The following is a 72089-nucleotide window of genomic DNA, read 5'->3' as shown; positions in this document are numbered from 1 at the left end:
TAAAAGGCTAAGAGAACGGTGGGTTACGTATTGTGAAGAGAAGAGGAAACTTTGAAGGCCTTTTCTCAAAATGATGACTCTGTGATAGTCATTATATAATGTGACATATTTCGCTTAATATTCGGAGTACAACAACAATCCTGATATCATTAGAAAGCTAGGAATCTCCTATTTCCAACAGTGTCTACAACTCAAAATGTGTCTTCGGGTCAATGCGACTAATTTCGATGGAGCGGGTCACATATGGTCTTAAATCTACACTGTTGCACATAAAGTTGGAATAATTGTTTTTTCAGACACATTCCTCTTTTTATTCCTTATTAAACACACAATCATTTCATGAGAAGAGGTAAAGAAATATGTTATGAGCAACAGTGTATGTGTGGCTATGTTTGTTTGTTTTCAGGGTGAATACCAAATAGTTTTATGGTGAAATCCATCTATGTTCTATCTCACATAGGCTCCGCCCTCTACTGGACTCTATGGGTACATTGGGTTGAGCCGCGATGGATAAACGCCCTGTCGTCCCACAACATCGAACCGCCACACTGCCCCTGACCGGCCTTTGGTTAACAGCCATTGTACCCCAACTTCCTATCACCCGGTTGTGACCGTGGAGAAGTCGGGCCGCAGCTTACTTGGCTGGGTAGAGCCTAATTGGTCTGAATTTTTTATTTTTATTTAGCCTTTATTTATACAGGTTATAAAATCTCATTGAGACACAAGGTCTCATTTTCAAGAGAGACCTGTTCAGTGGTAACACTACCACACAAAGTTACAGACAGACAGGACACTAAACACAGAGGCAACACTAAATTACAACATCGTAAAAAAAGTAGTCATTGAAATCCATATATAGTCAGATATAGCAGGTGCAAACACCCACATATGATTTCTCCAGCTTTTTTTAAATGAATTTAAAATCCTTGATGGGTATCAAACTGGTCAGCTTAAGTTCCTGCTGAAGTGTGTTCCAGGTCGAGGGGGCAGAGTATGATATGGCTTTTTTCCCAAGCACCGTGCATACTGAGGGGACGGACAGAGTGATGTCATTTTGAGATCGCAGTCTATAGCTGTACTGTGTGTGTGATATGTAAGTGGATATGTAGAGGGGCAACAGTGCAAGCATAGCGGTATAGATGAGTTTGTACCAGTGCAGTGATCTGCACATTGATAATGATGTCCAGTTGACTAAAGCGTACAGCGTGCAATGGTGTGTGAGGGGTTTACAGTTGGTTATGAACCTCAGAGCCCCATGGTAGACAGCGTCCAGCAGATGAAGGGAGTGAGCTGAGGCGTTCATATACACAACATCCCCGTAGTCCAAGAGCGGCAAAAATGTGGCAGCTACAAGCCGTTTCCTCGCACTTGTGGAGAAGCAGGCCTTATTTCTAAAAAAGAATCCCAGTTTTAATTTCAATTTCCTTAAGAGATTGTCAATATGTGCTTTGAAGCAGAGATTTTCATCTATGGTGATGCCTAAGTATCTGTAGGTGTTAACAGCTTCAATGGGATTATGCTGTGCAGACTAAATAGTGAACTACCTCTCTGAAAGGTTCCAATATGTTCACTTTGATGGGTTGTCTTCTGAGTGGTTAAACATTGCTAATGGTGTTCCTAAAGGTTCTGTCTTAGGTCCACTTTTATTCTCCATATATATCAACAGTTTAGGTGAAAATGTGAATGAAGCTACTTTACATTTTTATGCGGACGATACCGTTATGTACTGTGCAGGTCCCTCCATTAAGGAGGCTGGTGTTAAATTACAGGCTGTTTTTAACATTATTCAGACTCAGCTCTCTGAGCTTAAGCTTCTTTTAAATGTTGATAAAAACCAAGGTAATGCTATTTTCAAAAGCTAAAAAGACACAAGAGCCTGTTTTAGATATTGTTACTATGCAAGGACAATTACTTGAAGTTTTTGCTTAAAAAGCTGAGGGTTAGACTAGGTTTCTTTTTCAGAAACAAGTCCTGTTTCTCGCTTGAGGACAGGAAAAGGCTAGTCACTGTGACCTTTTGACCTGTGCTGGACTATGGTGATTTGTTGTATATGAATGCACCTGCCTATTGCCTGAACAAGTTAGATGCCGCCTATCACAGCGCACTGAGATTTGTCACTAATTGTAAAGCTCTTACTCATCACTGTGCCCTGTATGCCAAGGCAGGTTTGCCATCACTTACTGTAAAGAGGCTCAGTCATTGGTACACGTTTATTTATAAAGCTTTGTTGGGTAAACTCCCGTATTATACCTGCTCTCTGATAACACAGAGAGTTGCAAGCAACTATTGTCTGAGATCGCATGATGTAGTATTGTTAGATGTGCCAAGAGCAAGGACTGTCTTAGGTAAGACAGCTTTTATGTGCGCAGCTCCACTTTCTTGGAACAATCTTCAGCAAGAATTGAAACTGAGCAATCTCATTCCTCTGCATGTTTTTAATGCTAGGCTAAATTAAATGCTTGTTGATACTATGGGCACTTGTAAATGTCTATAACTATGTAAATGTATCCTGTAAATATAATGTATGATGTCCTTTATTGTTTTATGTTTCATGTGGAACCTATATGCTGCAGGTCTCCCTTGAAAAAGAGATCTATGATCTCAAGGGACTAATCTGATTAAATAAAGGTTTGAAATGAAATGAAATGAAAAGACATGATGCAGGGAAGAACAGTTGGTAACTTTTTCTTATTGGAAAACAACATGACTTTTGTCTTATCTGAATTTAACACCAACCTAAGGTGGAACAGATGTGACTGAAAAGTGTGAAAAGTGTGAAAAGCAGACTGCAGACGTTCAAATGCAAGGGCAAAAGTGCTAGCAAAACAGTACACAACAGTATCATCTGCATATACACTGAACACAAATATAAATGCAACACTTTTGTTTTTGCTCCCATTTTTCATGAGATGAACTCAAAGATCTAAAACATTTTCTAAATACACAAAATAACAATTTCTCTCAAATATTGTTCACAAATCTGAAAAAATCTGTGATAGTGAGCACTTCTCCTTTGCCCGAGATAATCCATCCCACCTCACAGGTGTGGCATATCAAGATGCTGATTAGACAGCATGATTATTGCACAGGTGTGCCTTAGGCTGGCCACAATAAAAGGCCACTCTGAAACGTGCATTTTTGCTTTATTGGGGGGGTCTGGGGGGGTCCGAAAACCAGTCAGTATCTGGTGTGAGGGTTAGGGTTAGGGTAATGTTGTGAATCGAGTGGCCTGTGTTCGTCCTCCATAACATACGCCTGCCCATACCATAACCCCACCACCACCATGGGCCACTCGATTCACAACATTACCCTAACCCTAACCCTGTGTTGCTGCCGGCCGGCCCATCTCTCCCCCACTCTCATTGAGTATTTTACAAAGAGTGAAACAGCGCCCCTCTAAATGTTATGGTGAAATAGTAGATTACTCTCTGTTGCAAGAGGAGGCTAGCCGAAATTGGCTTCCCCTGGTGAAAAAAAAATGAGGGATTGACCAATCAGATGAGGCTCGCGCACGTCATTCCCCTGCCAACCTGTGATTGGTCAGGGCCATGCCAAGGCCAATCCAGAGGCGGCTGGCTTCCCTTGCCTCACAATCCAATCAAATCACATCAACTTCAGTTCATACTGTAACTATCATCACCGCCCTTAGAAAGTAGCAAGCAACTGAAGCAAGTGCAATTATGGAGGGTTGAGATTTGGAGTAAATCTGATGACAGACCAATGCCAAAACTGGAGCTGTGTACAGAGAGGAAAAAAGGAGCGAATCGGACGTAACACTTTAAATAATAAACAGCGGATTTCTAACATTTGACATCTCATGTGGCCGGACTGGGTCCGTTTCCAGGGCTGAATTTTAATCCCAGTCCGCCCCTGCACCTTAGTATGCCTTCCAAACCGGCGAAAAGCAACAAAAAAGAACAAAACGCCAGGACCGATAGCCCCGAGCTAGCAACAATCTCAGCATGGCAGGCATAGCTGGCCTCTTTGAAGACCACCGTAGAGCTCTCTCTGCCGACTTTAACTCTGCCATCTCCACTCTCGAAGCAAAACTAGACCGAATCCAAGCGACTGTGTCAGACCAGACAATTGCTTCGCTCGAGTCCAATGCTAACTGGCAGGACGAACGCATGTTAGCCCTGGAGGCTACTTGTGCTACGCTAACGGACAGCAATGTTAAACTGCTGGCCAAAGTCACTGATCTTGAGTCCTGCAGCCGGCGAAACAATATAAGAATTGTGGGTTTGCCAGAATCCATTGAGGGCCCTCATCCCTCGACATTCTTCCCGAAGCTGCTGATGGAGTTCCTTGGTGAGGGCGTCCTTGATTCGCCGCCGGAGTGCGACAGGGCCCACCGCTCACTCACCGACAAGCCCAAGCCGGGACAAAGGCCACGGTCGGTCATCATCCGCGTCCACAGGTACCAGCAGAAGGAGAAAATTATCCGCGAGGCCTGGACCAGGAGAGGCAAGCTACAGTACCAAGGTACGCCGATCGCCATCTACGAGGACTACACACCCAAAGTGATGGAAAAGCGCTACAAATACGAGAGGTGATGGCGGAGCTTCACAACCTAGGCCTCAAGCCGGCCCTGATGTTCCATGCGAGGCTTTCCATCGTATCGAAAGAGGGAGGTAAGAAGAGATTCTCCTCGGTGGCAGAGGCTAAAGGCTACATAGCATCCATTCGTCCTGACGCTGACTAGCACTAACAGTGCCGATAACTCATGCTTCTTGGGACATTTAGTAAGAGACTATTACTACTTTTTTTTCGGATTCTGCTTTCATGGACACTTTTTGTACATGCACCTTAGCCGCTCTGGTATTTGCACTGATAGTTTGAGCCTAGTGCTGATATTGTAATGAACATGAAAGCACCTGCTACTGTTTACACTACATGGGACCCAAGTGCTTGGACTGTTCTGAATGCTGTTTGAACTAATTCCTTCTATGGGTTTTAACCCTTAAAGTGCAATTTTATTTTGTTTTACTTGATCTCTGGGCCTTATTTTTTTTATGTATGTTACTTGAGATCTATGTCAGTGCCTTATTGCCCTCTGCTATGCGTATATTGGCTGGCTGTTTACCTATCTATGGATGTTATTATAATTACTATTATATGCATATATATACACTTGAGGTTTTTTTTGTTTGTTCCCTTTAATACTCTTCCGTGTTACAATGGGCTTCCCGCTTTTAGTATAGGGAACGGGACCCCGGAAGATAAGTTCAGCTGTTGAGCTTTGAGCTATAGCGCTCAGTCAAGGTTTGTATTTGCGATGCTCCAGGTATGGTCACATTTGGGTTCATGGGTTGTGTTTTGTTTATGGTTTGTCTATTTTTGCCTTCGCTTGTTTTTTTTGTACTGTTTTTCCCCCTTCCCCGGTCTTCTTCTTCTCCCCCACCACTCCTCTCCCCTCAGTCCTTGGGAAGTGTAGTGGCAATTTCTTATGTTACTTTATATGGTAAAGCCAAATGATTATATTATGCTTAGAAATTGTATTCGAGCAACTCAACCTGTTGAACCACAAGGGAGCATCCCGCCAAGGTCGCCAAGGTCGTACCTGAAGAATGCGGTCCTCCCTATGGGAGGATTGTAAGATAACAGTTTTCTGTCAAAGTCTTTAACTTTATTACCTCCTGCACAGCATCAGTCCTCTATAAAACACACACACACATTATACCCTGTGTGCACTCCTGCAGACTACTCTATACTCTGTGAGACATGTACCTTTGAAGCGCTTCAAATAAAGAACCAACGAAAGACAACGCTGCCTGCTTTCACCAGTTTATTATTGATTACTCTCATTGTACATCTTTACAGTATTGAAGAGATTGTAAAATATCCACGACAAATTGGTGTCAGAAGAGTGGGATCTCTGAAAGCTCCATCGGGGACACCCAGGGACGCTGGTGGTCGCTCCGGGATCCTCGGATTCTCCTCTACCTCGACAGAAAGTGTTACGGGACGAGAGGACCAGCGCCTGAGTGAAACTGATTGACTTCACGAGATCCAACGAACTCAATTCCTCTAAAATATCTGGTGAGATGTACAATTTCTAATTGTTTAAAAGTAAAACGTAATTAACCTCCATGACATTTATTAAGCGGGTTGCTCAAAAGTAGGATATTTGGTATATCCGTAGGATATTTGGTATATCCGTCGTAAAAGGTTTTACGATCAGTTTTTGTGTGATTTGTACTGAGGAACAAATATCACATCACCGACGGGTGAAAAATAGTGTTTTGGTAACACGGGGTGTTTTGGTAACACTTAAAGACTTTCTCCATGGGGACAAAGCAAAGTAAGGGGGCAGAGCCTCCTGAGGGCCCAATTGTAGATGTCATGCGAGCAAAATATGGTGAAAGCAGTCTGTCTAAATTAAATATATGGACGGAAATGTTCGGATTTCCGAAGGGAGGATCTTTGAGTAAATTAAAAATCAAAGACCTAAAGGACAAATTACAAGAGTGTGAAGATGGAATGAGAAAGAAGAGTACAATTAAAGTAAAAGAGTTAGAAAAGATAGAAAGTCACAGAAAGTGGTTAAAATACTGGGAGGGTGAAGCAGAATGCCGTGAAAGGAGGCAGTTGGCCTCGGCAATAAAGAAAATAAAGGTGGATGATGAAAGTGAAGAAAAAAGGGAAAATAAATGTTGTCCGAAGTCACACAAGCCATTCCACCAGACATCCACTTCTCTGTATCCGTCTCTTACAGGTACGAGGGACCCTCTCCTCGACCACGGATTTCCGTTCCACCCTCAGGCCCATCCACCTCCCCCGTCGTATCGAGACCCAAACCATCTGGACGCCGGTGCCATGGGTGGGGATCCAGCAGAGGCAGTTCCACCTGTTCGGGCATCTCCATCTACACCACCCAAAACGGGGACACAACTCAGCCCGAACACCTTAAAAAAAATCATAGAGAAAGAAGAAAAACGCCAAGACGCCGCAAGAAGGAGAGTTGCTAGAGAAAAAGCTAACAACTCTGAAATATACAAACAGCACCTCCGGGACCACGACCAAACCAACAATGACGACAGCGAGGAAGACGTTTCGACAGCGGAGGAGAAGGAGAAGGGGATTGTGCAGCATTCTTTCCCTATGGTCCAGGTAGCGGGACACGATGGACCGTCTGTCGTGTATCGCCCTTGGACCATCAGAGACATGAAGGACATGATGAATGACCACCTTCCTGACATTCAACAAGACGGAGAAAGATTCTCCACAGCCCTTCTCCTTTTCTGCCAACAGTTCTCTCCCACCATGCCTGAGATAAAGACATTGCTGGCATTAAAAATAGGCCCAACTCATGCCAGCCATTTCACTGGTCTGATGAACGGTCACCAACACCAGATGAATACAGAATGGCTCCACCGCAATAATGAGGGATACCGCAACGCAATTGCCATCCTCTGCGCAGCGATTAAAGCAAAATTCCCCGCAAAGGTTGATATGGAGAAAATCACCGCCTGCAAACAAAATCCTGATGAATCGGTAAATGACTATTACCACCGCCTGCACCTTGTTTTTAATGCAAACAGCGGCATCCAAGAACCTGATGGCTACCCAGTTGGGGTTGTAGGAGTTTGGGAAACCCATCTCAGCAACGCTTTTCTCAACGGCCTGTCCTCTGCTATCTCTATATGTGCGAGCCTCCTGCATTGGCGTTATGGACGGTGCCCGTCTGGAAGAAATCCGCCGACATGCCATACATGCCGAGAAGCGCCTCTCAGAAGAAAAAGCTAATGACGACAAGAAACGCCGCGACCGAAAAGACAAGGCCCAACTGACCATGGTCCAAGCCGTTACAACCGCCTGGTCACACCAACCCCAAGGAGACGGCCGTGGCAGGGGGGGCCAAAGAGGCAGGGGAGGTATCCGAGGCCGTGGAGGTTTCAGAGGAAAAGGCAGAGGACGAGGAGGCAACTACACTGGCAATAATGGTGCTTGTTTCCACTGCGGTGAAATGGGTCACTTTATCGCTGAATGTCCGAAGAACACCCAAAAGAAAGACACTCAATCTGCTCAAAACAATGACAATTCTTCAAACTGACATCGTCTGCGGGAGGAGGTGGAGGAAGAGGAGGGAATTCGGTCGAGCGAGACGGGACCTCTGCCTGCAGCATCAAAACAGGGAAGTGCCACACACACACACATCATGCAAGCTATTGATACATTAGAAAAATTTGAAAACATGCCTGTGGTTAAAGAGGGTACATATTTGAAATATGACACTGAAACAGCATTTAAGAAATTTCCCACACTAACTCTGGCTATCATGGGTGTTGATGTTACATTTTTGGTTGATTCTGGGGCTACACATTCTGTGGTAAAACTGGCAGATTTGCCAAATTGTAAATTTAGTGGTAGATTTATCCACTCAATAGGAGCTGCTGGTGTGACTGTAAAGGAGAAGTTTTCTGTACCAATTCAGTGTAGAGATAACGGTGATGCCAGCCATCCATTTCCCACATCAGTAAAACACAGTTTTCTTCTGTCATCTGTCTGCCCTATAAACTTATTGGGCAGAGATCTGATCCTCCGGTTTGGCCTTGATCTCATTTCTACAAATGAGGGTCTAAAGGTCAGACGACCATCTCCTATGATGGTCCAAAAACTCGCATTTGACGAAGAATTGTTGTATGTGTATCAATGGCTGGCAACATTTCCTGATTCTCAGAAACTGTTGCGTTTGGCCCGTCAGCGTGTCTCCTCACTGGCTGTGTTTATGGAAGCTCCTCATTTGCATTGCACTGCTAGTGTTTCTGATGATAAATGCAAATACTATGATGAACAGTTTCTGTTGGAATGTGTGAATGATGAAATCATGCTTAAAACGATGTATTGGAGCTCGCTGCGCAGCGCTATTTCTGTCACACTCACACCCGCACAACACCAGCTGTATCAAATCCCAGGGGCGGTCCCACACATTTCACTAGCAAGGGGCCCCACTGATAAATGGAGGGATTTGGGTCCATTCGTTAAAGATTGGGAATCTATTACTGATTGGACAGCCACACACACACCTCAGATCATGTACTCTATGTCACATGATGTGTTTAAGTACGATGTCAACTGTAATGTACACGCGCTGCGTACTCTGGCTCTGATTGGGGATGATTCTGTTAACCCTGTGCCAGGCCCAGGGGAGCCTGTGTTTTCAGGTTACTCTCATATTTCTGAGCTTCCTTCCGCGCTAAAAGATGTGCCTCCGACACTCTGGGCAGCTCACAAATATGATGTTGGTCTAATCCGTTCTGCCGAACCTATTGTTATCACCCCAAAGTCTACCTACCGCCCAAACCAACCCCAGTACCCATTAAAGCGTGAAGCTGTTGATGGCATCCGGCCAGTTTTTACCTCTCTGCTTAAACAAGGGGTCATTGTTCCATGTAATGATTCTCCGGTACGTACTCCAGTGTTTCCTGTTAAAAAGATCCGGGACAAACCTCCTGACGAATGGAGATTTGTGCAGGATTTACGAGCTGTAAATGAAGCCGTACATGCACGTGCGCCGCTCGTTCCAAATCCTTATCTCATTCTCTCTCAGGTTCCAGCCTCTGCAGCCTTTTTCACTGTTGTAGACCTCTCAAATGCATTTTTCAGTGTCCCTGTACACAAAGACAGTCAATTTTGGTTCGCATTTGAATATGAGGGTAAGCCATACACATTCACACGTTTGTGTCAAGGCTACTGCGAATCTCCCACTGTGTACAACCAAGCATTGTGTACAAGTTTGGCCTCTCTACAAGTTTCCAAAGGCACCGCTCTCATACAATATGTTGATGACCTCATGATTTGCGCACCCACAGCAGAACAGTGTGAAGCTGATACCATCTCCTTGTTACAACACCTCGCAGCTGAGGGCCACAAGGCCAGTTTGTCTAAACTTCAGTATGTGCAAAAGACAGTTACATTTCTGGGTCACATCATTTCAGGAGAGGGAAAAACACTTTCAGATAAGCGTATTGCATCATTGGCTGCTCTGCCAAAACCTGTCACTAAGCGACAGATGATGTCATTTTTGGGTATGTGTTCATACTGCAGGTCATTCATTCCTAACTATTCTCCGCTCGAACAGCCACTCCGTACAATCACGCATGTCACCGGTTTGAAACCTGCGGTTCGCCTTATATGGACGCCGGAAGCCGACGAAGCCTTCATTAACATGAAGCTGGCTCTCCAATCCCCGCCGACGCTAGGTCTGCCTGATCCTACCAAGCCTTTTACACAGGCAGTAGATGAACGCGATGGGTGTATGACCTCAGTTCTCCTTCAAGATCATGGGGGAAAACAGAGGCCTGTTGCCTATTTTTCCTCCAAGCTGGACACTGTAGCTGCTGGCCTGCCTAAATGTCTCCGTGCAGTTGCTGCAGCTGAAAAAGCTCTCAACTCCTCACGTGACATTGTAGGTTATGCACCTTTAACACTGTTGGTTCCACATGCTGTTTCTCTCATCCTCTGTGAACAGAGAACATCACACCTCTCTGCTGCACGTTATCTTAGGTATCACACATGCCTGCTAGACATGCCTAATGTTGAAGTCAAACGCTGTACCACTCTGAACCCAGCATCTCTTATGCCTCTCCCAGAAGACGGTGACGAACACGACTGTGTTGCCGAGCTTCTTATTGTATGTACTCCCAGACCTGACTTAAAAGATGTACCCCTGACCAACCCTGACCTTGTTTTATATGTTGATGGGTCCGCCTCTCGCGACCCTGTGGGCACTAATCGGGTGGGTTTCTCTGTTGTTTCAGATTCTGCTGTCCTCTGTTCCGGACCGCTCCCATGCCACCTCTCAGCACAAGCAGCAGAGCTCATAGCACTGACTGAGGCCTGCACTTTGGCAAAAGGCAAATCTGTAACTATCTACACTGACTCACGTTATGCCTTTGGGGTAGTACACGATTTTGGGGCTATCTGGAAGTGTAGACAATTCCTGAAATCTGACGGTAAGCCAGTGCTTAACCATGTCCTAGTTGCAGGCTTATTGGACGCCATTCTGCTCCCGTCTGAGGTCGCAGTATGTAAATGTGCTGCACACACCAGCAACACCGACCCCGTTTCATTAGGAAATGCTGCTGCTGACTCAGCTGCAAAGGCAGCCGCCCTGATTCCTCTCGCACCACACGCACACTCGTTTGTTAACATCCCTGTTTCCTCCATCACTGACAATATGTCGTCACTAACTGCCATGCAGCAGTTAGCTCCACCAACAGAAAAAGCACAGTGGAAAACTGCTGGTGCTACCTTTGACCCCACCTCCAGCATTTGGGTTGGTCCAAATTCCAATCCATGTCTCCCGAGGCATTTTTTCTCACATTTTGCTAAATTGACACATGGGTTGGATCATGTGTCAAAAGGGGGGATGTTAGAGGCTATCAATCAACATTGGTTCACAAGGGGATTCACAGTAACAGCTCAAAAGCATTGTGAAGCATGCTTAATTTGCATTACGCAAAATTCTGGTAGACCGGTAAAGGTTACAGGAACAGGTGCACACCCACCCCCAACTAGACCATTTGAGCACCTAATGCTGGATTTCATCGAACTTAGTCCATCCGAGGGTAAGAAACACTGTCTTGTAATGGTTGACATGTGGTCCAAATGGGTTGAAGCATTTCCGGTAAACGCACAGACAGCAAATGCTGTGGCTAAAGCTTTACTAAGGGAAATGATTCCTAGATGGGGGATACCAAGCAAGATCTCTAGCGACAATGGTTCACATTTTGCTAATGAGGCCATTGCACAGATAGGAGAATACCTTGGCATGGACATCAGAAAGCATTGTGCTTACCATCCACAGAGTGGTGGTGCGGTGGAAAGAGAGAACGGTACAATCAAAAACAAACTAGCAAAATGCTGCGCAGACACAGGTTTATCCTGGACACAAGCCCTGCCCATTGTGCTGATGTACATGAGGATGCGGAAACGAACACGGAGTCAACTCAGCCCGTTTGAGATCCTTTTTGCAGCTCCTCCACAGATTGGGATCAAGGCTCCAGGATGTCCTCTCCCCTCCACAACTTTGTGTGAGGATGCTATGTTGTCATATTGTGTTAACCTGTCATCCAATTTAGCAGATATCAGACGCCAGGTAGCGGCAGCTCTACCTACCCCTGCTACTGGTCCACTCCACCGTATCCAACCAGGCGACTTCGTGCTGGTCAAGGACTTCCGGAGAAAGAGCTGGAGATCCAGCCGTTGGCAAGGTCCCTACCAGGTGCTTCTCGTCACCCAGACAGCGGTCAAGGTCGCCGAGAGAGCCACGTGGGTCCACGCCAGCCACTGCAAAGCTGTCATCTCCGCCCCAGTCTAGCCGGTCCAGTAGAAACAGATGACGACAAGTGACGTGCCAAGTCACCACCAGCACCACACACGCAGCACATACACCCTAGTACCACACACAAGACTCATGGGCGACGGCCAGCTGTGCTTTTTCATATGCCTCTGGTTCCTCGCCTGTGCCGTCATGGTGTGGGGTTTAATTGACATGGTCATGAAGGCACGGGCTCAGTCAGACTAGACACATCCACGAAGCAGACGACGACACCAACATAAACTGTTTGCCGGATCGCTGGCGAGTGATTGAAGATGGAACCCCTCGGACAAGAATTGGCTAACGCCCACCTGGAAAGACGACAACGCAACCGTGAGCAATGCAGAAACTGTTGGAGGGTCTGGACACTAGTAGAGTGGATCCTTTGCATATTCCTTATGGGTTTTGTGTTTGCCATAATCCTATACTTCATGTATCCATGGTTAGTACACAACCCTCTAATCAAAGTCAAAGTAGCAAAAAGGTACGTTGGGGAATCCGGGAGAACCGTATGGTCAAAGGGGCTTATCAAAGCAGGGATTGGTAACATTACTCTGGGAGAAGGGGAAGATAGCACAGTGCAGTTAGACCCGTGTAACTACTTCCCTTGCCCCGACCCTATGAAGCTGGGGCGGGCAGATGTTTACATCTGCTATGTAATAGATGGCACTTACACTAGTACCCACTGTTCCGGAGGATGGGCTTTGGTTTTATGGACCACCTCACGCAAGGACTGGGGTTATACCTTATGGGCCGACAAAACAAAAATCAAAAGGAGACTATCTATCTCTAAAGTCAACTCATCAAGTCCCGCCGTCCTACTACAACTACAGGAGGCCAAAATATCAGACAGGGGCTATTACGTTGTTTGCGCGTATGTATCTGGCAAAGACCCATGTGGCGCGTTTTATATAGACATCACCCCCAAAAACGACACCCCTAAAGCCAAACCTCTAACACAACTTCTAACATCAATAGGTACATCAACCGTTCTGAAACATGACCCTTCCGTAGGTAAAAGCATTGACGACTTAAAAGACGACGTTTGGAAAACTAGTAATAGACTAGACGGTAACGTATGGTGGCACACTCTAAGGTCATTTCTGCAGGCCGCAGGGCAAAACGGTTCATGTTATGCATGCACCCTTTTCCCCCAGGACTCATCAATGGCATTACCTGTTCGCCCACGACCTCTAAACAACACAGAACAGCTGTGTGCCTTTATGGCCCTGACCGGGTCTACCAGAGGGTTGAATAAATGGTATTTTGCAAACGCCTCTCTTCCAGCACCATGTGAGCACATGGCGAACGCCACACTGCGCGCAATAAACTCCACCGAGATGATGACTAACTCCTTCGAATTGTACGACCCGGTGGCACGCGTTCACCCCAGCCGTCTAGAAAACCTTACCCATAGTCTCTGCATTAGTAGAAGGAAAAACCGCATAGGCTTACACCTTGGCACAACCACGGGTTGTACTCGTATCATAAAAAACACATGCGGCGCTGAAAAATTCAATCTCAAAGACTGTCTAGTAAAAGGATTTCCCGATAGAATCAATTCGTCCCAAGCATTCCCTAATGTCACGCATACCTCTCTTCTCCTAGCATGGCCTACCGATGCTGGGGCAGGGGCTCCGCAAGACTATGTGTGGCTGTGCGGAAACAAGTTGTATCAAGTCTTAGCACCCTTTTGGACGGGCACGTGCACCTTAGTGGATTTGACTCCAGCAATCACCGTTCTCGACTCATTGATGCATACCACACACCACTATCCAGAATTCAGACATCCCGACCACCATAGGGCTAAGAGGGCTTCAATGACATCTCACGGCGAGAAGGGTTTCAGCGGGGCGTTCCCCTGGTGGGGCTCCGTGAGTAACGCTCACAATATAGACAAAATACACACACGATTGGAAAACCTCACTTTTGAAGTTACTCAAGGTTTTCAGGCGCTGAATCCGTTTATGGTAGCAACTAGAAATATGCTAATGCAACATCAATTTGCTCTAGATATCCTGTTTGCCTCAAGGGGGGACCTATGTCATGTTATTGGAGACTCTTATTGCACATACATTCCAGACATATCAGAGAACATGACTCGCACCATAAAACACCTTAACGCACTTCTGGCAGACATGAAGGCTGACGACGTGGACTACGACCCTATAGGCTGGGACTGGTGGTCCTGGCTCACATCGGGAGGGTGGGAAGGTTGGCTGGCCAGAATAGTCACGCCACTCCTCACCATCATAGCTTTGCTCCTCTGTTGTACATGCTGTGTAGTTCCCCTCATGAAGAAATGTTTTTCTAGTATGATCTCCTCTGCATTCGTACAATACACCGCTCTACCTCAAACCCTTGACAAAGTTACGACCAACCCAGATTCAGCCCCCACTGATTCCGACACTGAAGAGTCAGACACTGAACTGTAAAATTGTGTGTAAAATTGCCATTCCCTCTTTTCAGTATTCTTTTGCTTTCTACATACGGAGTCTGTCCTCCACAAAAACAGCCACTTTCCATGATATGTTTATGATGTGTTTACTTAAACCAGCGATGGAATGTATTCATTGATGTGTTATATCAGTCTATCCTGTCATTTGTTTTATTTTCTTGATTGATCAAATATGATCAACAGGGGGGGAATGTAGTGGCAATTTCTTATGTTACTTTATATGGTAAAGCCAAATGATTATATTATGCTTAGAAATTGTATTGGAGCAACTCAACCTGTTGAACCACAAGGGAGCATCCCGCCAAGGTCGCCAAGGTCGTACCTGAAGAATGCGGTCCTCCCTATGGGAGGATTGTAAGATAACAGTTTTCTGTCAAAGTCTTTAACTTTATTACCTCCTGCACAGCATCAGTCCTCTATAAAACACACACACACATTATACCCTGTGTGCACTCCTGCAGACTACTCTATACTCTGTGAGACATGTACCTTTGAAGCGCTTCAAATAAAGAACCAACGAAAGACAACGCTGCCTGCTTTCACCAGTTTATTATTGATTACTCTCATTGTACATCTTTACAGTATTGAAGAGATCGTAAAATATCCACGACAGAAGCACAACGGTTTTCAGACCACCTTCATTAGACTCCCCATATGACTAACAGTATGACGACTGCTGGCAGAAGTGTGCGCCTGATCTCCTGGAACACCAGAGGAATGAACAAAGCTATTAAAATTGGTAAGGTCTTGACTTGACTGCAACATCTTAAAGGGGACATTATATGTTTACAAGAAACACACCTTAAAACGTCTGACACCCTTTGCATCAAGCGGGCGTGGATGGGCCATTACTTCCACTCAAGATTTTCTAGTAGAGCCAGAGGTGCTGCCATTATTATTCACAAGAGTGTGATGTTCATAGCCTCAACTACATCTATAAAAGAGTCCTGGGAGGGTGAGCTGGGTGTAGACATATCTGACAATAAGTGGAGGGTAATTCTTCGTTTGGTGCAAACCTCATCTATCTGTGCTAGGCATGGTCTAATGCAGTGTAAGGTGCTCCATATAGGGCTCACTTTACCAATGCTAAACTAGCCAAAATATTTCCTCTTAGAAGCGATGCCTGTAACAGATGCAAGCAATCTCCTGCCAGTCACACACATATGTTTTGGTCATGCCCCAGCCTGAATGCCTTCTGGTCTAGTATTTTCAAAAACCCTTGAGCAGACCCTTAACACACCCATACCCCGTAACCCTCTAACTGCCTTGTTCGGCGTCCCCCCAACACAGAACATGCCCACCACGACTCAGCGGGTCATCGCCTTCACAACCCTGCTGGCCAGGCGTTCCATTCTTCTTAAGTGGAAGCACGTCTCCCCACCCACACATGACAGGTGGATACAGGAACTATTACAGTGTATTAATCTCGAAAAGATACGATTTTCACTACAAGGATCACTGACACTCTTTCATAAGACCTGGACTCCCTTACTACTGCTAATCAATGACCTTACAATCAACCCTGATGCTGATGAGGTGTGAGTGAACCCGGTGGTGGGGGGGGGGGGGGGGGGGGGGGAGAGACCTTCACTTCCCCCTTTCCTTATCTCCCTAATGCATTGACCATTACTTTTTTTGTCTTCTCTGTTTCCTCATGTAACTTGCAGTACCGTTATTTCCCTGGTATTTATTTTTACTGACTATTAACTAAGGCTGTCAGTCGATTAAGATATTGAATCGCGATTAATCGCATGATTGTCCATAGTTAATCGCGATTAATCGCACATTTTGTATCTGTTCTAAATGTACCTTGATATTTTTCAAGTTTTTAATATTCTTATCAACATATGAGTGGACAAATATGCTGTGTGTGTGTGTGTGTGTGTGTGTGTGTGTGTGTGTGTGTGTGTATGTGTGTGTGTGTGTGTGTGTGTGTGTGTGTGTGTGTGTGTGTGTGTGTGTGTGTGTGTGTGTGTGTGTGTGTGTGTGTGTGTGTGTGTGTGTGTGTGTGTGTGTGTGTGTGTGTGTAGACCATAGACTGTATATATAAATGGACGTAGGGTCCGTGATGTCACCCATAGGATTCTGTAGAGTTGCCGAGAAGCCCTCAGTAGGCGGAGTCGGCCACTAAAGGCTCGACAGTGACGTCAGAGTTCAACTCCCGCCTACTCCAGCCTGCTCCAAATAAGGACAAAGAGGCGGAGGGTTATGGCTAGAAAGGATCCGTCTAATGTAAATATGACATCACGTTCTCGTTCTAACTCTCGTTGTAATCGGAGTGGCTCGGCTGTAATCGGAAAGGGTCGGGGTGGGCGGGACGCGGGAAGAGACGTCGTTCTAACTCTCGTTGTAATCAGAGCAGTGGTAACCACTCAAAGTCCTCAAGAGATAGGAAACGACAGCAGTGTGGGACCTTATTGCAGGAAATTACTGAGCACACATACCACCTACAGGATGAGACATTCATGTGTACAGTGATATCAAGACTAAATTATCTTTTGGAGGACGTAAAGCAACACACCCCACATGACAGTAGTCTTCCTCTCACCTTCACGCCCCCCAAACACAAAAGGCAGAAGAGGACCATAACACCTATCAGTACCAGCCATCGTAGACACCCTTTTTCAGGCCGGGTGGGTCATAAAGCTGAGGTCATGAGATCCAACTACAGAGTGGACAGCTTGAACAAGATTTTAAAAGCTAAGTCCCCAGAGTCTAATGCGGGAGGAGCAGGCAGGGGTACGAAGAGGAGGATAGATGCTTTAGGTAAGAACAAAGTTTTACTTTTGCCATCTCCTCTATATTCACAAAACACAGCCAATCATCCATTCCAATCCTATGTGACATGGCACAGTTCAGTTCACTCCAATAGAAATTGGTATAAAAGAGACCATTAGTCTTCTCATTGTGCTTATTGCTGTGGATAGGTGTTAACTAGTGTTGTATTGTATCATATCAAAAGTTGTTTTCATCCAAGGCACCACCGCCAGGTGAATGTTGGAAGCTTGGAGATGAATGGAGCTGTAAAGAGGTGGTAAGTAAAACAACGTTTTTAATCCATTGCATGTGATTTATGTAGTTATAAAAAGTATATCATAAGCTGTCATTACAGTCTAAATATCTAACAGCAAAAGGAGGAGAGTCTGAGGAGGAGAGGAGATCAGGAGAACAGAGGAAAGGAGACAGCAAAAGGAGGAGAGTATGAGGAGAGGAGAACAGGAGAGGAGAGGATACAGCAAAAGGAGGACAGTCTGAGGAGAAGATGAGGAGAGGAGAACAGAGGAAACAGGGAAAGCAGCGTAAAGAGCAGAGTTGAAAGAGAAGTTGAAAGCAGAGCAAACAGTAGCAGGAGAAGTAGAGCAAATGTAAAAGTAACTTTGAAAAGTATCAGCAAGAAGATCAGAGTTGCATAATGTTATTTTGTTTTATTCGTTACTGTTATATTAATGTTGTATGTTAATTTTTTTTACATAGGATGATAAAGATGATCTTAACCTTGAACACGATTCATGACCTCATTTCATTATTAAAACCTTAATATCAAATTACAGACTGGATTCAAATTAGGATCTCCAAATGTGTTGATGTAATGTTTGTGATAAACTGAAGGATAAAGTGTTCCTTTATGTGTTGAGAAAATTCCCCTCCCTCTTAAGACAAGTAAGGTGTTTAAAAAGCCTCTTGGATCATCTGGAAAATGCATCATCACAAAACTGAAAACAGCTGTTTCACTTTACTTTTGAAAGATACGACAGAGACAAAGCTACACATATATGATGATATTATAGAATATGATGCATTGTTGCAGATTAAACTACCCAACGGGATATAAAAGAGGTAAACACATCTACAGCAGTAACATGCAACATACATTTTATTGCACCAGGAGCTATCTTGGGACTTTTACTGCAACAACGTTGACTTTCCTGTGAATACAAAATAAACCATAGTGTTGCTGATCTAAAGTGTTGTCATTCTTCTTTCAACAGCAAGACCGCTAACAAGTATTTACATACTTAATATAGTTTAGTTTCTCGCCATCCCAAACGTAAACATTCAGCCACGTGACTGCGCTTCCGAGCCGCTCCGATTACAACCGAGCCGCTCCGATTACAACGAGAGTTAGAACGAGAACGTGACCTCATATTTACATTAGACGGATCCTTTCTAGCCATAACCAAAGTGATTGGGCAGACGCGTTGGAAACCGTTTTTGAAGCTGTCGAAGCTGTAGTGTGGACGGGCCGTTCAACTGCACTTATGCCCCTTTCACACCAACACAGCTCCCGTTCTAGCTCCGTGCTTGCGCTCTTCTTGTTCAGAACCGGTTTCTCTTTTCAGCATCCGTTTTGTTCACACCGCCCAGAGCCCGAGTGGTGCTGCCGCTGCTGCGTCATGACGTCACCATTTACGTCATTGATTTTCTCCCCAACGGCGCTCACAACAACAACAATGGGGGACTGCGTCGGGTCGATGTTTTTGTTTAATGAGTGACAACAAGAAACCCACCTATCTGACCTTGAGTTGTATGACTTCTCTTCTTAAAAAGGTTTATACATCCCAAACCCTCTGACATTTTGGGTCACACTACAGGTGTGCTGGCTGCCCTCTGCTGGCTGTAGATTAAAGTGGAGCCAATTTATGTAATTGTAATTCCTACGGATTACTGTAATAATGCATGATGAGCTGTAGGACAGGTTTGGTGAAGGTGTATCCCTCACCATTTTGTACATCAATTGAGAGTCAGTCGTCCATGATGTGAACAGAGAAGTGGATTACAGGTGGGAACTCGTTGTTCTAATGATGTCATGCCAGTGCGCTTTAATGCATATGTGCAAAGACAAAGACACACATTTGACAATATCTCACTAACCACTTTATTTGATGACTTACAACAATTGATTATGTACCTGAAAAGGTGGAAACTTTTTCTTGAATATTAAAGTCAATTCATAATAATTATTAATAACATTATTATTGCAGGCCTGAGCAACGACAGAGTCGAGGTGAAGAACCTGTTGAAAGTTATTATTATTGGCAGAATTAATCGCGTTTTTTGAGGGCCCAAAGGTGCTTAAAAGCTGGACTTTTTGGCACATTTGTCATGACTGGTGAACAATTTTTATTTTTGGGGTCTCATTTATCGGTGTACGCAGGGCTGCCGAGGGCGCTGCGCTGGGAGAATTTTTTTTTAAATACAATTATTCTGCCTAATTTTCTGCCCACCACAGTGGACATTTTCAATGGGCTGGGTCCCAGGAGGAGACTGAGGTAACAAATCAAGTGAGAGGTAGGCTCGTTTTCTTATAGACTTCCATAGATTCTGACTACTTTTTGCAACCAGTAGAATTGCCTCCTGTTGGATCTTTGAGAGAATGCAAATTAAATACACTTACATTGGCTTGATTTTTTTAGAACCAGAGGTTTCCCTCACAAAGGCGCACTTTGACACCAGCAGCCATATAGTGTAACCTGTTGGTCACTGAGCAGTGCTGTTGGAGATATAATCTTCCAATAACCTTATGGGCTATATTTCTGTTAATGCATGAAAGAAAGCAGTGACTTCATTAATAACTGAAAACAAGTCTTTATTACACAAAAATCTGAATTTTTAGAAAACCCACATTTCACCAATGTTTTACTGTATACATTACACCATGGTAATATCAAACTGACTTACTTAAAGGCAATGATGACAGTATCCAAGAATCCCAAATTATATAAAAAAAGATACATTGAATATTTTAGAGTAGATAAAATCACCGAAAACCTTTCACACACTTACTCCTAAAAGCAGACGCAGAAAAATATGCTCATAAATCCAGCTTGGTTTTAACTAGTTAAACAGGTTCTGCTACTTGTTCACATTTACATTCAGCTCAAAGAATGTTAGAAGAGATGGCTTCAATAAAAACATGGTTATATAGTGAAGAAAAAACTAAAGATAATAAAAGATACAAAATGGAAGATATGGGATTTATTCAATTTGAAAACTGTCTCACAAAAAAACAGGTAATGGCATTTTATTCTAACTCAAAGAGAAGCCTCGCAAAGGAGAATTTCTGCTCTGCATGCACAAATGAGAGCCTTGCATTAAAAAAACAACAATGCTGTAATACAATAATAAAATGGGATCTAAGAATGATGGTTGTGGATGGTCATGGTTAGTGGACAGTAGCCAAATATATTCACTCAAGTAGCTTTTTGTACAGTTTTTAGTCACTTACTTTACTTGAAATTAGAAATGTCCATTTTATGCTAGTTTAAACTTTAAACAAAACATCCGCACAACAAGGTATGTTCTTACAAACAGCACTAATGTATGCAATCCATTTAGCAAATTACTTGTAACCGAAAGTTACGTTGGATCACTTTATGTAAAAACCCAATTTTACCTCAACTCAACTCATCTGTGTTTGATCTTTGTCACTCCTGTCTTTGTAGTATCCTGTCCCAAAGAATGCAGTCAACTAGCATCTTGTTGAACAACTTCTGGTAATTAAAGTTCCTAAATAAACTTCTTTGTGCTATTTGGAGCTTTAGAAGGCTCGGTAAAGGGGTAACTCCTTAAAAACTGCTAGGGAGAGTTGGTTAACCCCCTCACTCTAGAAAACTATAAAGTGCAACACACCGTCTATGCACTTGTGTTGTCTGGGCTAAAATAGCTTACACATAGAGTGAGAATTTGACATAGGTGTTGGCCTTTACTTGTGTCTCACTTTACTTTCTGCCTGTCTGCCCCACACAGCCCAATCACTGCAACAAAAAGCAAATATCTGGTGTGCGGGCCTGACTTGACAATCCCTGTCATCAGTTGAATTGTATCAATCCATCGATCACTGGCGTGTGAATGTAAAATTCAGGTCCGGATTCTGTTCGCAGTTCCCTTTTACACACACTCTAGCAATTGTCTGTCTTTGAGAGTGTACTCACCAAACTGGTAACATTCTGTTCTGATTAAAGTGGACCTATCATGCTATTTTTAGGCAAAAGCATAGGTCTCAGATATATACAAATATATAAAAAACATGTCTTTGAAGTGTTTGCTTCAAATACCAAACAGATCACCCATTCTAGCCATGCCTCATATCCCTCTATTTCACTTCCTTTTTCAAAAGCGCTGATTTGGGATATAAAGCTTTAAAAAAAAAAGGAAATTGATACAAAAAAAAGGAGGGGCTGAACTCATGAGGGGGATTCTACCGGCAGATACTGAAAACGCCATATCATGGATTATCAAGGATTATTTCTGAAACAGTATGGAGCTCAAAGGCTTTCTTTCTTGCCGGTTATACCACAAGGTGAGTTCCTTTTTATTTCCTGCTTCTTCACACACATGCTCTCCAGTACAGGTTAGCTCTGAGTGTTAGCGATGCTAATGTAAACCTGCAACAGTCGGGCATTGTTTCTGATAGCAATGTTTCTGATGGGGCCGCAGGTGTAAAGCCAGCCTAAATTTCCTATATTACGTCATATCGGACGCATATCTGGATCAGCTCCGTTGTAGCCCCGTTTTTAGAGATTTGGTTACAGAGGAAAAGAGAGAGGGTTTTATTTTCTGGCGCTGCGTGAGTGCCCTGACACACCGGGGACACATATTTATGTATAAAAGACATCAAAAAGTGCATTTTGCATGATAGGTCCCCTTTAACTAAGGGGGTGGGCACCTGGGTAGTACGTTGAATAGGCACAACATGACACAGCTTGCTTTTGCAACAACGTAGCAGGTTCATATTTTGGTATTAAATAACAAGTTGCTTGTTGTTCCTTGATTTTGCCTGGCCATTTTGGCCTTACAGACAGAAAATCCTAAATATTGTTGCACCTCCCTCTTCTTCACCCATTTGGACCTTAAACAGACCTCTACATATAACAGTATGGGTTTCTGTATAGTTGATAATGCAACATTGAATTCAGAGTACTCACTGTTGTTTACACTTTCCAGAGGGGCTTTTTGGACTTTTAGGATTCTTCTTAGAATCTTCTTTGCTCTTTCTTGATTTGTTACGAGGAATTGGGCTCATGACTGTCTGAAACTGTACAGGACTCACTTCAACACCAATTGCTTCAGCCTCATGCGTGTCACCAGAAGCTCTTGACACATCGTCCATCAGAGTTTTCCCCATAGTGTATGGGCCTCCCCCTGTTGCTTCTCCAGTTACTTGCAGAGTTTCATTCTGAACGAGGTTACCAGCCTCCTCATCTACCTTACTTTTTGCAATGGAACTTAAAGTTCCTGTCTCTCCTGAGTCTGGGTCTGATTCTGACCCTGAAGATAGGGTCTTCTCTACCACTTTAATTTCTGAATAAAATGTTGGTGCTACCTGAGCAGATGCACCAGTTGCACTGTCATCAAATCCCTCCTTAATCGCGAAATCAAAAGTGACCTCTGCCGTGCCTTTTTCAAAAGCGATATCTCCAGATTCAGACATTTTAACTTTGGCCCCTTTATCTTCACATGACATGGAAACCTGTCCTGTTGCAACCCTGGAAGATTTCATTCCCTCAGAAGATATAACAGGAGAATCCAAATTCTCCATATTAGTATCCTTCTCTAACGCCTGACCAACATTATCTTCTCTATCAGGAATATCCAAAGCTATGTCTCCTACCTGAGAAGAGTCCACCCCTTCCCTGACTTGATGTGTGGTAACTTCACAGAGTATTTCTAGAGTTTTACCCACCTTTGACAATGCTGGCAACGGATTAATCTCTACATTTTGACTTGCTGAATCAAAATTATCCTCAGATAAGCATTCAGTGTGACAAGACAGAGAGTTGTCTTCTAATTGCTGGTTCAACTTACTGCTCTCCTCGTCTACGTAAATACTTGTGTCTGGTGCGTCTTCTCTTCCATTCTTTTCTTCTTGGTCATCAGAAAAACTACTGTCTTGTTGTATGAAGAGGGCCGGTTCCTCTTCTTCCTCTCCATCACTGTCACCTGAGATTAGCATATCCTCTACTTGAACAGTGTTAGATGCATCTTCTTTTACACTGTCTTCATCTGAGATGGAAGAGATTTGATGTACAATTGAAAGCTCTTCCTCCACAACATTGTTGTATTCTGAGATAAAAGGATCCTCCAAAGATCTTCTTCCTGATACAGCTTCTTCTTCAATAAATTCAGCTTGGGGTTCTGTGATGCTAACATTTTCGTGTATGGATAACACCCCTTCTTCAAAACTCTCCTCCTCTTCCTCTGGAACATTTATGATATCATCTGAGATTAAGTTATGATCCTCTCGAGATCTCATGCATGTTGCATTTCCTTCTGCATTCCCTTCACCTTGGTCGTCTGAGAATTTTACATTTTGCTGTATCGGTGACACCATTGCTTCAACAGAATCTTCACCTTTCTCTTCACCAATAATGTAGTCATCTGAGATTAAATTATCTTCCATTTGAGAACTGAAAGCATCTTGTCTTTCAGTGTCTTCATCTAGGTTATCAGAGGTGCTAAAACTCTGCTGTGGCACTCCTTCCTCCATAATACTCTCTTTCTCTCCATCACTTCTCTCCATACTGTCTGCATCAACTTGATCTGTACCACTTTCTTCTTCTTGGTGGCCACAGCAATTATCTTTTGCTGTATGCATGTGTTGCTCTAATGTTGACATGGTTGACACCTCTTCTCGCACTTGATTGGTTATTTCTTCTGTGGCTGATGTCAGATTTGAATCACCAAGGATAATAGTGCTGACAGTTTCCGATGATGTTATTGCTTCATCAGCGCTATCTGTCTTTTCATTACCTTTGTCTATCATAATCCATTCACTTTGACCAAACTGTGGTTCTGGCATTGACTCTGGGTCGAGGTTCAACTTAACTTCAGATGCATTCAAAGTCACTTTTGAAAACATGCTTGGAAGAGTTGCTGACAATTTGTCATGCATACTATCAAGTCCTACATCAGAATCTAGCAGTTGCTCTTCCTGAGCCTTTACGTCTTCATGTGAATCACTGACAGTGATTACACTATCTGCAGTCATTTCCTCCATATTCACTTTTCCCTGGATACTATTAGAGGTGGCAATTACCTGATTTGTTTCTATGTCTGACACTACGTTCTCTGCTGGACTGACATTTTCCTCCAGATCCCTGTCCATTTGGTCCCCTGTCACATCATCTAATTGAGGTTCTGACCCAACTTCCTGACTTTTGTCATCTAGACCTTCAACTATGGTGAGATGAACAGCTTTTCCTTCTTTTACGACTCCTTTCAATGACTCTTGACTGTCCACATTTACTTCTGTGATATCTTGTATTTGATCATCTACAATGTTGATGTGTTCTAAAGTATTTGTGGATCCCTCTCCTTGGGGAATTGTTGATGTGTCTATACTCTCTCTGCTTGTATTAACTACATCAATGACATCTGATCCAGGTTGGCACACTTCTGTGGTTGACATTTGATTGACCAGAGATATATTTTCTTCTGAAAAACCTTTAGCAGGAACATGATTTTCCTGCTGTTCTGATTCCACTGAGTTTTGTTGTGGGACATTGGATTCTGTGGTTTGACTTACCATATCTGTACATTTGTTTGTTGGAGCTGTTTCTGATGTTTGCATAGGACATTCTTGGATACCCAATTTGTCTTCAAAAGCAGTTTGGACCATCCTACCAGGATCCTCATCATCAAGTGATGTCTCGACAGGCATTGATAGGTAGGGGACATCGTGCTTTTCCTCAACCATTTCATAATTCATGTTCTGAACTGGATCCTTCAACTGATTTTCTATCAACACCTCTTCATTTGATGGATGGGTTTCAGCTGAAATGAGGGTATTTACAACTGTTGTATTCTTGTCTTCATTTGGTGAACTAATTCCTGATGCTTTTAGAATACCACTGGTATCTGCTGTTTGCTGCAACTGCGTAGTTTCTTGGTACTGGTTTGTACTGACCTGCCTAATGCCAACTTGAGTCATTCCAGGTTGCCACATTCCAACCTGTCTGACTTCTGGTTTCACTGTCACCACATGTGCCATTCCCATTCCTGGCTGCCCAACCCATGTTTGCCCCAAATTGCTATATACTGCCACAGCACCCCCCCTCTTTGCAACAGTGTGTCCAGGCAGAGTGCCATACACACTCCCCTGGGCTGCTAGGTCTAACACCCCCTGAGGGGGAGCAGCCTCTTTTACCAGGATTGCACCTCTGGGCAAATTGCCCTGAGACGAGCCTGGGTCTACCTCACCCGCATAATCTGGTCTCTTATCTTTAACTAACATGTATTTAACATCGGGATTTGGCCCTATCATTTTCCAACCCTTTGCAGGGCCTGAGCCCGGAGACACACCTGGACTACCAGGTAGAAAGAAGGTGGGGCTAACTGGACTGGCAGGGCTTTTTGGGCCTTGGGGCCCACTGACTACATACAAGCCTGGAAAATTAGCTCCATGGGACCCCTCTGCTAGCATAACCGTGTTCTGTTGCTGTGGTTGAACTACATAGTGCATGGGCTGTAGTACAGGGTTGGTGGCGTAATAAACTGGCTGTGGCTGTATGAAAACTGTACGAGCTTGATGGGACAGATTGGCAGAATAATGAGCTTGAGGGGGCAGAGTGGTGGAATGACTGATGTTAGTAACCTTAGAGTTAGGAAGTGTCATGTATTGATGGGCAGTGCTTACAGTATTGACAGATGATTTGGAGATGTTAGTAGATGACATGACTGTCTCTTTCTTGACATCAGTATGCTCTGTTTCAACGCTTTGCTCAACTTTGGGCATAACAACAGGTTCAACCTTATTTACTGTGGTTTGGACAGCACCTACTATTTTGTGTGTCAGGGAAGGTTTAAGTGTTGGTTTAGGAGGGGAGCAGATATCAGACAGAGTCTTGAACTTTGGCCCAAGGTCATCGAGGAATTGCAGGTCGTTGTTAGTTTCCAGGAGGCTGCAGCAGCCCACAGATCCAGCAGAGGATCCCCGGCCCTCAAAATTATACTCCAAAGAACAGTCCTTCGCAGGCAAAGCACACATCACTTTCTATTTAAGGTAAAGGAATAGCACAGACACTGGTGTCAATAATTTCAGAACATTTCTTTAAAGGTGAAATCTTGTAAAAGAAAAAAACAGCTGAATGCAAGGCTAATAACGTACCTGTGAGTAGTAATCATTCAGGAAAGCGTCAGGTAAGGCTATATCCTCATAGAGAGCTGTTGTGTGAGCTGTCGTGTGTTGTAGTGTGTTTCTGCTGATTGTTGCACTGCCATAACCATAGCCGAAATCCCTTGTTAATCTGTGAGCGTTGTTGTCAACGTCCATCCAACTTTGCCTGGTGTCCCGAAACCTTTCCAAAAATCCCTCATGGATTGTAGTTGTCTGGTTATTTTCTATAGTATTTGTAATAGTGCCTTTGGAATTTGATCCTTGTGCTGTCCCAAATGTATTTTGGGGACCCAAAGATACAGATATACTATGGAGTGGCAATTCCTAAAAAAGGAACAGGAGAATGACAACGTTATCTCAGAAAAGCATATAGGTTTAGCAATATTAGACAGGGTTAAACCTTCCTGTTTGTCCCTGTGATAACAGGAGTAACTGATCTTAAATCCCACTACACTGCTTTCTTTCACCAACATTGCCTCTTGATCTCTATACAGACGATCATTTTCAATAATATTAGGATATTGTCTGATTCTCTGTATTGATAAACTAAAAATAAGAAGTTAATGTACACTTTTCTTCCCAATAAAAAACAACAAAATTGCAAGCCAACCTTATCCTCGCCTCTGCCTTCAGTGTGGTAAGATATGAGTTGTTCTTTGGTCTCCCATGGCATGTCACGAAAACTGTCAGGAAAAAGTTCTGCTCCACACTGACAGAACAGCATGAGAAGAGGAATAACTGCAGAGAGAAGCACAACATTCAGTTCAATGTCAAGCCAAGTTTAGTTGAGCTCAAAGTTTTTTTTTTTTACAATTATTCCAAGATCTTAATATTTCAAGAGACACAGAGTATTTAATATTAGCAATATCATTCATACAACGGTGTTAAGAATACATCTAAAAACCGAGAGTTGTGAATGGGGAGTAACTCTAATATTGTTACGGTAGAGTGAAGCATGCAGGACCCAAATGCAGATAACACTGATAATACCTTTATTTCAAGGATAATAATATAATTTGGACAAACAGAACACTCCCCGGGGAACTCAGTCACCAACAAAAGACTAACCAACCCTGAACACAGGAAGAGACAAGACTAAATACAGAGAGGGGTAATCACGAGACGAGAAACAGCCGGGCAGGGGAGGAGAAACACAAGGGCTACAGGTGAACATACTCAGACAATTAGACACACAAGGGAAACTAACGACAGGGAGGAAAAACACAGGGTGAAGGACCTGAAATGCTGTTGTGTTTTGTGAAATGCTGTGGTGTTTTGTGAAATGATGTGGTGTCTTGCACTTCAGGGCCACCATAATTATCAACCCATAACAATCCCTAATAAGGTGTACTTTAGGCATTTGTTTAAGGTCAACTTACACAGCAATAAGGACATTGCCGATAGCAGGAGGCTGATAGCTGGGGCAGAGAGCTCAGTTGAAGTAGTTTCTAATTTGGCTGCCTTTATCTTGCAGTCTTTTGTCTCCACACAGGTACAAACGTCCACGGTAAAAATTTCATTGGATGGGCAAGACAGACCTTGAGCATCCAACACCTCCACCTGAACCTCATATAAGCCAGGCCAGAGCGGATCACGAGAGTGAAGCGCGGCACTCGTCTCTGTTGACAAAAAGGAAAAAGCATTGTCAAATAACACAGTATTATCCTTATTACTTTTGCTTGTAACCTAAGTAATATTACAGTTTAGTGATACTAAAAGAATATAACCACAAAAATCACAAATAATGCTAAAAGAAAGAAAATCGTTTATCAGTTTTTTTCTTCTGCCTCCAACCACTTTTTCTTACTATTGACGACTTCTACGTCCCAGTTCCCTCGTGTCCCATCAGGTGTGACTCTGAATGTGAATGGAGCTCCGTTGGGATTAGCATCCTCATCAAATGCAGTAACATAGACAGTTGTTTCATCAGTGCACCGGGTGCTGTGGGTGGTGGTCAGAGTGGGACAGTGGTCGTTGGAGTCAAGGACTTGAATGGCTATTGTTCCTGTGGCGGTCTTTGATGGCATGTCTGAGGATGAAAATAGTTTAGTAAATCCAACAGTACAAAGTCTGGAGTGCATAACAGCATATTCTAATATAAGATAAGAAGTACTTTATTAATCCCAATTTGATAAAATGTTTGCATTGCAGCAGCATAAAAAAACAAGGCATTGTACATTGGAGGAAACCTTAACGTCCTAGTATAATTCCATATTTATATTAATAGTGCCTGCAGTGTTTTTTATGGAGTTCTGTTTTGTTGAGTTATTGAGAGTCCTTCAGTACGGAAAGACAGCGCCTATTCAAACAGAAATGAATCAAGAAACCAACATGATTAGGAAGTAAATAGGGGATTACCATCTGTGATCGCCAGAATCTTGGCAATGTAGGTACCATTCACCACAAAAGGTGACTCTCTGTCTGGTACCCTGTTGAGTTTAATCTCAGCTGTTTTTTCATCGATGGTAAACCAGTTTTCTGGATCAAAGGCTTTGGCATAACTAGGAAAAAATAAGTAGGAAAATAAACAAACATTAATATAAGTAATATACAGTAAACCAAAGAAGGAGAAGAAGAATTTGGTTAAAGTAATACTTTCAACATTTGGGGAAAAACACGTAATCACTTTATTGATGAGAATTATTTGTGTAAGTATGAAGCTAAAGCTAGGAGACAACTAGCTAAACTAAGGACATAGGGAAGTCAACTGGTCAAGTCAAATAGAACCTCATGAGACGGTAGAAAGCAAATAACTGTAAAACAAATCAAATTCCCATCAACTCTATCTGTACTTTGGGATACTGCTAATTCTCACATTTTAGCATGCTAAATTGCTAAACTAAGATGGTGAACATGGTAAATGAGTGGTAAAAGTAATGGTTCCTGCAGCATGACTTACTTGACATCTTCAGCTTGCAGCCCTGTGTCTGGATCGACAGCAGGAAAAACTGTGATCACTCCATCTTTAGGTGCTTCATTTGGATCTTCTGATACAGGAACATTCTTGATGGTTGGAATGAATGCTGGACCCTCTGGAATATTTTTCACTGCTATCTTAATGAGATAGCTCTTTGCCGGTACATTTGGCTTAGGCTTTGTTCCTGGTTTGACACCTGGCTTAATACCGACACCCACTCCAACCCCAACATCTGGCTTAAGTCCAGGTCCTGGTCCTGGTCCTGGTCCTGGTCCTGGTCCTGGTCCACCTCCACCTCCAGGACCAGGTCCAGCTCCGCCTCCACCTCCCCCTCCGCCACCGCCACCTCCGCCTCCGCCGCTGCCGCCGCCTCCGCCGCTGCTGCCGCCTCCGCCGCCGCCGCCGCCGCCGCTGCCGCCGCCGCCGCCGCCGCCGCCTCCACCGCCTCCACCACCAGCACCCACTCCAGTAGCCATAGGATTACCCTCTCCAATCTGGACGTCCACATCCATTAATATCGGACCACCATCCACAAAAGGAGCTACATTCGTAACTATCAGGCCAAGCTCAAGATTCTGGACATCTTCATAATCCACAGCCTGTTTGGTCCGGATTGTAGAGTAAAAAGCAATTGAATGAAAGGACAAGAACAGATATGAAGCAGCAAGCAAATGTTAGGGCACCACTCAACACTTGTTACAGTTAGTGTGATAAATAAAGTACAATGGTGTTAAAGTCACAGAAATACCTTAATCAGCTTCAAGACGCCCTCATTGGTTTCCTTGTCCGTCTCAATTGAAAACATGTTATCTTCATTCCCTTTGGCGATTTTGAAGACAGTCAGCCAGTTGTCTGAGTGTCGAAGGTCTTTATCCAGAGCTTTGATTCTCATCACAACTACATCGGCAACATTTTCCTCCACTTCCCCATCGTACTGCAAACAGAAAATATGATTCGAAACATTAGATCAACAGTATGTGTCAAAGTCTTAATGTCAGCTATGTGTCTATTCTGTTTACAAAACTGGTGTTTTTTGCTTGATGTTTCCAGTTATCATCAAAGCATCTACTCTTCAGAAGTAAAAGGCCACCGATAGGGTTTGGGGAAAGAGGCCAGTTCATGATCGCTCTCCACATATGACTACATGTTACCATGCGTCTCATCCAGGGGCGGACTGGCCATTGGGAATACCGGGAGTGTCCCCAGTGGGCCGGTAGTGTGTGTGGGCCGGAGGGCCACAAAAAAAAAAAAAAATCCTACCTTGCCTAAATCCTACCGGCCCACATTTGTAAGTGTTCCGGCCCAGCCCAGCCCAGTGGGTTGTGGCCCACTGGGCTGGGCTGGGCCGTTTTGATAGGCTACCTTTGTTCTATCTATCAGTTTCAATTTCACACATCAGGCCCGTAGCAGCTGTCACTGCGTAGTGAACGATCAGGAGTGTGACTGAGAGACCTAGCTGGCAGTTGCTTACAGATGGATAAACAAGCTCCAAAGCGTAAAGGCGTTTTTGTATAGTTTGTGTATACAGTATACAGTATTGTAGCGAGCCCTGGGTTGAGAGGGAGGGGCTTGCATAGGGGGGGGGGGGGGGTTGGCAGGAAACGGGGTTCAGGGGGAGTGGCTGTAGAAAAGGGGGAAGTGACGTCTGACTCACCTGGCGCATTACGGCTGCGCTGCGGTGCTCACGGCGATCGCGGCCACTCTAGTCAATGGGTGCTATTCCACCACACGCGGCGCGTTACGGCTCAGAAGCGTCCCAGAAGCGTCCCAGAAGCGCCTCGGCGCAGGGATCCTCTAAAATTACGAAGAATCCTATTTTTGACACGGCGCAGCCGTAACGTAAGGTCGGGCAGGCAGGAAGTGGAACGGTCAGAGCATATAGCATATATATATACACACACACACACAAACTAATATAGTCTATAGTCCATAGTCTTTCAAGTAGGAGGAGAAATGCCAGCGTTCACCTCCGGTTTACAGACACTGTGTAAAAGAATATATATAGAATAATTATGATGATGAATGCATTTTTTTACCACTAAAATACAGCAACACATCTTTGATTCATGTCGTTTATAACTGGGATATTACAATTATTATTAACTTTGTCTGTACAAAGTAGCGTGTCCAGGAAATATGCCCAAATCAACAAAAACTGCGAGCCGGCAGGCAAGACGCTCCGCTTCTGAAATGCTTCTGAAACGTGCCCGATAGGGTATGACGCCGGAGGAGGCCGGACCAAAACCGCGGCGCTGCCGTAACGTGCCGCAGACGGACCCGGTGGAATCTAGGGGTCAGAGGTCGCGCGGCTGTGGAAAAGAACATGTTGCCCATATTCTGTTACTGAGTTTAGGCTAGTTAGCTAGCAGGTTTATTGTTTTGGGTGCAGTCACTTTTGCCTCCACTTGCTGTTCAAATAAATGTTGAAAGAAAAAGTAAATCTGTTTACAGTTCTGTTTTATATGGGTGTTGAAGAAGAAGAAGAAGAAGAAGAAGATGAAGAAGAATTGGGAGGGATGAAACCCTCTTTAATGGTCACACATGCAGAGCACAAAGCACACACAGTGAAATGTGTTCTCTGCTTTTAACCCATCCTAGTACCAGGAGTCTAGTACTAGGAGCAGTGGGCAGCTATTGTACAGCGCCCGGAGAGCAATGGGAGTGAGGGGGGAAGGGAGATTTCCGGTGCCTTGCTCAAGGGCACCACGGCAGGGCAGGAGGTGAACTGGGACCTCTCCAAGTAGAAGTCCACACTCCAAATGTAGGTCTGGTCGGGGACTTGAACCGGCGACCCTACGGCTCACAGTCCAAGCCCCTACTGACTGCCATAGATTGCCATCATTTTGCCCTCAAAGTGCACCAGATTGATGCATTTAACTTCAACATTTAAAAAAAAATGCGCTCCAGGACCCCCCTAGAGGAGTGAGGTCCACCAGCTGCCCACACCCCCTGTTAAATTGTCTCACCCACATTGAGGATGCTTCCTACGCCCATGTTTTATTCCATGCGTCAAGTCAGGCAAATTGGGTCCAAATGTTATTGCATCAATGATCTTTTAACATTAAAATCACTAAATATATGCTGTAACTATTTTGCTCTAGGCAACTCAAAGGCTCAGGTAATGTGATTACTATATGAATAATGGTCCAAAATAACATAAAATGCATTTTTTTCTTTTTTAAGTAACATACTTTCGTCGCCGGCCGGCCGATACATGCCGCGCATTAAGTGGGCCTGTCTGTCAATTAATCCCCGGGCCACTTTTTCCCCCCAGTCCGCCCCTGGTCTCATCATAGTTGCTGAGGCCAGTAGCTATGTTTTACATCGCTATACTTTTGTCTTTTTGTCTTCATTTGAGGAGCACGAATGAACAATGAAAGAGATACATTCATCCACATAAAAAAAGGAGATGTGGGGACTGAATTAAGTGCAGTGGACTTGACAGCACTAGATTAGACTTTGTACTAAACAGCACCGAGGATGAAGTATCAGATATCTGTTGCATAAAAACTGAGGCTGCTTCTCATAATGTGGCAGACGTTAAGATTCAGTGCTGAGATAAGAAAAGTAATTTAACCCTTGACTTGACCCCTGGGATAATAGCAGTGGTGTAGTGGGCGTTGGACGCGGGGGTACACCGTACCCCCACTTATTTGGAGCATGATCTTTTTTTTAATAGTCTAATAAACATAAAATCATTGCCAGTGTTATCAGTTGCAAGTGTGTATTTGTTGTAATAATGACAAAAACATAATACATTTCACAGTAATTATAATAAAAAATAAAAACAATTTCCTTAAAAAATTATGATTCGTCATCACGCTCGTGACCCCGCGGCAGAGTCCTGCACCCGACGGGTGACCCGCAAAAAAGGTGATTCGCGGGTGGTATTTTTTCAAACACTTCTTTCCGGGTTCGGTTCTGGGTAAAACAAAGATGATGCGGGTCGGGTCGCGGGTGTTGCATAATAAATATATTTAAATAATAATAATTTAGTTTAATGTTTAAATCCTCAGACCTCTCCCCCGCGGGACCGTGCATAATCATAACCTCTGCAGCGCATCAATCTGCTTCTGAGTGCGCCACATTCTGAATGGCTGAGGTGAAGCTCTCTAGCGGAGAATACAGCATTTTCCAACACCTCTCAAGAGCGAAATCCAACGTCTGGGAGACTTTTGGTGTCCTCCTAGATGGAGAAAATAACCAACATCCCACGCTTTTTGAGAGAAATATGCAACTGCGTGTGTTAATAATTGCACGTTTTCACTGCTCATATATATATGCGGGTTCGGGTCGGGTTGCGAATCCTGTGCCGACGGGTCAGGTCGAGTTGCGGAACTAATTGGTAATATGTGCGGGTAGCGGGGCGGGTTTGGTATTGCACGTCGCGGGTGCGGGGCGGGAGCGGGTCTTGAAAATTAGACCCGTGCAGGACTCTGCCCCGCGGCGAGCTGGGGGTGTGTCAGTGATTTGGCGGCAGCTCTTTCCCTCAAGAACGCTAACGAGAAAGCTCTACAATGGCAGGGAAACATTCTATACTTGACTTATTTTCTAAGAATATCATTCACAAAAAGAAAGAGGCTAGCAGCACTGAAGCTACAAGTGAAGCTGCTACTAGTACATCATCAGAAGAGCCGCCTAAAGATGTGGATAATGCTAGCACTAACGTCGACGTTAGCTATGCTAGCAACGTTCCACTAGCTAGCTCAAGCTCACCTTTCCCAGATTTATGGACGGAGGAGATGTGGCGGAGGAAACAAGAGGAATACCCGTGGATAGACTGCAAAGCTGAGAAACTGGGCTGCAAAGTTTGTTCATCCATTTTGGATTTATCAGTCTTCAAAACGCAAGGTGTGTGTGTGTGTGTGTGTGTGTGTGTGTGTGTGTGTGTGTGTGTGTGTGTGTGTGTGTGTGTGTGTGTGTGTGTGTGTGTGTGTGTGTGTGTGTGTGTGTGTGTGTGTGTGTGTGTGTGTGTGTGTGTGTGTGTGTGTGTGTGTGTGTGTGTGTATGTGAAAAAGCAGCGCTGTCTGCTTATTTGTAATGTAGGCTAGGCCTAAAAGAGAATCATTTCAAGTTCAGATTCAATGTTGTTTACATAAGTAGGCTATATTTTTCGTTTCATTTATTTAATAAGTTAATTTCATGACAACTTTGGGAATTGTGTTTGTTTGTTATGAGTTTTAAATAGATTTTGAAAGTGGAGATAGAGAGAGAGAGAGAAGCAGCGCTGTCTGCTTAGTTGCAATACTGTAGCTCAAGCATTTATGCAACTTAGGCCTATAAATTGTTTATGTAACTTATGTGCCAGTGTGCCCATGGTTTTGAGTCTGTGTGTGTGTTGAGCGCAGCACCGTCTGCTTTTTGCAGTACAGTAACTAAAGGACTAAGCATACCGGTAGTTTCTGTGGACCTGTCTGCCCGTTTTGTGAGTGCACTTCGCGCGTGCGCACTTGTGTGGCATTGTTTGGGATGACCTAATTAAAATAACGTCCCCCCAGTAAAACAATCTCCACTACACCACTGGATACTAGCCTTCTTGATGTTACTTTTAAAGTTCAGTTAAAATGTCACATTAGCTTGTAGATGCTAATGTAGCACCTGCAAGCTACATTAGCTTGTAGATGTTAAAGAAGAAAGGCCCATGGAGCCTTGAGGAAATGTGCGTATTACACATTCAGTTGTATATTTACTAGGGCTGGCGGGACAAAAACATGGAGAAAGGTACTGGACTCTTACATGGACATTTTACTTCTCTTCCAGACGGCGGAGTTGATAGAACCAGAGTTATTTGTAACCACTGCAAAGTAGGATTTTCTGATCACTGAGGGTAACTTCCATAACAAACTAGATAACATGTTAATGCCCTTGCAGTGGCAAATAGTTTTGGTTTTATATTTTATTGTTTTACACTAATTAATGTTGAAGTTGAGATTTATAAGAAATGTTTTAACTGCTACTGTGTAAAGGGAATACTACTGTTAAAAAGTACCTTATTTGTTTGAAGTGTTTGCAGACCAAATGTTATTGCACTTTTAATATAGCAGTACTTTTAAAAAAAAAGTTTGCAATACACTACTTTTGTAATCATGCGATTAATCGCGATTAAATAGTTGCATTGTTGCTCAGCACTAATAATTTAGAATTTAAAACTAATGATAACTTTTCCATTGATGGCTTCCGGACTGTTTGGACCAACAAGGATTGCACCAAGAGCTTCACCATGTCTTCACCATCTTCAGATTCAACTGAGTTAAATTATCAATTGAAAAATCAATAATAATTATCAATCATAATCTAGACATGCAAAAAAGGATACAATCATCCCAAATTGCCTGAAAATGAATGTTGTCAATGCTTAGTTAAATCGTTAAAGTAAAGGTAACATCTAACACGAAAGACACCATCTCTCTTTTCATTCATCTCTATATCCTCTTCCCTTTGTTCTCTCTCCCTCTTTATTCTCTGCCTCTCACACCTCATTTGCTATATAACTTTTTCTGCAATAGGCTTTGTGACGCAGTTTTAAAAATGACAGGAATAATTAAAGAAAAGTTTCTGTAACTGTCTTCACTCTCTGTTGTTTATTTTGTTCCACGTTGTATTTTTGGTTCCTACCTTTTATGTGCAACATTTATAGGGGCGGAACCAGTGGCGGTTCTACGGGGTGGCACGGGGTGGCAGCTGCCACCTCAGAAAAATGCCTTGCCACCCCAGCTGCCACCCCATTTGGCAGCTTTGTTTTGAAAGAAAAGTTGTGGCTCATCGGACATTTATGAGAGAAAATCTCTAATGTCCGAGTGCAAGTGAATGCAGCACAAGACGCGAGCCTTGTAACCCCTCCCCCCCCTGGTGCGAGCTTGGAAATATGATTGGCGGCGATTTCATTTGAACGGGAGGACAGCGCAAAACGAGAAGCATTTCGGATACAAGTAGACAGAAGGAATGAGGTATTTGCGGTCAGGGTATGGCTGGGGTAGGCTACAGCCATACCAATAAATGGCTTAGCCCCACCATGAAAAATGATGTTAAAGTAAGCAAAATAAAGTCTGCAAACTCGCGCGGAGTAAATTGCACAGACAGCAGTTAGTAAGATTGATTTCAGTAGCCACTTGTCTGGAAATACCGAAGACTAGAAACGGTTTTGAAAACTTTTGTCACGTAGTGATCGTCTTCTTAATAGAACATCTTTGATAATGTCTTCTGGCCAATCAGAATCAAGATAACAGCGTGGTGTTGTTGCAGGAAGTCCCGACGGAGAATACTTTTGCTGTAGTACATCTCGATATACATCGGTACAACTATAAGACCCCACGGTTTGATGATTGATAGGTGTGTGGGCTGTCTTTCATTTTGACACACAGAACAATGGGGGCTATCCACCCTTATCCACAATGTAAAGTAATTCACACAACCTTTTCCCTCTCCTCTCTGTGAGGAGCAGCAGGTTCAGCTTTCAGAACAAAGTAACAAAAAACTAAAATGACATTCATTTTTTTAAATACGTTGTGTAGTAATATATATTTATTTATTTGTATTCTTAAGAGAGCACCAGAATGTGTATTTGCTGTTAGTATTTCAAAAAATTTCCTGGGGGCCAATCCCCCCAGACCCCCCTGCAGGGGTTGGGTTTTCAACTCTTTCACCTGTGGGGAAATTGCAGGATTGGCTCCAGGTCGCCCTTTGTATTTACTACAAGACAAATGTGCCTTTTTATTTCATACAGTTCAATTTGGATTAAGACAGGGAAATAATATAAACCTCACGCGTGGCGTTTTAATGTCAAGGGGAGCCTGTATGTAATTACATTGCAAATACTGACTTGAGCCCCACCACTGTATGGGTTAGCCATACCATAGATTACCCAACACAGATACTCTGGCGCCGCAACTGTTTGCGGTCTACTATGACAAAGAAGAGCCTGTCAAGTTTGGCTGTACTCAGCATTGAATCAAACGCACCATCGCTTTAAATCTTAATAAGTTTGTGTGGCGTTTTGCTGATCAAGATGGTAATCGCCACATTCAGCTGTTATAGGCATGCCAACTTGATGCTCTGCTCACGGATGAGTCGATGAGAATAATAAACTATGTAAGATGATGACCTTACATGTGTAAATATATGTTCCCTCTTTGCGGGGGTCTGCCCCCAAAAAACAGTTTCAAGTCCTGAGAAAGTCAATTAAGACGGTGTGTAAAACTTCACTGCCCAGCCAAAAAAAAGTAACCACTTTGATTTAACTAGGCCAGTAGGTACGGGCATTCCACTGGATAATAACTGCAGCGATGTTTATGTTTTAGCTGAATAAAGTTTTTTTTTAACCCTAACTGATGCAGTTAGTCATTTCTTTAATGTTTGTTCTTTCTGATGTAAAGTCAAGGTTGTAACTGTTTGCAATGAAGTTGTGGGGCGCGGAACTGTTCCTTTGATTCTTTTGAATTATGATAGTAATTACTGGTCTTTCAAATTTGAAGGAGGGTGAGCAAGCATCTTGAGGAACGTTCATCATTAACTCCTCCAAAAAAATATAGTTTATTTAATAATAACGCTGAATATGTGAATCATAACAGTGATTGATAGCTGATAGGAATAATATGATTGTTAATATTATCATATTCATACAGACACATATCGATGAGACAGTTAATGTACTTATTGCAGCAGTCTGCATATTTGGTACCCCTGCTGGTCTAAGAGTTAAACCAACTCATTCAGTTAAAATTCATTAAATTACGTGTGCCACCTTATATATTTATATTTAAGGCTTTACTGATGTGCTACAATAATCTCACCTAATGTTATTTTGTTAAAATATCAATATTGTGGATTTCCAAGTTAACATGGGTTGATATGACTGCGATTAAATCAGAATATACTTCTGCCAGGGGATGCCACCCCTCAAATTCTCCTGCCACCCTCTTGCCACCCCATGAATATTTGTCTAGATCCGCCCCTGGGCGGAACTAATCTGCGGTGTTTTGTGTTACACCTGTTTGTTTAATCGACGCACTTGATAGTCGCAACTGCAGAACAACGCAGAATGTAAAGAAAATCTAAGGAAACTAAGGGGAAAATGCAGTTAAAGATATCAGCCCCTCTAGATGACTAGCAGCCTACGAGGTACGTTTTTGTGCTGGTTGTTTGTCTAAATGTGTGTGGTTGAGCTGCAGGTTATATGCAGTGCTTGAATTGGAATAAAAAAGGTGCCAGTACTCTAAATCAGCAACAAGTATTTGGCACAAAGTCATAGTATATCCTATAATGCTGGTGGGTTTGTCTCTTTACTGTATATTTTAGAAAGGCTCACTGTACTTAAACAAAATGACTCAGGGTGCATCTGAGATTAGAGGGGATGCAGTGGTAAAGTGCTCTTTTTATAAGTGGGGAGTGGACCTGACACCCTCTAGTCTAGGGGAGTCCGGGGGCATGCTCCCCCGGGAACATTTTTTCTTAAATATTGAAGTTAGATGCATCAATCTGGTGCACTTTGAGAGCAAAATGAAGAGATATATGGATACCTCTCAACATCCATAATGAAACAACTGTAAACAGATTTACTTTTTCTTTATGGATATAAAAGAAAGTAAAGCTTGACTCCTACTGGCTGGTTAAATGACTCCTCGTCCCTGAGGCCACTACCAGTTTTTTGTGCCATTTTGCTGGATTTATTTGTCAATAGCGTTGCTGCACAAAGTGATAGCCCTCTAGTTTAAATCTACTACCCAAAAAGAAACATATGGAGATGGGTTACTATTTCAAAAAAATTGCAAATCTATTTGGGAACAGTGGGGCCGGGCCTCAAATCCTATAGGGGGGTCCGGGGGCATGCTCCCCCGGTAAGATTTTTTTTTAAATGTTGGACTTAAATGCATCAATCTGGTGCATTTTGAGGGGGAAATAAAGAGACTACACCCATATGAAACAAAAATGTATACATTTAAATAATCATAAAATCATAAGTACATGGCCATAACCAATAACATACAATATCCAATATGAAAAAACATTGAAACTTGTTTATTTATTTGTTTTTGGTTCATTTATAGTTGCGAGTGTGTCTGGGCTCCTGAATCGGCCTCTCCTGTCTCCCTCCTCTCCCCCCTGCTCCTCTTTGAGGCAACAGCAAAGACTAGTTTTAGCTCTCAACAAGTTTATCTTACCTTTTTTCACCTAGTTAACATTTTGTTTGTATTATTCATGCATATTTTACTAATCACTACCCCCTCAAATGGAAATATGTGTTTACATATGGTGACCGAACCGTTTGAGACCCACTGAGATAACTTAAACTAAGTTAACTATCTAAAGACTCAGAGAGTAATTTACCTCACCAGAGCTGTAGTTATCAGCCTCTGAGTCTGAAAGCAAAGGACTCTCCCTCCACCTTGTTGTTGAAACAGTTCCTGATATCCGTTAGCGCAGCTAGCTAGCACCAGATGCTAACAACAATACACGTAACCGGTGCGCGCGCTTTCTCGCTCGCTCGCGCCACACATACACCAACACACACCCTCCCGAGCTTGAATGACACACAGAGACCAATCGAGGGCATTAGTATGATCTCTATGAAAGTGGCAATGTCGGCAGGCCACGTCATGTAGACAGCCAGTCACCCTCTGTGAGGCAGAGTCAGACCCACATTTGCGCTGCGTTGCGTTTACAATATATACGTATATTGCCGGCGGCTGAGTACCGGCATTTTACTGAGTACCGGCACCTTGCCGGTACTCAGTAAGAAGTGCCGGTACCACATGGGTAAAAATCAGAAGTGCCAGTACTGCGTACCGGTGAGTACCGGCCCAATTCAAGCACTGGTTATATGTATGTATGTATGCTATGCGCTAGCTTGTGCTACATGCTATTGTTAGCTTGTGCTACATGCTGTGTGGGATATGTGTGCCGTTTATTGTTTTATTTAGCGGCATTAACAGTGATGACATGCATATATTCCATATTTATTTATTGTTTACCTTTTATATATATTTTTGTCTTACAACCCAGTTCTCACGGGTTGGAATAGGTCCCACGAGAATAAACCCCGTATTTAATCAAGACCTCAACCTCGTGTCATTTACTGGAGGGAGCTACAGTTTCCATTTGAAAGACCTGATGCACTTTGAGACAAACATTAAGTGGTTAGCTTAAGACCATTTTGTTCCGTAAACATTTGGTGTCTATGACTGATGGCCATTGCCCAGCTTAAAGCACACACCTTCAGAGCTTGTGGTTTTCAAAATCCAGTGCGGCTGCTGTAAATAGTCGAGAGACACCCTCCCCAAGCTGACCAACAATATAGCCAAAATAAAAGTCAGGACCTCTCTAACATTTGCTGGTTTTTGTGTTCTGATATATAAACTCCTGCCAATAGGGGCCACAGTGTAACCACAATAACATACAATGTTAAGAGAATAAGTGTATGCCCGGGAGCTGATGCTGTGGTGGTTAACCATGAGTAAAGAAACTAGTAGCCATATCCTCTGTCCTGTGCTTTATTAATGTTCACTTTCTACTAATACACAACACTGGTGTCTGGCTGTGGGTTTACGGAGCACTCTGTTCCATATGCACAGTGGCGGCGCAAGGGTATTGCTGGGGTAGGCTACAGCCATACCAAGAAATGGCTTAGCCCCACCTTAGCCCCACCATGAAAAATGATGTTAAAGTAAGCGAAATAAAGTCTGCCACCTCGCGCGGAGTAAATTGCACAGACAGCAGATAGTAAGATTGATTTCAGTAGCCACTTGTCTGGAAATACCGAAGACCAGAAACGGTTTTGAAAACTTCTGTCACGTAGTAATCGTCTTCTCAATAGAACATCTTTGATAATGTCTTCTGGCCAATCAGAATCACGATAACGTGATTGTTGCAGGAAGTCCCGACGGAGAATACTTTTGCGGTAGTACATATCTATATACATCGATACAACACTACGTGTTGATAGAAATCAGCACGTAATGAAATAAGACCCCACGGTTTGATGATTGATAGGTGTGTGGGCTGTCTTTCATGTTGACACACAGAACAATCCACCCTTATCCACAATCAGGGTTCTTACACCTTTTCCAAAGTCAAATTCAAGCACTTTTCAAGCATTTTCAAGGTGCATTTTCAAGCTTTTCAAGCAGCGTACAGCTGTTGTAAATTACATATTTATATGCACATACTGATACTCAAATGATTATTTCCCTACCTCACATTAAATCAGATGTTCTTTATGCTATAAACAACCAAATGTGTGTTTCGTAATAGCATTCTACATAACGATGAAAAATTAAAGATAAGAAAACAAAGTTTAATATTGTAAAATGAGTGACCCATATCATATATAGTAGACTGGGCATCCCATATAACCTGGCTGAGCCAATATAAAACAATCAGCCAACTAACTTTTCAATAAATTCTTTATTAACATTTTTAACATTATTGAGGTCCTTTTAGGGTGGCAGTAAACATACGGCTCTCCAAGGTTAGGACAAAACCATTGAAACACAAAGCTGATATAAAAAAAAGCGTGTGCAGAGATCCTCTTTCTGTGTAAGAGTTTTGGAGGTTTCCAGGGAATTTTTTTCAGAATATGAAACTTTTATTGCCCAAATCTCCCGATAAATACATGTTTGAAGCTTGTAAAGGGAAGATGACAGCTCTCCCTCGCACTAATGCTTTTACGTAGCGATGCTCCCCCCTCCCTCCCGCTGACATTATGAATGTATGGCGTATAGTAATCATAGATAACACGGCAGGGTCCGTTACAGTTTGTTTTCATCTGATTTCAAATAAAGAAAGTCTTGGCTTTCAGAATATTAAACTTGTTTCGACAAATTCAGATGATAAATACAACTTTGAAGCTTGTAACGGCATAATTACAAGCGGAGAACGGAGTAACTTTACGTCAAAGCAGGCATAACAACAGCCGGTGTTTCTCGTGAGTGTTTTCCCCGGGAAACTAACACAATACACACAAACGCAAAAATACACAAACACGAAACTTCCGGTTGGGCATGACGGAGTAGAGACGTGCGTAGTTCTGCTCCCGCAAACTTTTGTGCTGTAACTTTTCTGAAGCCCATAACTTTTCTTTAACTTACATTCAAGTGAACATTAATATTATTCCGCTCACAACGCCACCATAGTATGCCGCCCAAATTGGCGAAAAGCAACAAAAAAGAAAAAACCGCCGGGACCGATAGCCCCGAGCTAGCTAGCAACGATCTCAACATGGCGGACATGGCTAGCCTCCTTGAAGACCACCGTAGAGCTCTCTCTGCCGACTTTAAGTCTGCCATCTCAACTCTTGAAGCCAAACTAGACCGAATCCAAGCGACTGTGTCAGACCGTCCACGGGCAGACAATTGCTTCGCTCGAGTCCAATGCTAACTTGCAGGACGAACGCATGTTAGCCCTGGAGGCTACTTGTGCTACGCTAACGGACAGCAATGCTAAACTGGTGGCCAAGGTCACTGATCTCGAGTCCCGCAGCCGGCGCAACAATATAAGAATTGTCGGTTTGCCAGAATCCATTGAGGGCCCTCATCCCTCGACATTCTTCCCGAAGCTGCTGATGGAGGTCCTTGGTGAGGGCGTCCTTGATTCGCCGCCGGAGTGCGACAGGGCCCACCGCTCACTCACCGACAAGCCCAAGCCGGGACAGAGGCCACGGCCGGTCATCATCTGCGTCCACAGGTACCAGCAGAAGGAGAATATTATCCGTGAGGCCCGGGCCAGGAGAGGCAAGCTACAATACCAAGGTACGCCCATCGCCATCTACGAGGACTACGCACCCGAAGTGATGGAAAAGCGCTACAAATACCGAGAGGTGATGGCGGAGCTTTACAACCTAGGGCTCAAGCCAGCCCTGCTGTTCCCTGCGAGGCTTTCCATCGTATCGAAGGAGGGAGGTAAGAAGAGATTCTCCTCGGTGGCAGAGGCTAAATGCTACATAGCATCCATTCGTCCTGACGCTGAATCAGTCTCACGCGTCTGATGGGACGTTTAGTAAGAGACTATTATTACTTTTTTTTGTATTCTGCTTTCATGGACACTTTTTGTACATGCACTTTGGCCGCTCTGGTATTTGCACTGATTTGAGCCTAGTGCTGATATTGCAATGAACATGAATGTACCTGCTACTGTTTACACTACATGGGACCCAGGTACTTGGACTGTTCTGAATGCTGTTTGAACTGATTCCTTCTATGGGTTTTAACCCTTAAAGTGCAATTCTATTTTGTTTTACTTGATCTCTGGGCCTTATTTTATTTATGTATGTTACTTGAGATCTATGTCAGTGGCTTATTGCCCCCTGCTATGCTTATATTGGTAGGCTGTTTACCTATCTATGGATGTTAGTATAATTGCTATTTTATGCATATATATACACTTGAGTTTTTTGTTTTTTTGTTTGTTCACTTGATACTCTTCCGTGTTACAATGGGCTTCCCGCTTTTAGTATAGGGAACGGGACCCCGGAAGATAAGTTCTGCTGTTGAGCTTTGAGCTATAGCGCTCAGTCAGGGTTTGTATTTGCGATGCTCCGGGTATGGTCACATTTGGGTTTATGGGTTGTGTTTTGTTTATGGTTTGTCTATTTTTTGCCTTCGCTTGTTTTTTTTGTACTGTTTTTTCCCCTTCCCCGGTCTTCTTCTTCCCCCCCACCACTCCTCTCCCCTCAGTCCTCGGGAAGCACAACGTTTTCAGACCACCTTCATTAGACTCCCCATATGACTAACAGTATGACGACTGCTGGCAGAAGTGTGCGCCTGATCTCCTGGAACACCAGAGGAATGAACAAAGCTATTAAAATTGGTAAGGTCTTGACTCGATTGCAACATCTTAAAGGGGACATTATATTTTTACAAGAAACACACCTTAAAACGTCTGACACCCTTCGCATCAAGCGGGCGTGGATGGGCCATTACTTCCACTCAAGATTTTCTAGTAAAGCCAGAGGTGCTGCCATTATTATTCACAAGAGTGTGATGTTCGTACCAACAAATACTATTCTCGACAATAATGGCCGCTACGTCATAGTTTCAGGTGTCTTGCAGGGCATGCCTGTAATTTTGGTTTCTGTTTACGCACCCAACTGGGATCATGATCAATTCTTTATGAACCTTTTTGCTAAAATCCCGAACGCAGACAATCACCGCATAATCGTGGGTGGAGATTTTAACTTGATTCAAGATGTGCATCTCGACAGGTCATCCCTTAAACTTGGCACTCTCTCAAAATCCGCCAATGTAGTCTCAAATTATGCAGCACAATTAGGAATCTCAGACCCTTGGAGATTTAAAAACCCTGAAAGTAAAGCTTTCTCTTTTTTCTCACACGTCCACCACACATTCTCGCGAATAGATTTTTTTCTGCTTGATGACAGCTTGCTACACCTTGCCAGCGCGTGTCAATACCATCCTATAGCCACCTCAGATCACGCCCCTGTATCAATTGACAGCCACTTCCCTCTTAGTGTTACTCCCGCTAAGTTGTGGAGGTTCAGTTCCCACCTGCTGTCAGATGACAAGTTTAAGGACTTTGTTAACTCTCAGATTCGTTTATATATCGAAATTAATGACACTGCTGACCTAAGTTGTGGAACAGTGTGGGAGGCTCTCAAAGCCTATGTTCGTGGGCAGGTTATATCGTATGTTTCCAAACTAAGAAAGGATGAAAGGGTTCGGCTGTCGGCAATTTTGGAAGAACTTCTCCGAATTGATGAAACGTATTCCTTCTCCCCCTCACCAACCTTATATAAAGAACGCATATTATTACATTTGGAACATGACCTTTTAATGACGAGCGTAGTGGAGAGACAACTGAGGCAAACTAAGCAGCGCTTTTTTGAACAGGGGGACAAGGCTGGGAGGCTTCTGGCTTAACAGGCTCGGGCAGTTAACGCTTCCAGATTAATCCCCAAAGTAAAGTCGCCCGAAGGCAATTTAGTCTCTGACCCGATTGAAATAAACAAGTCTTTCTTTGAATTTTATAATAATTTGTACACTTCTGAATGCCCCACAATTGGCACAATAAACCCAAATCCTCTTGACTCCTTAACTTTCCCCCAAATTGACGTAGTTAACGCAGGCGGAATGGGGGACCCCATTTCCACTTTAGAGATACAGGAAGCCATCAAATCTATGCAAAATGGGAAATCCCCTGGTCCGGACGGCTTCACAGTCGAATTCTACAAGGCATATTCGTCTCTTTTGGCCCCAATTCTAGCAAGGATGTATAATGATTCCCTTAAAGAAGGCAGATTACCTCAAACCCTGTCCATGGCATCCATCTCTCTACTATTTAAGAAGGATAAAGATCCTACTCTCTGTGGCAGCTACAGACCAATTTCTCTCCTAAATGTTGATTGTAAAATACTGGCTAAGATTTTGTCCCTCCGCCTCCAACTCGTGATACCTTCTATAGTTCCGCTTGACCAAACAGGCTTTATGATAGGGAGACACTCTTTCTTCAACACCAGGAGGCTACTTAATGTTATTTTCTCGCCCCCGTCCAATGTCCCCGAAGTCATAGTTTCACTCGATGCGGAAAAAGCTTTTGATAGGGTGGAGTGGAGCTACTTGTTCTTCATTTTAGAAAAATTTGGCTTTGACTCAAAATTTATTTCTTGGATTAAGCTTTTATATGCCTCACCTTCTGCATCGGTAAACACAAATGGCATTAAATCGTCTGCTTTCCCTCTCCAACGTGGGACACGCCAGGGCTGCCCGCTTTCTCCCCTATTGTTTAATTTAGCCATTGAGCCTCTAGCTATATGACTCAGAGGCCATAATGCAGGGGCGTCAAACTCAAATACACAGTGGGCCAAAATAAAAAAATGGGTACTAGTCGAGGGCCGGACTGGTTCAACGTTTATTGCAAAATGTATTGAAATGAACTTATTGCACATATTAAACCTGGGACTAACAAAGCTTAAATTATTGCCTATAAAAACAACATTAAACATTAAATAATCAGTTGCATTCATTTCTTATGGCTCTATCTGCAGAGTCATTTCTTATGATTACATTTCTCCACAGGCCAACAACTGCTTCAAAAAAACTATTTCCCTCAAAGAACAAAACAAACATTCCCTGTTGTCGTGAGAAAGAAAGTGCAGAAGGAAACATCCATGTTAACTCAGTGTGCTGCTCTGTGATGCTAGTTCAAGCCAGATACTTGGCATCTCATCTCGGGTGCAAGTTCATCAATGTTTGGGCTCAGGCTCTGAGCTGAGGAGACCCTCAGGATTGAGTGAAGGTGTGCGTGCAATATACAGGCGGGCCAGATCTAATAGTAATTAGAAATTATCCTGCGGGCCGAAATTAAATCCACCAAGGGCCTGATTTGGCCCCCGGGCCTTGAGTTTGACACATGTGCCATAATGGGTTTGAGGGCATCACTCGTCATGGTATAGTTCACAAACTTTCCCTTTACGCGGATGACCTTCTCCTATACGTCTCCAATCCTGTGTCCTCTCTCCCTCCTATATTGTCAATCCTTGAGCAGTTTGGTCGTTTATCAGGCTACAAATTAAATCTCCAAAAGAGCGAACTATTTTTTGTAAACCAACTGGCGAAGACACTCCCCCCAACCGCTTTTCCCTTTAATATTGCATCAGATGGCTTCAGATACTTGGGGGTGTCCATCACCAGCTCCTTTAAAGATCTGTTTCCCAAAAATGTTCAACCACTCTTAGCTAAATGCAAATCGGATCTATCTAGGTGGTCTTCCCTTCCCTTATCCCTTGTTGGCCGTGTCAATCTTATTAAAATGGTAATTCTGCCGAAATTCTTATATCTCTTCCAGCATATCCCAATTTACATCAATACATCTTTTTTCACCAGTCTTGACAGTCAACTAAATGCGTTCATTTGGGATGATAAACCCGCCCGTCTTAAAAAATAAATTCTTCAGCTCCCCAAGTCGGAGGGTGGCTTGGCACTCCCGAACTTCCGTCACTACTACTGGGCCTCTAATATTAACCGACTCCTTTACTGGATTGGCCCCAAGACTCCTAACTCCAGCCCACCATGGGTTCACATTGAGATCTCCTCCTCCTCTAGCTCCTTACACTCTGTGATTTGCTCCCAACTTCCCGTAATGACGCACAAAATCTCAGTCAACCCAATTGTTACCAGTACTATTAAGATTTGGCTTCAATTCAGAAGGCAACATGGCTTACACAGAGCCTCAATCCTAGCTCCAATACTAAATGATCACTCATTCTCCCCATCCTGCTCGGACCCCACCTTCCGTATGTGGGCTGGTAACGGGCTTGTCACAATCAGTAATCTTTACAAGGATGGGGTTTTCTCTGACTTTGCATCCTTGTCAGCCAAATATCACCTGCCAAATAATCATCTTTTCCGCTTCTTCCAAATTAGACATTTTGCTCAAAAGCAATTTCCCCATTTTCCCAACCGCCCCCCTGAGTCAGGAATTGACCAGTTTCTCACCCTTGATTGTGACCAAAAAAGGCTGGTATCTACTATTTATGGAAAACTTGCCTCCTTTGACCTAGCCTCTACTACATCTGTAAAAGAGTCCTGGGAGGGTGAGTTGGGTGTAGACATATCTGACAGTAAGTGGAGGGACATTCTTCGTTTGGTGCAAACCTCATCTATCTGTGCTAGGCACGGTCTAATGCAGTGTAAGGTGCTCCACAGGGCTCACTTTACCAATGCTAAACTAGCCAAAATATTTCCTCTTAGAAGCGATGCCTGTAACAGATGCAAGCAATCTCCTGCCAATCACACGCATGTTTTGGTCATGCCCCAGCCTGAATGCATTCTGGTCTAGTATTTTCAAAACCCTTGAACAGGCCCTTAACACACCCATACCCCTTAACACTCTAACTGCCTTGTTCGGCATCCCCCCAACACAGAACATGCCCACCACGACCCAGCGGGTCATCGCCTTCACAACCCTGCTGGCCAGGCGTTCCATTCTTCTGAAGTGGAAGCACGTTTCCCCGCCCACACATGACAGGTGGATACAGGAACTATTACAGTGTATTAATCTCGAAAAGATACGATTTTCACTTCAAGGATCCCTGACACTCTTTCATAAGACCTGGACTCCCTTACTACTGCTAATCAATGACCTGACAATCAACCCTGATGCTGATGAGTTGTGAATGAACCCGGTGGGGGGGGGGGGAAGAGACCTTCACTTCCCCCTTTCCTTATCTCCCTAATATATCGACCATTGCTTTGTTTGTCTTCTCTGTTTCCTCATGTAACTTGCAGTACCATTATTTCCCTGGTATTTATTTTTACTGACTAATAACATGAAGAAGCATCTGTATTTTTATGTAATTTTCAGTTATTGGTCTTCGTATTTTATGTCATTTTTATCCCCTTTTATTTTTTTTATTATTATTTTTTTTATGTTGGTGTTTTGTAACTTTTTGATTGATGTCTTGTTTATAATGTGATCATAGCCCATAGGGGTGAGGGTGAGCGAGGGTGGGGGGGTGGGGTAACTATTTAGTCTTCCTACAGACCATCTTCTCTACGTGTGTACCTAATGTATTGCAACTGTGATGTCTGTCAAAAAGCCAATAAAAAGATTTTGAAAAAAAAAATAAAAATAAAATACACAAACACACACACACACTCGCGAGCTTCCCCCAGACCAGTAATACAAACGAAAATATGTTTCCTCCGTTAGAAAGTTAGGAATATCCTCTTTCCAACAGTGTATAACTCAAAATGTGTCTTCGGGTCAATGTGACTGATTTCGATGGAGCAAGTTTAGGCACGAAAAATACTACCAGTAGAAATACATTGCTTTTATGTGCTTCATCCTCTGAAAACCACAGGATGGCGACTGTCGCACATACTGACATAGGTACGCTCCTTTTTATTATTGTCACCTGCATAAGCAATTATCCCACATCGAGTTCGCTAACGTTACTAGCTTAAACAAACGTAACATGCAACGTTAGCCTAATCCAAAATGCTCTACTACGGCTTACCTTTCATATCGTCAGCGCAGACTCTCCCATCGCGAATAATTGAAATTCTTTGTGGCAAACTGTGCAGAAGGTGAATCGTTGGGTTGATCCTCGTTTTAGCCACAGCTTGTATTTATTTTTCGGATAGCCAACACTCGTTAAAACAGCAACCTCCTGGCATACTGTGATTCTCTCATTAGAATGCCCAGGTCACACAAAATAAAACACTTGCAGGTCGCGCGCATAGCGCGGGAAGGCCGGAGCGGAGCTGTTTTATGTAGAAGCGAAGCAACTAAGCTCGCTCCGACTTCTTTATTTTCTTTTAATCTAAAAAGCGAACTATTCAGTCAGACAGCAATTTATTGTAAAAGTAAAGCATTTACAATTTCAAGCACTTTATCTCAAATCCAAGCACCATTCCCAAAATTCAAGCACTTTTCAAGTCATGAAAACACCTCGTAAAAATTCAAGCATTTTCAAGGATTTCAAGCACCCGTACGAACCCTGACAATGTAAAGTAATTCACACAGCCTCTTCCCTCTTCTCTCTGTGAGGAGCAGCAGGTTCAGCTTTCAGAACAAAGTAACAAAAAACAAAAATGGCATTCATTTTTTTAAATATGTCGTGTAGTAATATATTTATTTACTTTTCTTCTCAAGAGAGTACCAGAATGTGTATTTTATGTTAGTATTTCAAAAAATCTCCTGGGCGAGAATCCCCCCAGACCCCCTTGCAGCGGTTGGGTTTTCAGCATCAACTCTTTCACCTGTGGGGAAATTGCAGGATTGGCTCCAGGTTGCCCTTTTTATTTACGACAAGACAGATGTGCCTTTTTATTTCGTACAGTTCAATTTGGATTGAGACAGGGAAATAATCTAAACTTCACACGTGGCGTTTCACTGTCAAGGGGGGCGATATAGCGTGTATGTATTTACATTGCAAATACTGACTTGAGCCTAGGGCTGGGCGATATATCGAGTTTACACGATACATCGTGGATTGCACTCCATGCGATGTCGTAAATGACCACATCGTGAACATCGAGTATTATGTTGTCAAATCAATTTCCCGCCGCGGCCAAAATGAGCTTTCCTTTCTCCCTCATAGACACAGTCACACACGCAGGCACACACGCAGGCCCCGTCTAACTTGCACACAAACATTACACACATGCACAGTGACAGAGAGCAGGGCTCGACATTATAAATGGCCCGCTGGCTCGGAAGCACTATTTAGACACCCCGGGCCAGCATAACGTACTTTCCACTTGCCCGCTCGGGCCACTAAAAATATTGCTTAAAAAAAATAAAATTGTCCAGTGGTATAGGTACTTTGACAAGCAATTTTGTTAAATTGTTTCGTTTATTAACGCTACAACATAGCGTTTCGTGAGGCGGTTGTCGTTGTTGGGTGAAAGGCAAACGGGAGCCTGCTCGCGCTGGCTCCGCAGCAGCTGTTTGCTGCAGAGCCAGCGCGAGCAGGCTCCCGTTTGCCCGTGAGCGCCGGGCAAAAAACTATCTTCAAATAAAATAAAGTCACCGGAGGAGTTAAAGGAGAGTGACAGGGAGCATGAGAAGAAGAGGGAGAGAAAGTTTCAGCCAGCTTGATCGATGGAGTTAGCTTCTAGTGGTGCAGCGACGCGTCCTAAAACCCTTTTATAATCTATCGATTAGATTTATGATTCGAAAATTATAAAAGTAGGGTAGACATGTGGAGATTATCCGGCTGAAAAAAACGTGCATTTATCAAACAGGTTTGTTTTCCACAGACCTTATTTCCAGCTATTTTCCAAAACCCTGTGGAGAAATCCCATTGCTTTTTTGTCGAGGGAACCAGCAGCTTCCTTCCTGGTTTAGGACGCGTCACTGCACCTCTCAATATGATGCCCATATAAACAAGGTCTTCTGTCGGCTCTGTACATCAATGCCGACCTATGCTGACAAGTAAGTGAAGAGTAGAAAATATAAAAGGTATTGGCTATAGGGAAATGTCCCAGCAGTTTAGGAGAATGAAGGTTATAATCTAATCTAATACATAGCCATTACATGTCTAATTCCTGATAATGACAGGAAGACAGAAAGCGCATTATACTACTAATAATAATAATACTACTAATAATAATAATACTACTCATAATAATAGCAGACATTTTTGAACAATGACCACAATATCATTATTTTCATAAACCAAATATGAACAATTGAGGAAAATGAGGAAGAACTGATGATTCAAATGTTGTAGTACAAGTAGTAATGTAGTTAGTGCATAAATTACTATTGCAACAAATGTGTTAATTTTCTTCATTATTAGTCGATTCTTTTTAACGCAGACATATGTTGCAGGGACTACTAGAATCATCATACTGGCGTGACTGTAAACATCAGGGGGTTAAATTTTTTGAGGACATTTCAGAATATCGCGATATATATCGTAAATCGCGATATAGTCAGTAAATATCGCGATATCATTTAGAGACCATATCGCCCAGCCCTACTTGAGCCCCACCACTGTATGGGTTAGCCCTACCATAGATTATCCAACAAAAATACTCTGGCGCCGCCCACTGCATATGCAGTGCATTTTGTGAGATCAGAGCCCACATTTTAGACTTATTTTTTAAAGGAGGTAATACATGAAGTAGACTCACTGTTGTATAGACTCCTACACAATCAAACTTATTTTTGCAACAAGTAGCATCACCTCTTGCAGAAAGACTGCAGGTTTGCATTCCTCTCTTTCCAACCAATTGCTTTCCAACCAAAGTCCATTAAAGCCTGCTTTTTACCTTGCATCCAAAACATATATACTTATTTTGAGCAGAGGTGGAAGAAGTATAGATATTGTACTTGAGTAAAAGTAGAACTACCAGAGTGTAGGAATACTTTGTTACAAGTAAAAGTCCTGTAATCAAAATGTTACTCAAGGAAAAGTACAAAAGTATTGGCATCAAAATATACTTAAAGTACCAAAAGTAAAAGTAGTCATTCTGCAGATTGGTCCATTTCAGAATAATATATTCAATATGTTTTGATTATAATTATTGATGCATTCAAGTGTTATCAAAGCTGGTAAAGGTGCAGCTAGTTTGAATGACTTTGTATACTGAATGGTAGCTTGTGGATTTACTCTGGGCACATTCCAAGGTCTTATTTAAGAGTTGATTATGTTTCAAATCATTAATCCAAATCTGAAAAGTAACTAAAGGTATTACCGTAAATAAAAGTAGTGGAGTAGAAGTACAAGGTTGCATAAAATGTAAATACTCAAGTATCTCGAAATTGTACTGAAGTACAGTACTTGAGTAAATACACTTTGAGCAAAACAAATCAAAACATCCAAAAGTCGTTTTGTTGTATCCTTTTTTCTTTTATACGTGGACAGCGTCAACCATGTGTTCAACACTACATCCGTATCCTGGTTTGTGGATGTACCCTTAAAAGGTCATTGAAAAAATGCAGCTAAGTGCCTGAGAACGCAAGGAGGTAATGGAATAGGTTGCTGTGTGTGTGTGTGTGTGTGTGTGTGTGTGTGTGTGTGTGTGTGTGTGTGTGTGTGTGTGTGTGTGTGTGTGTGTGTGTGTGTGTGTGTGTGTGTGTGTGTGTGTGTGTGTGTGTGTGTGTGTGTGTGTGTGTGTGTGTGTGTACCTCAGATTTTTCCAGGGTGGGGATGTTGTCATTGATGTCCAGGACTTTGACCTCCACTGTTCCTGTCCCTACTAGGCCGCTGGATCCCCCTCCCATATCAGTCCCCTCTACGACCAGTTTGTAGAAGTCAATAGTCTGTTGGAGGGAAAACAGGTACATTCCTCTGTTATCTGATGACATGTGATCATATTGTGCAGGGTGAGTCAGACCCTCAGGGCAAAACAGTGATGTTGTATATTGTTCCTGGATTGAATTTCAAAGAACATGTTGTTCCAACTAAAGTATTTTCATCCCGCCTTAATTCAAATTATGTAGAAACCCTGGGGCCCTGAAACTATCAAAAGTCTACTTGCTAAAATGCCTTCTAGACATCTGCAAGTGGATTTCCTGCAGCTAAAAGATTAATAGTCATCACAGAGGTTCTCTGTCCCAGTCCATCACTCAGCACTGCAAAAGTCTTGATATTCGACCAAAACATCAAGCTAGATAAGCTCAGACTATTTCTTACTCCATAAAAGTTTGAAACAGTTGTTCCAGCCAAATTAGCAGTACATTTGATTACTCTCTCCTCCCTGGCATACATTTAAAAAATCCTTCTCCCGTTTTCAGCTTAATCAAAACTCTGCTTTTGAATTTAACTCAGGTTAGAAAAAACGACCACATCACACGAATCCTGAGAGGCATAGCTTGCCAGAGTTATTTATCAGACCTCTTATTGCCCTATGTCGACTCCCACAACCTGAGATCCTGAGATGCGTCGTTGCTGGTTGCTCCAAGGTACAGATTGAAACGCAAAGCATATAGAGCCTTAGCTGTAAGGGCTCCTGGCTTTGGAACAACCTGCCTGAGGAGATTAGGGCTGCAAACTCTTTTATGGTAAATGGTAAATGGACTGTATTTATGTTTCACTTTATCCACGACCCCTCTAAGCGCTTTTAATTCTTCAAGTCATCTTTCATACAGAGTAGTAAGCAAACATTCACACACATTCAGACAACATTGGCTTTGCCGTTGGGAGCAACTTGGGTAAAGTATCTTGGGATAGGATACAAGGATACATCGACATGTTGAGTGCAAGGGCTGGGATCAAACTCACAACCTTCCAATTGAAAGAAGGCTGCACCACCTTGCAGCCACTCTGTATTAAGTATTATTCTTTTGAAAGGTGCTGCAACATATGTGAGATGTGTTTGATATACAATGACCAGAAGCCTCACCTCTCTGTCCAGGTTTTCCTCTTTGACGTACAGTTGGCCCGTCTTTCTGTCTAGAGTGAACATGTGACCGGTGCCTGCGGGCTCCTGACTCACGATCCGGTAGCTGATCTCACTATTAATTGTTCCAGCTTCATCGTTATCATTCCCCTTGATCTGCATAACAACGCTTCCTGCAGCAAATCACAGCACAAGCCATAACATTTCAGAGAATCTGTTCTCAGCTAGTATTCACATACAGTGTTTGCCTTTGTTTAACTTTTGAGTTAATCAAAGATTAAATATTATAATATGATATCATTTGAACAAAACGCTTAAAGGTGGGGTAGGTAATTTTGGAGAAACCAGCTCGAGTACGCTAGAATTTGAAAAAACACAACCGGAAAAAATCTGCCACTTCCTTACAGAGCCCCTCCTCCAACACACAGGAACATGACCAATGAGGGCACGAGATAAGTTTGTGCACAGATGTAAGGCTGACAGGCAGGTAGGCCATCCAGTTATTTTAGCCGGGCCGGCTAAAATGATTGGTCGTGCTTTTTACAGTACTACGGCTTCCACAGATGAATTTTTTTATGGATTAGTTGTCAAAGCACTTAAGATATTCATTGCTATCGGGATGTTAAGAGCATTCCATGGAATATAACAAAAAGTGTATCTCGAGCCGGTTTCTCAAACTTACCTACCCCACCTTTAAGAAAAAAAAAACGCTGTAAGACGCTCAAAATACAATGAAAACAGGGAACCTAAAAAGTGATGCACACAGATAGGACCGGAGCGCTTGTTGGCATTCGGGGTTTATAAAGTTGTCCAACTGTCACTGTTGGCAGAGTAAGCCTGTTTCATAATTGTGTACTTTGTCAGTATATTCATAATATACGTTAGCTAGCTTACAGCAGATCTGCAATATTATCGGATGGAATCATGCCATTACATCACATGTTAAAATATGCCGATAAAATTTACATTTTATGGCCGAATTTATAATCCCTGATCATCAAGTGCTTTCGGTCCCAGCATCACTTTTTAGTTTCCCCGTTTCCGTTGAGTTTTGAGCTTTGTTACTGTAGGTATGGGCTATTGTGAAAAATAAGCACTTTTACTTTTAGCACTTTTAGTGCATTTATATTGTCATCCTTTATTATTTTAAATAAAGGACTTTTGTTATTTTTAATGTTGCTTTACTGATTTAACATATTTATGAGTTCTGACTGTTTCCATCATTCTCTTACAGCAGCAGGCTGATATGTGTTCAAAAATGTGACTACCTGGTTTGCTTTCCTCTGTGATGTTGCCCATTTGCAGCTCAAAATAAGGAGCGTTGTCATTCTGGTCCAGAACTGTGACTGTCAGTGGGACATCATCCTCTGCTTTCTTTCCGTCTTTGAACCTTGCGATCCCTGTTAGCTGCATGAGTTACATCAAGAAACACTTTACTATTGATCTTTGAAGATAGAATACAGACACCCAAACCTCAATTCAATGTTGCTTCACTAGATTTTTTTCGGAGCATCCTGCGTCTTCTCGCAGCATTTCTGAGCAGGTTTGTTTAGAAGAAAGTAAATTGACTTTCATCCATTGCCTGACTGTGGATGTCACAGCTGTCACATCTGCACTTTCTTATCACTGCTGTTTTGTGCATGTGCCAAGCCTGGTCTCTTAATATACGTACATACCTATTAAACTAAACTTTTATGTGGAAGCATATTTCGTCCCTATGACGCGTGGTTGTCACATATGCGTTTCTTAAGGTGTGTGGGAATTTATGCCAGGTAAACTCCTTGTTTAAACTTTACATACAGGTTCATTACTACATTTATTTGAAGCTTCGTTAATATTACAAATCTGCTTGCACAAGACGTTGACAATCATCTGAAATATTTGGGCGTTACTAGTGCCTTCTTTATTTGTATTCTCTTTGCTGCTATAACGGTTTTTAATCACTGTTGTAATCCCTGCTTACATTTATTATTTTTTCTTTTCAAATGCATAGAGATAAGCCTACCAAATGTCATCTATAGTATATCAAGTATAATGACAATGAACCCCTTTTGATTTGATCTGAAACAAAAGTCCAAAACAATATACTGTATGCACAAGGGTGGGCTAATGACATTCAGTAAAGCTCTGTGACTGAAGGAACGTGAGCTTTATTCTCCCACCAGTCTTCATCAGGTTTCAGGACAGTACAACTTTAAAGAAAGACTTACATTGTAGAATTGGCGTTTCTCCCGGTCCAGTAAATCAGTGATGCGTACAAACCCCGTATTTCGGTCCACTACAAAGAGATTGAGGGGTTCCTTGTCAGCTCCTTCTCCAGTGAGATAATAATCCACCAGATCACCTAAGTCTTTATCAGAGCGAATCTGACAACAAAACACAGACAGAGGAATCATGGACTTGCTATTCAGGTTTCCCTCTCCTGTAGTGTAATATATAGGTTTTTGTGAATGTAAATGGTCTGCAAAGGCGACCCAAGCTTTAACACCAGAGTTCCATTAAGAATCTTGCAATATTTAATTCAGGACGATAACATCCATATCCAGTGTGATGTAATCTAAAATACAAAGTGAGTTGATTGAAACTGTAACAAAACATCGAAGTTCAGTCCACTATTAGTGTTGCAGGATGTTCAACCTAAGCCACTTTGTTTTTTGAAAGTTTAATTAATTAATTAGGGCTGATCATTAAAGTTTTTTTTATTATATACACATACAGACAAACCATGGGTCACAGGAGGGGTGGGATGTTGATCAGTATTGGCTTAGGATGGGCGTCTTTACGCGTCTCAACCAATGAGAGCATTTGGGGTGGGCCTAAGACTGCTGCAGCGCTCACATGAACCGAAACAGAAGAGAAGTGGCAGGACAGAAACATTTTAAATCTCTTCCAGACGGCGGAGTTGATAGAACCAGAGTTATTTATAATCACTGCAAAGTTGAATTTTCTTCTCACTGGACTAACTTGTTAACTAACTGGGTAACTTGTTTTTCTTTAACTAGATCAAATGTTAATGCCCTTGCAGTGGCACATAGCTTTGGTTTGATATTTATATTTGATTATATTAATTAATGTTGAAGTTGAGATTTACAAGAAATATTTCAACTGCTACTGTGTAAAGGGAATACTGTTGTTAAAAGGGATATTATTTGTTTAAAGTGTTTACAAACCAAATGTTATTGCACTTTTGTTATAGCAGTGCTTTTAAAATAAAAGTGCGCAATACACTGGTTTTGAATTCATTATTGAATTTTGCGCATTAATCGAAGAAAATCATGCGATTAATCACGATAAAAAATGGTAATCGTTGCCAAGCGCTAATTTATAGCAATAAATATGTATCACTCTACACAAATAAACGTTAATAACAGGTTTGCTTGGGGTACACTTATATTTGTACTCATAAATTACCAATGCAGGCGTGGCTTCTCTAATAATACATACACTCAGATGTTACTGGTACACTATGTTCCCTACCCTATTTCTTATCTCAGCATTTTCTTGGGAACGTTCTGTTAAAACGTCACTTCTTTAGCCTTTACTGCAGCCCAAGGCCAAATCACCCAGCAGCACAGCTGAGGACTCAAACCAGTTGAAACAGGTTGGCTCACTGCAGGCAAAGGCGTGACAGAAACAAGTTTTTTATTTTTATTTTGGAACATTGAAGCTCATCCAACTGGGCACTTTGCCAGTGACAAATTATAATGACTGTGTTTGCAAGTTGTGGGAAATCATATTTGGATCAAACCTTGACAATGAATTCCTTGTGTCGGTAGTCAGTGTTTTCCATAAGCTTGGCAGGAGGAAGGATCCACTCCCTCTTCTTCCTCCTCAGGGTCTTTTGCCTTCTCGGTCCTGACTCGGCACTGAGCACCTGAAAGGAAACCACACATAACAATTGAATTTGCTTTTGAATGTTTAATTTTCTGCAAATATGAAATAACATTGTCAAACTCTTCACACAGCAAAGACAAGGTGTGAAACAAGGGCAATATGATTTCAATCCCTTCATTTTTCCAAAGACTTTAGTCTTATGAGTGATCTTTCTTTCCTCTTTAGAATTAAGACAAGAGCTCCAATAAAAAGCTGCTAATATATATATTTCAACGCTATAGCACCAACTACATTTAAGAAGTTTGAATTTAAACATGAACCACTATTGGGAGCTAATTATTAAGAATAAAGGTGATGTGAAGAGCTTTAATGACTACAGCTCAGATAAATATAGTTGATCAGCCACAGCATGAATGAGTGGGGAAAAGGAAATCAGGAAAAGCATAAGTTATGGTTTTGAGGCAGTGGCACCTGTGTTCAGTTCATTTTCTATATGTTGCACTGGAAAATATCAGAACACACAATTATTTCTACAGCTATGCTGAAAATACACAACTGTTCACCTCCCTAAAACCAAATGACATCAACCCTATCGATAAACTGTTTCAATGCACATTAAGCAAATAATATGCTGTAATTCAGAGAAAGGTTAAAAAAAATGAGAGAGAAACAGAGACGAGTTGAATAACCAAAAGTCCGTGGCCAGGCCCCAAACAAAATGTGTAAGCATGCATCTAGATCCAGATCAGAATTTTGAATCAACACAAAAAGAATGCCACATTTATACCAGCTTAGAAATTGTATTTGCTACAGTCCAACCAATTCTCTCTGAAAGAGATACTGAGAGAACTATACCTGTCTTTGTTGCTAGCAGGCTGATTTAGTGCAATGTTCATAACATTTAGTGCAATGTTCATAAACATTTTTACTCAAGAAAAAGTTATAAATCATTTAGAGATTGTGCAGCGGCATGTGTACAGACCAAGACCACAAAGAAAGCACCAGATTTCAAGTGATTTTAAGTTGTGTTCAAAGCTCCCATGTACTCCCTTTACCTAAGCATCCTCTTATTCTTAATCGAATATATATAATTCTTTCTTCCATCTTTTACTGTGCTGTGCCCTTAGATGTATGTTCCAGGGTTTCCGTTAGCTGGTAATTACCGGTTTTTAGCTGGTAACAACCGATATTCACTCTTAATGATTTGATATGATTTGATATAAAGGCCGATCAAGAGAGCTGGATCTGATCGATATGGACATAAACGCGAGTCAAGTATAATCGGACAAGAGAGAGAGAGAGAGATCTGATCAGCTGCTGAGTCAAACGGAGACACGCAGCTCTGCATAATCACCTGAAGCCCCGCCCACTGTTTAGCGAGCTGCATGAGAAACTGACGGGCTGTCAGGAGAGAGAGGGAGGGAGAGAGGAAAAGAGAGGATCCGTTTCTCCCGTGTTATCCAAAGTTATAAACTTTTGAATAATGTCCTTCATCTACTACAAGTAATTTGTTTGAATGTAATAATTATGTTATTTGTTGTCTGTGGAATCATTTATTGAAAGATGAATCAGAATTTTTCGATCTATTACGATTATAAACTGAAGCAATATAAAAATGACTCCCATTAACTGAGTTTTAATTTAAAACTCAGTTAATCGGACTATGAGCGGATACGCTGATGTTTAAAACTTTTTAAACATCAGCGTATCCGCTCATTAAAACTTTTAAACATCAGCGCATCCGCTCATAGTCCGGTAATTAGTCTACCTGCTAACGGAAACTCTGCTACACAATTATTATTATTATTATTATTGTTATTGAAACATGACCGGTAAATTAAATTCTGTCCGGACATTTGACCGACGAGAAAAAATCTTAGTGGAAACCCTGGTATGTGTTTGTTTTATGTACAAATGGCGCCCTATAGATAAATAAAGTATGTGTGTGTGTGTGTGGTTGTGAGTGTTTATGTGGGTTATTGCTATTGGAGCTCTCATGTTGTTATGTCAAACATTTTTCCTGATAAACAACACACAAATCAGCTTCTGATTTAGTGGGCCAAAAAACAGTGATGCCAACATGCTCAAGCAGTAACGAACAAGTGACATCATGTTACAAGAAAAAGTGACAAAGACATCCATCAAAGTTAGAATGAATTCAACTTTTTTTTTAAACATGGACATTAAGGTAATATTGATGATACTTGCACTGACGAACAGTGCTTTCATTCAAATGGTATTCAAAGCATACGTAACACAACTGAAGCAGTGGACCAATTTTACTGGGGAGGGGGGGCAGTGGTGGGGTCATTTATGACAGCGGCACATTAAATGCGGGTAAACAGAGACGAAGACAGTGTTCAAGATTTCAACATTATAAGGTAGGGATGTCCAAACTATGGCCCGGAGGACAACTGCAGCCCCGTGGTCCAGCAAATTCTAATGTGGTTGATTTTGCTAACTTATAACTTAAAGGTAGGCTAGGTAATTCACTTCAGAAACACTTTTTGTTATATTCCATGGAATGCTCTTAACATCCCGATAGCAATGAATACATTAAATGCTTTGACAATAAATACATATTCATCTGTGGAAGCCATAGCACTGTAAAAAGTACGACCAATCATCTTAGCCGGCCCGGCTAAAATAACTGGATGGCCTACCTGCCTGTCAGTCTCCCATCTGTGCACAAACTTATCTCGTGCCCTCATTGGTAATGTGCGCGTTCGTGTGTGTTGGAGGAAGAGGGGCTCTGTAAGGAAGTCTGAAGGAAGGGGCAGATTTTTTCCGGTTGTGTAATTTAACATTCTAGCACACTCGAGCTGGTTTCTCCATTCTTACCTACCCTACCTTTAACTTATCAGGCAATATACCTCAAGTGAGGGGCCCAGCCCCTCAGTATGTTTTTCTATATGTGGCCCTCAGTGAATAAAGTTTGGACACCCTTGGTATAGGGTCATAACGCAAACCCCACCCCTCTGCCATGATAGGTATTTGTTTCAGTTGCAGGATTTTGTAATACCTTATTAAATGACATGAGTAAAAACTAAAAATTCTGCTAAGTAAGCAATTGAAAGCACAGTCTTTGCTACAACACGAAATGGTAATATATTTTTCTTTCTGTGGGGGCGGGGTTCAGGAGGGGTCCAAGGTCAGTATTACCCCTAGAACCACCCATGAACTGAAGCCAACACATTTTCTTATTTCTATCTACACAAAAATATTTTTTTGGTTTGCTTTCTTTGATTCATTTGTGTACATTGAGTTAGACGCAACTATATGGAGGGCTGGGAACACCATGTACTTAACATCTTCATGACGTCACACATATTATGAAATGCCAATATAGCGTAAAAAAAATCCTTCCTTTTTATGCTTACTATTGTCTCTCAAATTTGTCAAAACCTAGCATACTGTACACGAGCATGCTGCTTAATATAGTAATAACAATAACAGTGTAAGCATGAATCATATTTTTCTAAGTGTGCTTTGGAATCATTAGCAATTGCATTTTAAATAATTGCAAATTAGACCTCTTAAAAAATAAACCCCTGTCCTGCAATGACAGGTTGCATTATGCCCTGCAGCATGCCCCAGTGTGTCAATGTTAAAGTCACTTACTAGAGTAGATTGAATACTCACCAAAGCCAGCACTAACAGGAGCAGCAGGCCCACTTCTGAGAAGGAGAGGCGAGTCATGTCTGCAGCCAAGTTGAGTTGACTGCAGCTTCCCTTTTTGTGCACGGGTATCCCACTGAAGACGAACCCACGAGCCTTAAATCTCTTCTATCAGAGACACACCTTTGTCAAGCCCCCACCCCCTGTTGACTATCACAACTGCACCTGTCACATGATTGCATTTTTCTTTAAGGTGTGTCTGCTCACTGATGTACAGTTTGCAAACGTACAGTTAAGCCTCAGGGTAAAACATTTGACCAAGGCAATGCCAGCTTGTTTTCTACAGGACCAGGTTTTTACAGAAGTGAAGGAAGAAGTTCTCCCCGTAAGGTTATAACGGCCTCAGAATACGATATGTTCTTTTCACAAAAGCCAACACCAAGTCGATGTTATTTCATGTTTTGAGCAACTTAATATTCATTACCAATTGAATTGCCTTTTTGTAATGTCAATGTTAAATGCATACATTACTTTAGTGCTGTTTTCCTTCTATATGGTCACTACTAAAGGAACCTGTATAAAGGTGGGGGGGGAAAGGACCAGTACTCATTTATTTACATATTAGCATGTGTATCAGTAAACCATTATTACATAAAATAACAAGCCAAGCCTTCTCATTCTGCTCCAGGTTTAATTGTACTGCCCTTTATTTGAAATAGTAAAACAAATATCTAAAAGTGGAGATGAAGCTCTTCAGAACTTAAATCAAAGAGTGTAGCATCTACAAGCGAAAGTAAAACTACTTATATAAAATCCTTACATTTTAATGCACACCCAGGGGTTGTGATGAGGTGCTGATAACTGACAATAGAACCATGTGCATATATTTTATTTAGATCTGTTCATTTTTAACTTGAATTTTCACAAAACATGTCTCTGAAATGTTTGGCTCGTAAAACCAAACAGATCATGCATTGCAGCATCCCATAAACCCCTCTGTTTCAGCCCTGTTTCAAAAGTGCTGATTCTCTGTCTGTTACTTTAGATGAAAATAAGGAGCCACTCCCCACGCCCCTCTGAGAGATATTTGGTTAAAAAGAACACAATGGTGCTCTAGGATGGTTGGTGATTGGCTAATGTTTACACAAGCCAACAAATCGTTGTGATATAAGTGGCCAAAATCTGATCAGCTTATTTTTAGACAGGTTTTTATATAAATGGATCAGGACAAAAAGTGAGCAAATCTTTCTTCCTTAAACCTTCAGAATTTCTTTACACAGTGGGGACACATGTTTATTTATAAAATACATGAAAAAGTGGATTGTGTCAAATAGGCATGGGCGGCCGGCCCATAGGAGCGCTAGGGGCGCCGCCCCCCCTCTTCCCACATGTTTGATTGTCATTACAAATTAAAAATAAATGAAAAGATATATTAAAAAATATTTTTTTCTTTATTTTTTCAATTAATACAAAAAAAAAAAAAAAATGTATGAACAAGGTAAATATATTATATAGTTGGTATCAGTAAAATGTATAATCTACAATAAAATCCCGTTTAAAATTGTGTCTAAAGTTACTGATAAGTCACATGTTTCCTGCCTGGCCGCAGCGTGTATCATTACCCTCTCTCGTCTGGGTGCTAAGAAAGGAGCCCTCAGCCAGAGCAGCAGCAGCCAAAAAGCTGACTGTTGCTATCTGTAAACTATGCCGCCGAAACATAATTTCAGCCAATCAGCGTCGTCAGATCTTATGGTCATAGGGCGCCCATTTCAGCGCCCTGTGTGTCTGTGAGTTGTTTGGACTCATATCCAAGGTGACGCTACAGTACTTGATGAGGAAGGCTGCGTCTGCAGGTGGAGACTCCGGGTGCTAGTGGATCGCTGGAGCTGTAGATTAACATCTACATGCTTATTGTAGTTGTAAAGGCAATGCCTGTAGCACCATGGAGCATATGTGTGGGCTGGACCTGTATTTTACAGGAAAGGAGTGAGCAGAGGGTCGAGTTGTCGATTCTTGTTCAGTTTTCTGTGACTATCTTCTAATGGTGTAGTTGTATTCAAGTCAGAGTGGAAACATTCGTAAGTAAATCAGATTTTTTTTATGTATGACACACACACACACACACACACACACACGCATACGCACACGTGGCTGGTTTCGGTTGTTATGTCAATTAACACTCAACAGCACAGCACAGCACAGCAGGAGTCAATCTGCATTTATCTGAGACTAAGGCCCTAGCCACACGAAAACGAACAAATTAGATATCAAAAAGGTCTTCCGTCAACACGTAATCGGCACCAGAAACGTGTCCGTCCACACGAGATCATTCGACTAGCTGGAGACGCTGTAGTACATATGCCGGGCCTGTAAGTGGCGCTGTACTTCCGCCACAAAATACACTGTTGTGGATATTTTAAACTCGTCAATACTGTAAAGATGTACAATGAGAGTAATCAATAATAAACTGGTGAAAGCAAGCAGCGTTGTCTTTAAGTTATTTATTTGAAGCTTCAAAGGTACATGTCTCACAGAGTACAGAGTAGTCTGCAGGAGTGCAAACAGGGTATAATGTGTGTGTGTGTGTGTTTTATAGAGGACTGTTGCTGTGCAGAAAGGAAAAAGAGATAAGACTTTCTCCTGACTGTTATGTTACAATGCTCTCAGAGGGAGAGCCGCATCCTCCAGGTACGACCTTGGTGGGAAGCTACCGTGTGGTACAGGTCGAGTTGACCAAACAGTTTCTAAGCATAATATCCTCATTTGGTTTTACCATATAAAGTAATATAAGAAATTGCCACTACAACACCAAAAGCAGCGAAGAAGACTTCACGAGCATTCATGGTTGCCATGGTTGCCTTTCTGTTTATTCTCCGCGGTGGATTTAGCAGCAGAGGTGGGGAGAGGCACGGGCCAGGGCTCTGGCTCTTTTTCTCCCTCCCCGAGGCAAGCGTGTGCTCCTGCTGTAAATCTCCCCGGTAGTCCACCAGCAGATGAAAAACACCCACCTCTCCGCCTCTTCCAAGGGACGAGGGAACCGTGCGGCAGAGTTTCCGTTAGAATTTGTTTTTGCCGGTCAACATGTCTGTTAAAGTTTGAATCTTCCGGACAAAATTATAAAAGTAGCGGTCAAAGGTCTTCTTTGTTAATTATTGAGCTTTAAAACAAATAAATAACGACTCTATATAATAATATCCGGAGTCTCTCTTTTCCTCCCCCTCTCCTTACAGCCCGTCAGTATTTTCGTTATCAGTAAATGATCGTATAGGGCGTAATCACAGAGCCGTTTGGCCCCCCAGAGCATTGCATCCGCAGATCTACCCACCTTGGGACCCGTTATCGTTTCTCTGTTTCCCTGTCGGCCTTGTGTGGCCGAACCATCTATAAGATAGAGAATTGTAGCGGATAGGACCCGTATCGTCTCCGTGTGGCTGCAGCCTAAATGTGGGTGATTCTTACAGTATTCATAACTATGAAACCTCACCAGGGCTCATCCTCTCCTCTTTCCTACTTTAAAGAAATACACAGCCATAGTGCCCTGGTTGCAATCTCAACAATAAGCGCATGTAAAATGACAGTAGACTCGAGCATATAAACACACGGCATGTGTACGGCTCGGCTCCCTGTGTGAACTGCACATTTGGTGTGTCGTTCTGGTGCGCATCGGCAGCGCTACACATAGAAACACAAGAGCCTGCAGCAGGAATGTCGCAATGCTTTAATCTCAACTCATATTGTAGTAGACAATATCATTGCTTGTCGAGCAAGAACCAAACATTTGCATAGGCGCTGTAGTCCTCTGTCTCCTATACAGGGACAGTAGGACAGTAACGGGGTGAAAAGTTAGGACGATTCTAAGGGCCCGTGACTGACAGGGGCCCCAAACATTTTAACAATAATAGAACGTTATATTGATAATGTACTCACTAAACTTACGATTCATTTTACTTTTTTTCTTCCAAAAGTAAATTATCCAAAGCCTCTGTACACCCCCTTCTATTTACATGTAATGGTTTGGTCCTGCCTCAACGCTGTGCGGTACCGCACTTTCTAGCAGCAGAGTGAGAGCATGTGAGGAGGGATGCTAGTTCTTACGTGTGTGCCATGTCCCAACCACTCACAAAGTCAGGCTTTCAAAAAAGAAAAGAAAGGAGAGAAAGACAAAAGAGAGGGACTAAAGGACAACAGTATGTCATCCAGTTTTTCAAAGAAAAGGTGGGTGTGGTCCATGAGTGGTGGAAATTAGTCTGTTAGCTAAGCTTAGTCCATTGTAAATAATAATTGTAATGTTTTGCTGACATTAAGTACTGTTAATATCTTCACAGAAAATGCTGAGGTTTTTCATTTCACTGCTCTTTTAGCTGACATTCAATACATGCAGGTACATTTTTAGCAGCTATTCATACTAAATCAGTTGTCCCTCCCCCTGGTGCCAGGACCAACAGATCCATATTTAGGCTCAGCAGCCCTGTCCCCCCATAAGGCTTTGCAGTCTTGCCATGCTGTCCATTGAAAGCCAGTTGGCTAGAAAGCTGGACTTCAAGGACTTGATCATTGACTTTGCCCGTAAGAAGGCTAGGCACTGGGCTCTTGGTGAGTAAGGCTGAGCAAGACCTCGTAATAACTGTTAAAGGGCAAGGCTATGGTAACGATATTGGATCACTACACAGAAGATACATGATGAAAAAAAGACTGAGAACAGGCTCTGATTTAGCACCACCATCAGGCCTTTTCACTTCCATTTCCGTTTTGTTGTCCGTTTACACTTTAATACCCGCTTATTTCGTAGTTGGTATGTATATTTAATAATGCTGTCAAAATTATCGCGTTAACGGCCGTAATTAATTTTTTGAATTAATTGCGTTAAAATACGCATGCGCAGAATGGCCCGCCCCATACATCCCACCAGTGGCAGCGCCAGGGTATGGCTGGGGTAGGCTACAGCCATAACAAGAAATGGCTTAGCCCTAGAATGAAAAATGATGTTAAAGTAAGCAAAATAAAGTCCGCCAACTCGCGCGGAGTAAATTGCACAGACAGCAAGATTGATTTCAGTAGCCACTTGTCTGGAAATACCAAAGACTAGAAACGGTTTTGAAAACTTTTGTCACGTAGTGATCGTCTTCTCAATAGAACATCTTTGATAATGTCTTCTGGCCAATCAGAATCAAGATAACGGTGTGGTGTTGTTGCAGGAAGTCCCGATGGAGAATACTTTTGCGGTAGTACATCTCAATACATCGATACAACATTACGTGTTGATAGAAATGAACACGTAATGAAATAAGACCACACGGTTTGATGATTGATAGGTGTGTGGGCTGTCTTTCATTTCAACACACAGAACAATGTTATAATAAACATACATACATACATACTGTATGTTAAATGGATATATCCGCCTTCTTACATTTATCTTTCCATTCCCACAACAATATACAGAAAGAAATGGCATATTTTGGACATATTTCGAATGTTGATTAATCATGATTAATTCATTTTTAAGCTGTGATTAATCTGATTAAAATTTGTAATCGTTTGACAGCCCTAATATTTAATAAAAAATCTGCTGCTTATGTTATTTTTTTTTAATAATATTGGTGTTAATGTTCACTTTATTTTAATTTAAGAGGTCATGTATATTTAAGTTATATTTATTTTGATTTATGAATGTTCCATTCAAAAATGTTATTAAAAAGGCATGTTTACACCATAAAAGATGACCATTGAGGTCTATTATCAGGAATGTTAGTGTTATATCAAATAGTGAATTCTACTACAGCAGAATGTTGCAGTAGAATTTGCAGTCTGCACAGTGTTATATTTTCACCACTCAGTGTCAGTAAATATTGTGCGGTTAGTATTGGATTACAAGATAGATGCAACAAGCCTGTGGAGGTAGAGTTATTTAAAGCATAAATGAGTCGGTTGGATTCTGGAGGTGTGGTTACAGCATTGTGCTTCATTGGCGCGGCCTGTGCCTGGTGGTGGGGCCCAATGTGATATCTTTTCATGGGGCCCAAAATCCTTGGCGGCGCCCCTGCTCCTATAGAGAGGCGAAGTCCCTCCCCTTCCGGGAGCCTCCATGGGACCCCGGAAGCGGAAAATTATACATTGAAGTCAATGGAGAGAGAAAAGTTATCTTTTGATCCAGTTTTAATTGTGCCACGAATGACACATATGATGTTTGTCAATCTTAAACAATCATTTCCATGTAAAAAAAGTCACAGTTTGTCGTAAAACTGTTGAAATATAAGACTATGAAAAATACGCAACTAGAAAGACTACAAATCCCAAATCCCATTCTGGGTCGCGTAAGTGATGTCATAGGCGATAATGCTGCAAGACTGGTTGCGACCCCATGGTTGCGACCTATTGTTGCGACTCGCAATTAAAGCAAAGAAACAGAAGAAGATCTCATAACTGATTTATTCCCTCCAATAAATATAAGAGATTGCTCCAATAAATTCACTTTTACAAGATGCTTGTGTGCTTTGTACCAGGCAGAGTTCCCGTTAGCCGGTAATTACCGGACTGTGACCGGTAAAATATGCGGAAGTCCGGCAAATCTAAATCTCTCCGGTCAACACGTCCGGTACAAATATTTTGCCCTTAGCGCAATATAAAGTGTATTCAAATAAACAATAAATAGATTTTTGTTTTTGTTTGTTTAATTTAAATTATCACACATTATTACATTTGTTTCGTTCAGTAAGATAAAGTGGGCGCACAATAACAACAGGACGACAAAGAGATGAGAAAAATCGGACATGGCAAAACAAGTTAAGCTTAAAAATTATTTATTTAAACCAAGCAGGTCTAATGATGATAATACAGACAATGAGATGGCGATACCGCCTGCTGTCAATGAGACCGCAGATGCCTTGGCCCCGGACAGAAAAAAAACTAAAATCCTGCGCGTTCAGACCCGAATGGAAAGATAAATTCACCTGGCTGAGGTGCGACATTATAGATGGGGAAGAAATTATGTTCTGCTCGCACTGCGAGAAGTCGGGGAGAAAGAACGGGTTCACCAAAGGAGCAACAAATATGAGAACCTCTGCGCTTATTGAACACAGCCAGAGCAATGAGCACATTTTGTCAGTGAACAAACACAATACCACAACAAACCGCAATGAAAGGCCACTGCGAGAGGACGAATGAAGCATCCAACATAAAGCTATGTTCTCAGCTAAAAGTAGTGTTTCACATGGCTAAAAACGACATTGCAGGTAATCAGTATGCAGGGTTGACTGAGCTACTACGAGAAGTGAAGGCTCCTGATTTTGTCACAGGTGATGGAATTTACCAGCAAAGTGATTCCGTTGATGACATGGAAAAGACCATCGATGAAGTCCTGATTAAGCAGCTGGACGAAGAACTAAAGAAGAGTGACTTTATCGGAATAATCATTGACGAGACGGTTAATATCACTGTGCACAAAAGGCTGATAATATACGCCAAGTTGCAAATTAAAGGAGAAGTGGAGACGTGTTTTTTGGGAAACTATGATGTGCTCTCCGGGACAGCACAGTGTATATTTGACAAGGTGGATGAGGTGCTCCGCGAGAGGGATGTGAAACTGTCAAGCGTCATTGGCCTGGGCTCAGATGGGGCTAGTGTAATGATGGGCAAACGTGCTGGAGTTGGTGCTCTTCTGAAGAGAGAGAGTGCGTTTTGCATTCAGGTGCACTGTGTTGCCCACCGAGCTGCGCTGGCCGCGCTAGATGCTGCAAAAGCTGTGGACCAAGTAGGAGTTTAAAGCGCACAGTATCCTCTGTGTGCTCATTTTACAAGCACTCAGCCAACAGGACCAATCGCCTTCATCAAATGACAGCAACGCTCGGGGATGAAGATGTGAAAAGCCTAAAGCAGCAGTGCGCTTGTTATCCTTGCACAGGACAGTGGAGGGTGTCAAGCTAAACTGGCCTGCTCTGGTGAAGGAGCTACATGAAGAGGCTGTTGGAGGAAATGCCCAAGCAAAAGGCATCCTTGGTCAAATCCAGCCCTACTGCTTTATCGCCTGGACTCACGCACTGGCTGATGTGCTACCTGTTATGACCAAACTGAATTTGATTTTCCAGAAAGAGGATGTCAATCTTGCCACAATCCGACCAATGGTTCACGCATCAGTTGCGGCACACACACAGTTGAGGGATTCCCCCGATCCCGAAGAAGAGATGTTTCAGGCAGATTGCCAAAATGGCATGTACAGGGGTGTGAATGTGACACACGCAGATGACCGGTCCCGGCAGGATTTCAATAATGTCCGCGTACTCTACATTACACATCTTATAGATGCTTTACACAACCGCTTTCCTGAAGAGTCCTTGAGTATTATCACTAGCTTTGATGTCCTTCTGAACCCATCCCGATACCCAAATGCACAAAGTGGTAAGTAGGCCTTCCTAAAATGGTGTCACAAGTTATTTAAATGTGTTTATTTGCGTTACATAAAACAATTCATTATTTCTCTGTCCCTTCAGCGCTTCAAATATACGCTGAACCAGCCCTCAGAACCATTATTGGCCAAGGGATTGCCAGCGAGGATGACTCAGCGCAAGCCAGTTCCCCTCTCATTGATGCCACAACCGCCCACAGAGATGCCATCCCCGTGATGACAGCACTCCGCGGATACGGAGGCTTGCATTTCTTAACGGCTTGCGAAGTCCTCATAAGAGATTTAGGCAACATCTATCCTGAGTGGGCCACACTGGCCAAGATAGCATGCGTGATCCCTGTCTCCACACTCTAAAAACAAATTCAGGCAACCTTTCAACTCCACTTAATTACAGATGTAGCACTCCAGATAGGACTCACATGGGTGTGTCCCAGTCAAAAGCCCAGCGGATCCCAGTGGCTGGGGGTGTTGCCAAATTGCTAGAGGGCGTTGCCAAATTTCCCCATTTGTTCAATTACAGGATTTAACCATGAGATGGCGCTTCATTCACAAATACACAAAGACAACTGGGTGTTGTAGAACTTAGTCTGTTTGCAATGTTTGCAGCTCTGCAGTTGTGTTTGTTGAATACTGTAGCATTTAATCACTTATTTGTTATGGTTTTCACAGGCTACTATAATGAAAAAACATCAATATTTTAGATCAAATAAAGTATATAGTTTGCTTTATGCAGTATATTTTTTGTAATATTGTTGGGGTGTTTTTACACAGTACAGTAGATTGAAGTTAATCAATTTATACATTAAGATAAGATAAGATGGACCTTTATTAATCCCCATGGGGAAATTCAGTAGTTCAAACAGCAACAGGGTAAGAGTGAAAAACCGGATAGCACAGATTCACACAGATTAATAAAATCAAATATAAGATGAGCGATAAAAATAAAAATAATAATAATGAGAAACTATGAAATAAGAAATGAATAAAACTAAAATATAATTATCATATCATATATTATAATGTATTGTATTATTAAGTAATATCATACATTAACCCCATTATAGCAGATGCCACATTGAATGGATGAACACATTTATGCATCAATAATTACAACTGAGTATTTCTAAATACAAGTTGTAAAAATACTTATATGTGTTTAATATTAATAACATAATGATTAATTTCAGATGATAATACTTTTCAGGGTTAGGTCCGGTCTGACAGCGCTTAGCTCTCTGGCTGCAGAGAAGATCACTGCTCTAAACAAAGTCAAAAATCCTACATCCAAACGGAATAAATATAATTAATTATTATTAATACGTTAATATGGAGCTATTTCAGGGTCATAAGTTTTGATCATTCAAAAAATACAATTTATATGAAGGTTCAAGTTTTTATCCTGAACTTTGAAAAATAAAATGATGTATTCAAAATAAAAATAAGTATTTGAAATCATTTTTCAGGTTGAATATTATTTTTGATTCAGTTCAGCAATTTCTTTTGAATAAAATATTTATTTTCAGATTTCACTTTTATACATATTTTGATATTTTAATCCTTATTTTTTTCAATTACATTTTTATCGTTTTCAGATTTAAAACAATTATTTTTTCAGTTTCAA

At 42.3% G+C, this 72089-nt stretch overlaps 2 protein-coding genes across 2 annotated transcripts; one reads left to right on the top strand and one right to left on the bottom strand.

The window, feature by feature from the left end:
* The first annotated feature begins 5056 nt into the window (after positions 1–5056).
* LOC307043940 (uncharacterized protein) lies at positions 5057–15307 on the top strand. Its single transcript, XM_079688903.1, has 2 exons — positions 5057–6039; positions 6716–15307. Exon 2 carries the CDS (start codon positions 6817–6819, stop codon positions 7744–7746), a length of 930 nt encoding a protein of 309 aa, XP_079545029.1. The 5' UTR covers positions 5057–6039; positions 6716–6816; the 3' UTR covers positions 7747–15307.
* A 5043-nt stretch (positions 15308–20350) lies between these two features.
* LOC307019348 (uncharacterized protein) lies at positions 20351–62182 on the bottom strand. Its single transcript, XM_079650162.1, has 14 exons — positions 62092–62182; positions 58364–58489; positions 56826–56981; positions 55884–56022; positions 54619–54788; positions 53402–53536; positions 30561–30746; positions 29795–30411; positions 29254–29396; positions 28703–28924; positions 28275–28514; positions 27506–27633; positions 26887–27219; positions 20351–26772 (listed from the first exon to the last, which is right to left on the bottom strand). Exons 1-14 carry the CDS (start codon positions 62146–62148, stop codon positions 22702–22704), a joined length of 6723 nt encoding a protein of 2240 aa, XP_079506288.1. The 5' UTR covers positions 62149–62182; the 3' UTR covers positions 20351–22701.
* Between the last annotated feature and the right edge of the window lie 9907 nt (positions 62183–72089).

This window comes from Notothenia rossii, assembly GCF_949606895.1.
Source record: "Notothenia rossii genome assembly, chromosome: 1".
Classification (NCBI taxonomy): domain Eukaryota; kingdom Metazoa; phylum Chordata; class Actinopteri; order Perciformes; family Nototheniidae; genus Notothenia; species Notothenia rossii.
The sequence above is the reverse complement of the archived record's forward strand: the minus strand, read 5'-3'. Positions and strand labels throughout refer to the sequence as shown.

Bases quoted from the DNA above. Each gene is read 5' to 3' on its own strand.
- LOC307019348 (XM_079650162.1), bottom strand. From the start codon at position 62,148: ATGACTCGCCTCTCCTTCTCAGAAGTGGGCCTGCTGCTCCTGTTAGTG. The intron at 56,023-56,825 runs GTAAGTCTTTCT...TAACTCATGCAG, and splicing joins AGAAACGCCAATTCTACAAT to CTAACAGGGATCGCAAGGTT. The intron at 29,397-29,794 runs GTAAGTCATGCT...ATTTTTTCCTAG, and splicing joins CTGCAAGCTGAAGATGTCAA to TTATGCCAAAGCCTTTGATC.
- LOC307043940 (XM_079688903.1), top strand. From the start codon at position 6,817: ATGGGTGGGGATCCAGCAGAGGCAGTTCCACCTGTTCGGGCATCTCCA.